This window comes from Chrysemys picta, chromosome 6 (assembly GCF_011386835.1).
Source record: "Chrysemys picta bellii isolate R12L10 chromosome 6, ASM1138683v2, whole genome shotgun sequence".
NCBI classification, from domain to species: Eukaryota; Metazoa; Chordata; order Testudines; family Emydidae; genus Chrysemys; species Chrysemys picta.
In genome coordinates, this window is record NC_088796.1 from 92,578,306 (window position 1) to 92,650,394 (window position 72,089).

The window sequence follows — 72,089 nt, forward strand, 5'->3', positions numbered from 1 at the left end:
TAGGGTGACTAGATCACTGACGGGAAATATCGGGACGCGCGGGGGGGAGGGGGGGGGCGGAGCAAAGTAAAATTTAAAAAAAAAAAAAAAAAGCTGCTTTTGCAGGTGCCGGTCGCGCCGTGGGTGCTGCCCCTTCCCCTCCTCCCCCCAGGGCACATGCAGCACATCCCGCCACCCCATGGGGAAGGAGCCGCTGGAGCGAGAGGTGCAGGGCTCCGGACCCCGGCAGCAGAGAGCGGCTCAGGGCCGCGCGAGTGGGCACATAAAGTTTATCGGCTGGGGGGGGACCCCGGCTGGCTCCTCGCCCTGCCCTGTAGGGGGGTAGTATCCCCACCCCGCACCAGCATGTCCCACCGGCCGCCGCAGGCCAGGTAAGGAACCGAGTCCCCCCCTCCCCCTCTCCCTCCCCCCGGCTCCTCAGCTGAGCGGCATTCCTCCTCCCTCACAGGCTTGCTGCTGGAATGCCGGCGCAAGCCTGGAGGGAGAGGGTGGTGGCCGGCTTCCAGTTCCTGCAGCTTGTGAGTACAGGCACCGGGCGGGCAAGGGGGGCTGGCAAGGGGGCTGCTCCCCCAGGAGGGTGATGGGGGGGGCTCAGCTGAGGAGCCAGGACGAGGGGGGAGAGGGCGACTCGGCTCCTTACCTGGCCTGTGGCGGCCGGTGCGACATGCTGGCGCGGAGCGGGGAGCCGGCCAGGGTCCCGTCCAAGCTGATAAACTTTACATGGCCACTCGTGCGGCCCCGAGCCGCTCTTCCCCGCCGCTGCTGGGGTCCGGAGCCCATCCTCTACCTCCTGGGGGAGCAGCCCCCTGGCCAGCCCTCCTTGCCCGCCCAGTGCCCCTACTCACCAGCTCCAGGAACTGGAAGCTGGCCACCACCCTCTCCCTCCAGGCTTGCCCTGCCATTACAGCAGCAAGCCTGGAAGGGAGGAGGAGTGCCACATGCATGGGGAAGAGGCGGGGCCAGGGTGGTGATTTGGGGAGGGAGCCAATGGGGGAGGGAGGGGGCGGAGTCAGGGGGGGCAAGAGCCCTTCCGGGAGGGCAAAATTGCTTGTTTGTCCAATGTCCCGACTGCACATTGGTCGGGATGCGGGACAAACATGCAAATATCGGAACAGTCCCGATAAAATTGGGACGTCTGGTCACCCTAAATACATAGTCAACATGATAACCAGATACAAAAATGATACATGCACAGAAATAGGATAAGCATATTCAGCAAATCATAACTTTTTCATAGACACCTCACGTGACACATTTTGCACAAGATGCATCATAATTCATTATATTATAATGATACCACTATGATGAATATGGGGTGCAGTGTCACACACCTGCTTTGCTACTGCTTGGGATACCCCGATCTTAGGCACACAGGGGGAAGCAGATACTGGATGACAGCGACTCCCCACAAAGCCCTGGCTCTGCCTCCTCCTAAACTGCTGGCCACCAGAGCAGATCAAGTGCAGATAGGGTAATAATTTGCTGGTGATCAGGACCAGCAGCAAAATACTACCCCCTGGAGCAAATAGGGGGAGCCTTGCTGAGACATGATTCTTTCCCTGTGGTGCTCCTAGGGCAGAGTAGCTCCATGGTGGTGCCCCTTATGTTGGCCGAGTGGCAAAGCCACCATCTAGCACATTGACATTATTGTTTATATAAATATTTTTTAAAACAAATCATACTACACCATCACATTCTCTTTCCCATCTCTTACACATTATCTATAGTGTGACAGACCCAGATCAGGGGGGTACAGGAGTCTGGTATAGGTCAAATATACTGGTCACTGGATGAGTAGTTTTCTGTTCCCTGAGTGACCGGAGAAGGGGCTGTACTAGAGTAATCAGGAACCTGCTAGAACCTGTTAAGGCAGGCAGGCTAATTAGGACACCTGGAGCCAATTAAGAAGAAGCTGCTAGAATCAATTAAGGCAGGCTAATCAAGGCACCTGGGTTTTAAAAGGAGCTCACTTCAGTTTGTGGTGTGAATGTGAGGAGTTGGGAGTAAGAGGTGCAAGGAGCTGAGAGGGTGTGCTGCTGGAAGACTGAGGTGCACAAGTGTTCTCAGACACCAGGAGGCAGGTCCTGTGGTGAGACTAAAGAAGGTGTTTGGAGGAGGCCATGGGGAAGTAGCCCAGGGAGTTGTAGCTGTTATGCAACTGTTACAGGAGGCCCTATAGACAGATACAGTCCACAGGGCCCTGGGCTAGAACCTGGATTAGAGGGTGGGCATAGGTTTCCCCCCAAACCTCCCAATTGACTTGGACTGTGGCTTCTTCCAGAGGGGAAGGTCTCTGGGCTGTTCCCCAACCCACATGGTGAATCTCTGTGGCAAGAAAATCTGCCAATAAGTGCAGGACCCACCAAGATAGAGGAGGAACTTTGTCACAATAGGTTTATCTCACACATACAGCTGTAAATATGAAAGGGGGTCAATTTATCAATTTGCCATAGTGTCAGTTTGTTAGATTTCAGCTTTAAAAACTAACTAGGTTGGCCAATACATAAGAGAATCCAATAGGATAACCCCTTTTTATTGTGTGTATGGAGCATTTGCTTACTAGTCTTAATACTAGATTCTCCTCAGGGCATCTTTTAACTTGAACAGTATTTCTCAAATCAGAACATTTGCTTGTTCTTAACCACCCAACAACTTATTAATTCACTCAGAACCACATTAATATATAAACACTAGTTCTTCACTCAAATGTAGACACTCACAATGTGTCTACAGTGTGACACTGTCAATGTCTGTCTCTCTCTCTTACACGCACACACCAGTCTTATCACAGATTAGAGTTGAGACTCGGCCGTTATATCAAGGTACGATGCAAATTACCAGGACTTGTTACATTTACTTATGATCATCACTTCTCCATTCTTTAATACCTATCATATTGATCATACTTCCAAGGATGTACTTGTCTTCCAGGCACTTTGAAGAGCGTGGTTAGTACAGTTTGAATTGATTGATCCAAAAGGGACAAATTTAGACTATTAAAAGCAATTGGTTAAAACAATTCTTTTCAATCTCTTAGACCAATTTTATTGGCGTTAAAAAGGTGATAAAATCTAAAATACGTAACTTGAGGTCTCCCTAAAGAGCATAGGCTCAGCAAGATAGCCTATTGTTATTTATATTAAAGAATAGAAGGGGAAATACAAGCTTTGAAATTAAATCTCACCACTTCTTCTTCTTATCTTAACCCTTGGATGAGGGAAAGTCCTTTCCACATAGCTGGTCCAGGCATCAGTTGCACTTAGGATTCTTCAGCTTCTTGTTGGGTTCAGTCAATCAACTCTATTGCACACATGGTGACTTCAGTGTATATACCCTAGTTTCAGGGCTTGTAGGAGGGGGCCACGCTATTATTTCCATTGGACATGTGCCAAGTGAGTGCTTAGGTTTTAGCTCTTTCAGTTTCACTGCTGCTTCCACTGGTATCCAATAAATGATATTGGTGTATAACAAATTTCTTCAATTCTTTTATTATCAGAGGCTTTTTAGTCTTGATTTGTTTCAAAGACTGTATTTCATTATTTGCCCCTACTATCAAGTGTGATCCCCCATTTTAAACCATTTCTCTTGATATCCCAAAGTTATACCCTGGTTTATATCTTTTAACATTTCTTCTTCCTTGTATCAGATAATTCCTGTTACTTCTAGAGTGCAACAATTATTTACAATGAAAACCAACAAAATCCTTAGAATCTTCTAAATGTGGAGGACATATTCTTTGTGTACATAAGCATTTCACCTTATTTAGGACTTACAATAGAACAAGAGAGTTTTTTTTCACATATAGAAGTATGTAGATCTTACTGCCAAGGCCAACAAATGTGTAGACTCTAAGTTAGGGTGAAAGATTATTCAGTGTATATTTGATTTACAGGAACATAATATACAGTTTATACTTTGAGGGTGAAAACACTTTGCATAAGAAAGCAGTCTGTGACCCTTGCTTGGGAACTTGGGGTTCTTTTTTAGCGAGGTTGGGAGGGAGAAAGAGGTTTAATCCATATGCAAATTATGAGAGATTCTTGCCTAGGTGATTAACAGTACACTCATTTAAATAAATAAATAAATAGAGATATCCTATCTCCTAGAACTGGAAGGGACCTTGAAAGGTCATTGAGTCCAGCCCCCTGCCTTCACTAGCAGGACCAAGTACTGATTTTGCCCCAGATCCCTAAGTGGCCCCCTCAAGGATTGAACTCACAATCCTGGGTTTAGCAGGCCAATGCTCAAAGCACTGAGCTATACCCCCTCCCCCCCCAAAATTAGCCATTTTAGTTTCCATAGTTTCTATTCTTGGGGAGAGGAACTCTCAACCTTGGGAGATCTGTAGTTCCTAAAAGTGTCTCATGTGAACCATTTTCTTATTGTCTTTACTTCTTAGGTGGCTCCTATTTCGGGATAAACAGAGGTGAATAGCTTTTTTTAATTTTACCTGGGTCAGTAGGAATCAGTAGCTATTAATCATTCAAGGCATATGTTTCATATAACCCTTACACAGTGGTGTCATAAGCATTTCAATATTCACTACCCCATATACATACAGTTACCAGGGGTGCCATTCTGTACTTAGGAAAGGTGCTAGTGCAGGACAGTGATTATTGCAAATCTTGTGTTTTGAAGAGAGTCCACTGTACAGTTCAGATCACTGGCATTCTGCAGTTGTTGCAGCATATGTTGCACCTTCTGCTGCTGGCTTGTATTGCAATACATTGTCTTTCAGCATATTTTTAGTAGTGATCTTCAGAACACTGTTTTCTATTTTGGAGGTGGAGAGCTAAAACTGAAAATACTGGATTTCCCCAAAGAAAGTGGCAGATTTCCTCATTTCCAGGTAATATCATTTTTATTGTCATAGGACCTGCATGGCTGCTGAACAAAGAGAACTGATTTTAGCATGCAGAAAACAAAGGATATGAATGAAATATTAGATGGGTGAATGAAAGAATTATTCACCTAATAAAATCTGATGGTTAAAAAAGGTCTTCATTAAATCCTGTCTTAAAGTTCATTTAAAAAATATATTTTGTAGCAAGTGGATGCCCTTTAATTAAACACACACAATTCTTTCTGAAGCATTTAACAACCGCTAAACATACAATCAATGTGTCTTAGAGAAACACTGTCTTTCTTTTTTACCGAGAAGGTGGCATTTACCCATGTCTTTCAACTGTAACCAGAGAATCAAATACATGAAACAAATTTGCTGGCTTCAGCAAAATGTATTGATTCCTGCAGGTTCTTGGAAAAAGTGCATTGTTTTATTTTCCATAGAGATGCTTCTTACTGCATATTACTGTAAGTCAGCCTGAGCGTCCTATGTATATGGTATGACTGCACTGCAGAAAATGTCTCGGGGTTTAAAAAGGAGGAGAGGATTTTTGTTTTTCCCAAATATGAAAAAAAACCTAGGTCTCAAAATGTTCACATTACACAACAAATGGAGTCAAAAAGGAAATTGAACAAAAATATCTTTTCTATTTTGTAAAAGAATTATTACAATAAGATGCCATATAAGTAATACTCTGTATGTTATATCTGTCTCTCTAGCAATGTCACATATAAAACATACAATCTATGATCCCCCACTTTTATATAACATCGCATGTTTGGTAAGAATTGGACCTCATACAAAGGAGTCCAAAGATAATGAAAAATAACACAACAATGAAAGGGTAGATACATTTCTAAAATACTTCAATCCTGGACTTTCTCCCTTCAGTTATCGTGGCTTATTTCATGGAGGAGATGGAGAGTGTTCATTACTGCTCCACAAGTATTATCCATGCATTCCCCGTCTACCCAATGGGAGGGAATCACCACACGGGAATCCTCACAGAGATTTCCTCACAGAAAGTCTCTCTTGCAGCTTTTAACACAGGAGGAGACTACATAGCCTGTTAAAAAATTGTCCTCCTGTTATGTTTTTTCAACTGAAACTCCTAATTAAGAGGAAAAATAGGTCTCAGGGGAGTTGAATTTTGGTAATTCTTTATACAGCAGAGGCCACATGCTGGATTATAATAAAGCTCAACCAAATATGTAAGAAGATATCAATATTAACACAATTACACCAACATTTATTGGAGGCCAAATCATATATATTCTCAATGGAGTCAAAATGATAGGTTCTGACCTCCTCTGTTCCTGGGGGGTACTTGACGCTGCTCTGCCCCAGGCCCCACCCCTACCCCGCCTCTTCCCACCCACATTCTATCCCCTCTCCCTACCTGCACTCCTCCTCCCCAAACTGCTGATCATGGTGGGTGGGAGGTGCTGGGAGGGAGGAGGTGGCACAGATCCGCAGGGTTGCCGGAGGTTGCTGAGCACCCACTATTTTCCCCCCCCATGGGTACTCCAGCCCCGGAGCACCCATGGAGTTGGTGCCTGAGTCAAATGCATAGATACTATAAATGTATAGTAGCTTTCTTGGATTCAAGAAGAAATTGCTTTTCTCCATACAACTCTCCATTGTATATTTATGAATGGGGTTTCTAATTATGTATCCCATATATTAATATTTTTCTCTTTGTAGATTAGAAAACCTATAGTGGATATGATAATAGCATATTGTATCTTTGGGAAATTATTTTCTGCTAACTGGATTGAGGATCAACAGAGTTTCAAAATCAAAGAGACTTCTCCTATCTTGAGAACAAATTTTAGGGTAATCTGATTATGCTGAAAGATTTTGGCTTAACTTTTGCAAGTGATTGTGAGTACCCAATTTGGGACACCTTAAATTGGGATTTTCAGATGGCAGGTACTTATCATTTTCTGAAAACCAGGCCTCCTGAAGTTGTCTCAGGTTGGGCACTAAAAATCACTCATCACTGTTGCTGAACATTTATTTAGGTCTTTAAATCCAGAGAGGGAAATGTAATTTTAATAATTTTCTGAGGTGCAGAAAATCATGAATTTCCTATAAAAGTTTCCATTGATTTAGTCCTACCCTTTCCCAGTGTTTTTACTTTAATAGTCAATTCTTTGACTAAAACAGGAAGCAAGGGAGAGGTGTAGCCTGGCTCCATCCCATAATACTCTTGGTAACCTAGTTAACCCTATTATGACCACTTTACTACAAGGAATGTATTCTGAAAACTTAGGCCTAGTCTAACACACTTTTTGTACCAGTATAACTATCCAAGTCAGCAGTGTGATTTTTTTTTTTTTAAATCAAAATAGTTATACCATACAATCTGTAGTGCGGCTGCAGTTATATTGGTATAAAGGTGCCTTATAACAGTATATTTTATCCCCATTCCCATACAGGAATAGCTATACTGATACAAAGCTTCTTTATACCAATATAACTGCATCCACACTAGGTGGGTTGTCCCATTTTAACTAATCTGGTATAATTAAAGCAGTGCACCTTTTGTGTTGTGACAAGCCCTTACTTAATTTGATGAATGTGAGAGAAAAAGGAAATGTAGTGATGAGTCCTTTGGTTGATAAGCCCTATTTATCCCACTGAAAGCCTGACTCCGATCAATGATTGTGTATATGATGAAGAGACTTATGGCTTTTTAGGAGCCCAAATCAAAGAATTTGAAAAAACATCTCCTAAGGCATTATGTTCCATCTAAACCCAGGGAGTGTGGGAGTTTCACCTCCTGCCACAGAAAATCTTGTAGGACTGGGTCCTGGGGGAAGGAAACTCTGAAATTTCTATTTGGTGGATGGGTTTGTTGTGTAAAAGTGCCTATTACATGTGTATATGTGCACTGGGATGCAGGGACATAGTTTGCCATGTCTGGTTTGCTCCTCCGGCTTAGCCAGCCCATTTGTCTCTGATTTCTTTATTACGTACATGAGCCAGGCTGTTCTCTATGGACCCCACTTCTGAAGCAGAATGAACTTACGAAATAAAATAAGAACTGGCTTGAACTTTTGCCTGAAATTGACCTGAGCCTCAATTGTTTGAGCATTGAAAAACTGAGTGTAGCTTTTAATTCCTTCCGTTTGCATGGGTTGACAATACATTGCACTTAATCAAAGTCTCAAAGTAAGGTGGGTTTTGCAGCTGCTGTTTAAAATCATTCTTGTAAGAAAATGAAGATAGGGTAGTTAATTAGCCACAGTATGTAGCTTGACATTTCAAGAGAATTGTCCTTCATACCTACCAGGGAGGGTGATTGAGAAACTGAGAAACCCGAGGAAAAAACAGACAAACAAAAAAACTTGGATTCATTAAAGGGTGAATAGGTCAGGTGGTGATTATGTAAATATTACTCACTGAAGTTAAACATATTTAAGACAGTATATAAGCATGAAATTGTGTATTGAAGGGAGTGGAGATGGCAGTGGGGAATGTCAGGTCTGTAAAATACATGATTAATTATGCATCCTCTTGCAGCCTAGTGATATGACCCAGGATATGAACCAAATGATTAAATCAAGTTACTTCTCACTAGATGGGAAATTGAAAATAAAACATATTGGCTCAGATCAATCACTCATATGGAAAGTAATGCAGAAGGGAAACCACCACAATCATCCCATTCGCAGAGTTCCTCACATAGCTTCCTGTCAGAGGCTGCAGTGCTGTCCTCTCAAAGAATTGGCCTCAGTGCCCATTCACTAAACTGGCAGTCTCCCTGAGATCTGTGGAATCCCAGGGAGCCATCCATATGGAGGCTCTGTGACTCTGCGGCAGCTCTTCCATCCAATAGGCCTCCAATCCTAGGCACAACTGCTCCTGTGGCTACCTTTTGGACACCCGGGGGCTCTTCAGAGAATATAGCAAAGGCTGTGGAGCTGGGAGTGGCTACCCCAGCTGTCACCTGACCGCTTTTTGGCTGGGCCAAACGTGAGCTGTGCTGTGACTCCTTGTGCCAGGGGGGACATGACAGGGCTCAGGACAGAGGGAGCTTGCTGGCAGCAGCTGCTGTCTCAACTTGTTGATCTACTTAAAAAGGCAATATACTTAGAATGGGGTCAGAGTACTTAAAGGGACAATGCTAGTCTCTCTCTCTCTCTCTCTCTCTCTCACACTCACACACACACACACACACACACACACACACACGGTGTGTCTCTCTGTTTCTCTCTGCCATGCTGTCTCCCCTCCCTCCATTCATGCTGCCTTGTAGAGTGTGAGGCTACATTAACAACGTGTTAACCCTTGAGCATTCAGCTGAGTGCTAGTTCATCATTTAGCAGTAAGGAATTCCCTGGGAAATCTTCCACCCTCTGACTTCACCACCTCAACCAAACTTCACAATCGTCATTGCTGTGTACAGTATTAAATTATTTGTTTAAAACTTATACTGTGTATATGTATTATAGATATAGAGAGAATATAGTCTTTTGTGTGGCAAAAAAAGTTTCCCTGGAACCTAACCCCCCCCCCATTTACTTAGGGGGAAATTGGATTCGCTTAACATTGTTTTGCTTAAAGTAGTATTTTTCAGGAACATAACTATAACATTAAGTGAGGAGTTCCTGTATAAGGGTATAAAGGTACCTTATTCTGCTATAGATTATTCCCTTTCCCATTTGGGAATAGCTATACTAATGTAAAGCACTTTTATACAGCATAGGGATAACACGAGGGAGCATTGTGTCACTTTAATTATACTAATATAGTTAAAGTGGTACAACTTTTGGGTGAAGACAGGCCTGTCAACAGCAATTCCGGGCCTCAGGGCAGAACAGTCAATGGGCCCCCTACCACAAGCGTGGACGCGGTCCGCCTGACATTTGGGCAGTGCTGCGCCTGCACTGGTTGGTGCCCAGCAAGCTGCTGCTGGCTATGCTGGCCCCAGCAAAGGGAGTCAACTCCCCCACAACACACACGCAAACCCTGCTCTTGTTACATCAACACCAAGTATGAACTTGCTTCTTGGAACCAGAGTGTCTCTTGATTTCAAGATTGTGCAATTAGCTTTTCTAAAAGGCCTGTTTCTCCCTTTCAAAGATGGTTTTATTGTCCAGAGTCATGAAATTCAAACTCACGTGTGCTCAGCTCTTCTAACAGACTTTCTAAAACGATCAGGTCTTTTCTCAAGCAATTTAAAAAAAAAATCTGCATTGTGTTGTAGTTGGAGGATTTGCAAGATAAAGACTATTTTGCCTGGAACTGAAGTTAGCTGCCTGCTCTTGAAACGTACAAAAGAAAAAAAGTTAACCAGCCAGAAGCTGTTTTTCTCCCAACATTGGAACTGGTTCCTTAATGTATTAAAACCTTGCAACAAACTAGTCTGCACACTTCTCAATGGGCCTAGGTCAGTACAGGGGGATAGGAAGAGAAACAGCAAGCACAGCTGACAGTAAGAGACATGCAGTTCTTTCATAAAGCTTGCCAATTTGTTTAGACTGGGCACCACACATATAAGTGCCTCCTGTTTTTAAGAAGAGTGGGGGAATGGACACACAGTGAGCTTTTTCCTTGGTGTATTTCCGCCAAACAGATAAACAGTGCTCAGGAAATGATCAGGAGCAGGTAAGAATGACAATGAAGAGACCAACATCACTGCAGTTGTTACAAAACTTAGGCTTGCATGGAACATGAGTTATTTGGCTCAGGCATGCATGTGAATCATTCGTGGTTGCCGCCCCCCCCCCTTTCCCTGGGTCCGTGCCCCGCGGCTCTGCTGACCATGCTGAGTGGCTGCTGGGGCTAAGGGGTACGGGCACCATGCTCCCTGGTGGCTGGCAGCAGCTTCCACCCCATATGCATGGCGGAGAAAGTGCCTGGGGTCTGTCTGGGGCTGGAAGCCAGCAGGCTGTGCGTGCCTAGGAGCCCTGCGGTCTGCCTAGGTGATTTAAAAGCACAAGCATGAAGGGACAAAATCAGAAAGGCTAAAGAGTCAATTAAGGGGAGATATGATCAGGGCTGGCTCCAGGGTTTTGGCCGCCCCAAGCAGCCAACCAAAAAAAGCCGCGATCTGCGGCGGCAATTCGGCGGGAGGCCCTTCACTCCGAGCAGGAGTGAGGGACCGTCCGCCGAATTGCCGCCGAACAGCTGGACCTGCTGCCCCTCTCCGGAGTGGCCGCCCCAAGCACCTACTTGGTAAGCTGGTGCCTGGAGCCGGCCCTGGATATGATAGAGCTCTATAAAATCATGAATGGTATGGGAAAAGTGAAGTGTTATTTACCCCTTCATATAGCACAAAAACTAGGGGTCACCCAGTTAAATGAATAGGCAACAGGGTGAAAACTCAAACAAAAGGAAGTACTTCTTCACACAACACACAGTCAGCCTGTGGAAACAGGTGCCATGAGATGTTGTAAAGGCCAAAAGTATAACTGGGTTCAAAAAGCATGAGAGAAGTCCACAGAGGACAGGTCCATCAATTAGCCAAGAAGGTTAGGAAAGCAACCCCATGGGCCAGGTGTCCCTAAGCCTCAAACTACCAGAAGCCATGAGTGGATGACAGGGGATGGATCACTTGAAATTGCTCTATTCTGTTCATTTCCTCTGAAGTATCTGGCACTGGCTAGTATCAGAAGACTGAATACTGGGCTAGATGGATCATTGGTCTGACAAAGTATGGCTTTTCTTATGTTCTTACAAATGTCTTACAACTAGGAAGGGACATAAAGGGCAATAAGATGATGTTCTTTAAATATAATAGGAGCAGGGCTGTCCTTACCCATATGCAAAGTACGCAGCTGCGTAGGGCACCAAATTTCCTGGTGCCCTACGCAGTTGCGTGCTGCTTCAGCCCCTGTTCCGCCTCTTCCCCATGGCCCCTGCCCCTACTCCACCTCTTTCTACCCCTGCTGTGCCCCAGCCCCGCCCCCACTCCACTCCTTCCCCAAAGCCCCCGCTCTGCCCCGCCCCGCTTCTTCCCACCCCTGCTCTGCCCCACCCTCACCCCCACCCCCACTCCACCTCTTCCCCTGAGGACTCACTGGGTGGCAGTAAGTGGAGTGACCCGGCCCTAGTCCGCTCCGCACCTCCAGCTCCCAGCCGCGCTGCCGGTGAGTGCAGGGGAGCAGTTCCCCCCTCTCTCCCATGCCCCAAGGATGGGAGCCAGGGGAGCAGATTGGAGCAGGCTGGGGCTGGGGCCGGGTCACTCCACTTCCCGCCACCCCATGAATGTGGGGTCAAGCCCGCCCTGCACTCACCAGGCGGCAGGAAGTGGAGCAACCCGGCCACAACCAGCTCCACTCCGCTCCACTGGTGAGTACTGGGGGGGGTTCCCCCCTCCCCCAAGCCTGCTCCTCTCCCCCCGCCCCCACGGAGGCCTGTTTTCTAGGGTTACCATACGTCCAGTTTTTCCCGGACATGTCCGGCTTTTCGGCAATCAAAGCCCCATCCGGGGGGAATTGCCAAAAAGCCAAACAGCTTCGGGCACTTCCCCTCCCGGGCTCCGGCGGCGCAGGGTCTGGAGGCATGGGGGCTGCCCGAAGCCGGTAGCGCTCGGGCAGCTCGGCTCTTAAACAGAGCCAAAGAGTCAGGGGAGGAGCAGAGCCACCGGCTGCGGCGGCTCTGCTCCTCCCCTGACTCTTCGGCTCTGTTTAAGAGCCAAGCGCTACGGGCTTTGGGCAGCCCCCATGCCTCCGGACCCTGCGCCGCCGGAGCCCCGGAGGGGAAGTGCCCGGCCGGGGGCGCAGGGTCCGGAGGCATGGGGGCTGCCTGAAGCCCGAGCGCTACCAGCTTCATGGTTTGCCGGGCAGCCTCCAGACCCTGTGCCCCCGGCTGGGCGCTTCCCCTCCCAGGCTCCAGCTGCGCTGGGGAAGCACCGGCTGGGGGCGCAGGGTCTGGGGGCTGTCCGGCAAACCGTGAAGCCGGTAGCGCTCTGGCAGACCTTTTCGCGTGGCTGGGAGTGGGAGGGAGGAGGGGGCGGAGTTAGGGCGGGGTTGGGGCTGGGAAGGGGCGGAGTTGGGGTGGGGCTGGGGTTGGGAAATGGGCGGGGCCAGGGCCCCGTGGAGGGTCCTCTTTTTTTATTTGTTAAATATGGTAACCCTACTGTTGTCACACACACCCCTCCCTGCAGGGGGGCTACATAAGGCACCAAAATGGCTAGGGACAGCCCTGAGTAGGTGCAAGAGAAAGACAAAAGAAAGTCCACTAACTAGTGGGGAAGGATATCTAATACCAGACAACACCAAGAAGGCCGAGGTGTTTAATGCCTATTTTTCTTCAGTCTTCACTATTAAAATTAATTGTGACTGAATGCTTAACAGCAAGAGGAAAGGAACACAAGTAGAATAAGGAAAGAACTGGTTAAATAATATGTAGAGTATCTGTGTCAATCCCAGGATATTAGAGAGACAAGGTGGGTGAGGTAATATCTTTTATCTTTAATCAATAAAAGATATAACCTCACCCACCTTATCTCTCAGGATAAATAACATGTAGATAAGTTAGATGAATTCTAGTTGGCAGGGCCTGATGAAATTCAGCCTAGGATACTTGAAGAACAAGCTGAAGTAATCTCGAAACCATTAGCAATTATCTCTGAGAACTCATGGAAGATGGGTGAGGTCCCAGAGGACTGGAGAAGGGTAAATATTGTATCATTTAAAGGCAGCCTATCTTTTAAAAGGCAGACAAAGAGGGCCTGGGGAATTATAGACCAATCAGCCTAACTTTGCTTCCTGGAAAGATACTGGAATAAATTATAAAACTATCAATTTGTAAGCACATAGAAGATAGCAGGGTGATAAGTAGGGCTGCAGATTTATCACAGCATTTTTAAATAAAACATCATGGAACAGTTGCAGTAAATTTAATAAAAGTCACAGGTTTCATGGTTTTTGATAAAAATGCTATGACAAATGAAATTCAACTATAACTCATTAAAATCATAGGCCAGTATCATCATCATCCTCTGCTGCTGACTTGTCCTTGCCCTGCCAAGGAGGCATGGACCACGGGGCCTGGCACCCAACCCTAATTCCAGCCTGATGACAAGGAGAGGCCATGGGTGTGGGGTGCAAGCCCAGCCCACACTCACATCATAGCAGAAGCTCCTGTGTCCCCAGGGATTGCCCCAGCTCTCCCACTCCAGGCATTACAACTTGGCACACCAAGTTGCGGTGCTGCTCAGGATGGCTGGGCCAAAAATGAGTGAATGTTACTGTGACCCTATGCACAGGCTTGAAATTAGATAAAGAGTTCCTCTGATGGTTAGAAATAAGTTCTGGAACAGTCGTCCAAGGAGAGTAGTGGGGGCAAAAAATCTAACTTGTTTTAAGACTGAGCTTGATATGTTTATGGAGGGGATATTATGATGAGGTTGCCTACAATGGCATATGGCCCATCTGCGACTGCTATTAGCAAATATCTTCAGTGACTAAAGATGGGACACTAGATGGGGAGGGCTCTGAGTTACTACGGAGAAGTATTTTCCAGGTGTCTGGCTGCTGGGTCTTGACCGCATGTTCAAGGTCTAACTGATCACCATATTTGGGTTGGGAAGGAATTTTCCCTCAGGTCAGATTGGCAGAGACCCTGAGAGTTTTTTTGCCTTCTTCTGCAGTATGTGGTGCAGGTCACTTGCTGGTTTGAACTAGAGTAAATGAATCTATGTAACTTGAGGTCTTTAAATCAAGATCATTGCCTGTTAGGTTCACTTCCTCTGGGGCACCTGGCATTGGCCACTGTCGGCAGACAGGATACTGGGCTAGATGGACCTTTGGTCTGACCGTTCTTATGTTCAGAGGTTATGGGCCTATTGCAGGAGTGGGTGGGTGAAGTTCTGTGGCCTGTGATGTGCAGGAGGTCAGATTAGATGATGGTCCCTTCTGGCCTTAAAGTCTGAGAGTCTATGTGATTAATCATGATTTTAGTAAAGCTTTTGTTACTGTCCCAAACTAGGGAAATGTGGTTAAGATGGAATTATTATAGGTAGGTACTCAACTGGTTAAAAAAACCATACCCAAAGAGTAATTATCAATGGTTCACTGTCAGACTGGAAGGACATATCTAGAGGAATTGCACTGGGATCCATTACTATTCAAGATTTTCATTTATTTCATGAGTATGCTTATAAAATTTGCTTATGACACTAAACTGGGAGGGGTTAGAGAATTGCTTTGAACTTTGTGACGGGTTGCCCCCTCTTAAGATGCTGTCTGATGTGCTGAGATACCACTGAGCCTGCCTGTTCTGCCAGCTTGGGCCCCCTTTAAACTGTCTTGCTGAGCCAGGATCTTAAACCTCCGCTAGCACACACACAGGCAGTGCCACATCCCACTGCAGAAAGACACAGACACTGAGATCAGCTCTGAGAAGACTCAGCTTAATTATTACATAGTCCATATTCCTAACTTTCGATACAGAAATGATACATGCATACAAATTGGATAATCACATTAAGTAAATCATAACCTTTCCAATGATATCTTACATGAGCCATCTTGCATAAAGTATATCTTAGTTATGTCATATCCAAATCATAAGGATACTTTCATAAAGAATATGGAGTGTAACATCATAAACGCAACAAGCTGAAATTCAATAAAGAAAAGTGAAAAGTACTTCACTTAGGATGGAAAAATCAAATGCACAGCTACAAAATGGGGAATAACTGGCTAGGTCATAGTATTGCAGAAAAGCATCTAGAGATTATAATGGATCACAGATTGTATATGAGCCAACAATGTTAATCAGTTGCAAAAAAGGCTATTATCCTTCGGTGGTGTATTAACAGAAGTGTCATATATAAGGCCATATCTACACTATCATTTATGTCGGCAAAGCTCATGTCACTCAGGGGTGTGAAAAAACCACACCCTTGAGCAACATAAATTTTGTTGGTATAAGTGGTAGTGTGCACAGTGCTATGTCGTCAGGAGAGCTTCTCCTGACGACATAGCTACCACCACTCATTGGGGATGGCTTAATTGTGTCGATGGAAGAGCTCTCTCCCATCAGCATTGAGTGGCCACATGAGCAATGTTATGGCAGTAAGCTCACTAGTGTAGACATGGCCTAAGACATGGGAGGTGATTGTCCCGCTCTAGTTGGCACTGGTGAGGCCTCAACTGGACTATGGTGTCCATTTTTGGGCACTATACTTTCAGAAAGATGTGGACAAATTGGAGAAAGTCCAGAGAAGAGCAATAACAATGATAAAGGGTTTACAAAACCTGACCTATGATAAAGGTTAAAAAACTGGATATGTTTTGTTGTATAATCCCTGTTATTGGAAGTTTTTAAGGACAGGTTAGACAAACACCTGCCAGGTATAGTTTTGGTATACTTTGTCATGCCACAGTACAGAGAAATGGACTAGATGATCTATTGAGGACCTCTCCAGTCCTAAATTTCTATTATTCTGTGATTCCACCAAACACACCAGCACTACTTTACAGATCAAAATGAAGATGCAATCACTGAAGGATAAGTGGTGAAAGATACTCGTATATTGTGAAGGCAAGTGGAGGACCCAGATCCCAAGGCATATCCATATTTAGAGCCCTGCGTGGATACAAAATTTGTATCTGATCTGCGATCCGCAAAAATGGTTCATGGATATCCGCATTTGAGAATACAGATATCCACAGATATAAAGTGGATATCCACAGAATTGCAGGGCTCTAGATATAAAATTTTCATCCACATCCATCCGCAACCTGCAAAAATTGTCTGTGGATATAAAGCAGATATCCACAGATTTGCAGGACTTTATCCATATGGTGTAAAGCTTCCACATCCAGCTATATTCAGAGGGGAGCCCAATGCAAAAAAGTAAACAAACCACTAAAGGAATTGGAAAATTTTTCTGAGGTGAGTAAGGGGAGACCAGCCAGAGAGAGTCCTGAGAAATGGAAACAAGGAGCTGGAGGAGCTAGTCAAACTACTTGTAAATCAAAGACCATGGAGTGGTATGAAAACATGAGCCCAATAGGCTGCAAAAGGAAGAAAGGTGTATTAAAATCATATTTGACTTGAATATGCACCCATGTCCTAATTGCTAAAAAGGGTATTGTGATTTAATGTACTGTGGGGTAATTTCATGAAGGAGTTTCTTTTGTCTTTTTTTTTTTTAAATCTGAGGGGGGGAAATTATATAATTTATATAATTATGCAGGGACAACTAGAAGGAGAAAATCTTAAAAAGGGACAAGTTGAAAAATCAAATATTTAAAAACAAATTCCAGACGGTGTAACTAAAAAGAACATAGATTATTACGATGGAAAGCTTTTTATTTTTAAACTAATTTACTTTTCATGATTAATGTAGTTTGATTACTTTTTACCCTTCACTCAGCTCAAAAATGGATTAATCATTTTCACTTTTATAGGCAACAGTTTTCAGCATCACTTTCCAATTCTGATGCATTAGTACAGTCCTGCCACATTTGGATTGTAAGCTTTTGCTTGCACTGTAAACTCCCGGGGTATGGACCGTCTTTTTATTGGGACTGTATAGGATCTAGCACAATGGGGCCTCTAAGCACTATGGTAATACAAATAATGATTACCGGTAATAATACAACGGGGAATGTTCCAATCCAAAACACAGTGTTTTTATTTATATTTTACTTAAATGTCAGGAAAATATTGTTTTAAAATTAGGATTTGGACTCCCCCAATGTTGAATATTTGGGGCAAAACTACCTCACGTTCTTCCTTTAACAGTCTTTACAATTACCTTTGTACATGTAAAACCCAAATGTGTTTAAGCTAAATGAGCAGCTAGATTTGCACTGACGAGCTTTGCAGTCACAGAAAAGAGACAAGCTGAAAACTGATCCCCAGAGTTGTAGGTATTGTGTTTGTATGCTTCAGGAAGGTAAAATCAGTAATTACTTGCCTGAGTGCCCAGTTGTATATATAAATCCCAGATTTGCATAATTTAGGCATCTGCTTTGGAGAATTACGTGTATCCCAAATATCTAAAAATCTAAGTGGGTGGGTATCAATTTGGGGGCTTGACATGGTACAGACCGGAGGATGGCACAAGGAGCCTCCATGGTCCGTGCACCCTATGCAAGGGCAGCATAACTGGGGGAGTGCAGAGATGGCTCCTTTCATTCACTCCTAAATGTATACAACAGCCCATTGGGAGCAGGGTGGACATGAGGACCCATTCCTCCTCTCTCTGTTTTGGGTACACTAAGCGTGGAGATGGGGAGGAATAGGTTGCATCATAAAGGTTGTACTTCTCCAAACTCCTTATGGCACAAACTGGCCCAATGTGAACAGCAGTTTGGGTTGGCTTCTGGGACTCTTTCTATGAGACTCAGACATATGGAAGGGGTATCTCCACACAAAGAGGGGCACTCAATGCTTGAAAGCTTTTTTGATACTTCTTATCACTCAATCCTGCCATTGTCGTGTGTGCAGAACAGGGACCAAATCCTGCAGAGTGCTGAACCCTAAGTTCCCATTGCTTTTAATGGGAGTTGCAGTTGGTGTGCAGTATTTTACAGGATTATGTCCCTAATGCGTTCAGTAGGGATTGTGGCTGAGGATTGATGGTAGAATCAGGATCAAATATATGTGCAATAGGAAACCACCAAGGATTTCCCTCTTTCATCAGATTCAGCACTGGTGCCAGCAGCTCCGATTCTAATCACTAAACCCAAAGGCAGAGTGATCTCGTCCTCCAGCTCCTCCTTCGATTGATAAGAGGTTTGTTTACTCAGTTTAATATCTTTAATTAGACTCCATTGTTACAGAACTGTTGCCGCGGATTGCATTACAAATTCTCCAAGATTGGTAAGTGAATACATTTTCTTCAAGTGTTTACTGCTCTCTGTGCTTTGTATTATATTCACATCTCCTGGGGCTCTGCACAAAAATAACTGTCACAAATGAAGCTGAAGAATATTGGCTTTTAATTGGGCTCGGCACTTTGTTTCCATGACCAGTTTTGACCAGCTGCCTTCTCCCCCCGCCCCCCGTCTGCACCATCACAGTTCAGTTATAGCTCACAGAAACAACTGCTTCCAGCAGTTTTGTATTAATAATAAATTGAAAGGTACATCCACATCTGATATGCCCTTCTATTCTTAAGGAATAGGATTATTATAAACTTTGAGCATCCCTTTGATTCCACCAGTTTTTGAGCATGGGCCCTTGAGATATACAACCAAGACTTATAGGAATGTAGTAGCATTTTTCTGAGACAAGTAGGAGTGCTTCTAGTTCTTCTATGAGCCCCAAAGGAGTCTAGAAAATATTTCTACTGTCTACCAAGCAAGCTCTACTTAAAAATAAAGTTTCCAGAATAACATTCTAGTCAGTGTATTAAAGAGGGAAATGTCTTTTTAGGTCAAGTAATAGACCAATGCAGTATTGTTACCAGCAATATATTTTTCAGCTTTTTTTCCCTAGTCCAAATTCAGGGGATGCAGCTTTTACATTTCTTTTGGGAAACTATTCCACAGTCTGTCAACCCCTATAGACAGACTGCTAACTATTTTTGTTGTTCTTTGAATTCCATCCCAGCTAGTGAACATCTTTCTGGCAGTGGGCTGCCCAGAACTAAACACAGTACTCTAGATTTGTGCTTCCTATAGCTGTATACAAAGAGGGACACTGGTGTGTTTGGGAAGATGCTTGGCTTATGCATTCCCAAATTGCACAGGCTTTTGTTGTTGTTGTCATCATATCCTATTGCAAACTTGCACCTAATTCACTGTAGCCACCCTTAGATCTCTTTCAGCATTACTGCTTTCCAGCTGCTTCCCATTAAACACAGTATCTGTAGTCCAGATTATTTTTATCCTGATGAGTATTATTAGCTTTCATATTTCCAAACTGGATCTCATTTTACTTCCTGCCTGTATTTCTAATCTCTCTTGGTCCTTTGCATTATTTTCTCTATTCTCACTGATGCTCACAACATCTGCCAATTTAGCGTCAGCTGTGAACTCCCCTCCCTTTTGCAGTCCATTAATGCAAATGTTAAATGAGACTACTGGGTCTCCTGTTATCCTTGTTACATTTGACTGTATACCTCCCCACAAGATGATACACTGACATTGATCATTATCCTGAGTTTACAGTCCTTCAGCCCATTTGCAATCCATTTGGCAGCACTCATTTCCAAGCCAATTTGAATTAATTAATGTGTGTCTGTGTGGAGATGCTTCATAATACTTAACACAAAATTATCAAAATCACAACAAGAGCTCCTAGGGTTGTTGAAAGTTCATTTTACATGGGGAAAAAAGCAGGATGGGGTAGTTAATTATTTATAATAGCTCTTGAGATCTCAAGAGACTAACCCTTCACACCTGGTGAGGGAGGCTGAAATGAGAAGCTGGGGAACCTGGTAAACAATTTAGGTCCACATCAAAGGAGTGAATAGCATTTCACATTTGCGGGAAATATCAGTCTGATGTCTGCACTCTGAAAGGTTTGAGGTTGCATTCTGAGAAAGTATCTGCCTGTAAACTCCACTACATGCTGAAGATACAATTGTAATCAAAGAGGTCAGGAATCTCTTCTGAAGTTCAAAGAGATTTAACATACAATACAATAGTCATGCAATTATGTGCAATGTGTTTGATTAGGGCAGGAGTTCTCAACCTTTTACTTTCTGAGGTCTCCCCCTCTTCCCCCGCCGACATGCTATAAAAACTCCACAGCCCACCTGTGCCACAACAACTGTTTTTCTGCATATAAAAGCCAGGGCTGGCATTACGGGGGTAGCAAGCAGGACAATTGCCACAGGAGGGCTCACAAAGCTAAGTTGCTTAGGCTTTGACTTCAGCCCTGGATGGTGGGGTTCACAGCCCCGGGCTTCAGCCCCATGTGGTGGGGCTTTGGCTTTCTGCCCTGGACCCCAGCAAATCTAATGCTGGCCCTGCTTGGCGGACCCTCTGTAACCTGCTTGTGGTTTCCCAGGGTTCCCCAGACCCCTAGCTGAGAACCACTGGACTTGGGAAAATGGTCTGATGTGTTACATGTTGGCAACTTAAGTAATGAACTATTATGGAAATTTAAGGACAATGGGTGGAATCTACAAAAGGACTTAGGTGTTGCAATGCTAAATGTCATAAGGATCTAGAAAATCACAGGAGCAACACTATGATCCACAAAGCTGGGTTAGGCAGGAGGAATGAAGGAGGGGGCAAACAGATTAGGGGAAGCAGAGATTAGGAACAGTATAGAGGAGCTAGTGGGACAAGGGATGGAGGCAGCATGGCTGTAGCAGAAACTTAAGGGAGATGATGGAGGGGGAGAGAGAGTGTAGTGTGAAGGGATTTGGGGAGGGAGAGTTGACAGAGTCAGAAGGTTTTGTGGGAGGTAGAAAAGAGTGAGAGGAAAGAGGGGTTGGGATAGGGAAAAGAGATTAAGGATGGTTATCAGGGAGAGGTAGGAGATTCTGGGCTACTGGTGGGCAGCGAGGAGAGTGAGGTAGTTTGGGGAGGGAAAAGATGCTGTGGGAGTTGGTGCAGGAAGAAGAGAGTGATGGGATTTGGAGGACACATGGGAAGGAAGGCAGTGAAAGGAGGACAGTGCGAGGGAAATTTAATGCATGTATTTATAATGACTAAGAAGAGAAGTTCTTGGAGACTACAAGCACCAGACAAATTCTGCCACTGGGGAATTGCCTAGGGGAAACACAGAAGGGAATCTGTCCAGAGATGCCTGGGGAGCCTGAAGGGGGTCAAAGCCAAACTAAGTCCCACCTACCCCTAAATTCAGATCAAAATGACTCCCCGCCCTGATCTCCCCAAAAATTTCTTGGTGACTGTGCCAATGGAGCTTTTCTCCTACCATGGTTGGCAGAAAGATACTGACTATCAAACCATCAGACTTTGGGGTCATAAGTCAAATCAAAAACCTTACTTCAATGCTAGGAAAAATTACATTTCAAATGACATACCAGGGCTTTGAACTTGCTCTAGTCTTGGAAGAGTTCAAGTCTGACTATTCACACATTCAGAGGCCCCGTCAATACTGTAAATACTCTGAATAATCTGACAATTTTTGGATTTCTATTATTAGGATTGTTTAAAGTCTGTTAGTATATTACATTCCATTGATATGATAATGAAACTTGATTTCTACAAACAATTGTTTACCTGTAGATGCTGCCTGCTGTGAAAATGCAAAGGGGGGGGGGGGGGAATAGGGGCTAAAGGAAAATACAATAGGTTTCCCTAAGAAAAACAACATAAGAAATTGTTCTGAAAGGAACTTTACTTCAGTTTGCCACAATCAAAGCTCTTCATCTGGGGTGAAACTCACCCTTTTGCAGAGTACCAGCATAAACCAACATACCACTTAAATTACACTTATGCCCTACTTTGAAGATTTAAATTGTGCTATACCTCTGCACAGAACTTTACTCTAAGGGCTTAACTGCACTTGAGTGATGTATAGGAATTGAAGCTGGTCTTCTGCACAGGGGTGAATTTCACCTACTGATTTCTACGGATCACAGAAAGGAGTTTCCAAGAGCCTGGAGATTCCAATGCTAACCTTGTGTAAAGATCACCCATTTGGCTACACCTCTGCATTGCTGATGGGATTATTTCTGCAACAGGGTAAATAGAGGTTTTAACTCTTGCACCTTTTGATTTTGTTTTAATTTCTAGGGACTTAGGTACCAAGACAACAAATGTCATTTCTAAACCTTGAAATAAAGAGAAAGTGTACACTTATCAGACTGCCTTTGGGAAGGCAAAAATGGATAACTGGAAGATTTAGCTTCTTTTGACACTTGCTCTCTAATAGCTGTAAAGTAGATTATACAAATTGGTGCCAAAATCTTTAGATAATAAGAAGGTATTAGTTTTCTGTCTAGTGCCTTTTGCTGACTCTGTTCTGTGTGACTCTGTGTGGCATTCCAGAGAGATTTCCCAGCCTCTCTTGACATGAAAAACTGGATCTGATAAGATTAATGTAGACTGACTACAAAAACTATCATGACTTAACCCTCCCGAGACTTCAAATCCTTTTTAATAACAAATTATTGTTAATTTGGTTTAAAAAGGCCATCCAGCATTAATAGTTAATAATAGGGGAGCAAGAAATTAGGGCACTGATTCTGCAATTTGTTGCATGAGGATGGACTGTTGCATTTGTGCAGAGCCCTGTTGCTCTTGGTGGGGCTTAGTGGGGTGCAAGCAGTCTGTAAGCATGCAAAAAACTGCAGGATTGAGGCCTAGGTTTGGTTCATGGAGACTGAATTAATTGCTTTGGGCTGAGAAATGTAGGAAGTTCCTTTTGCTGTGGTGGTAGTGTTTTTTGTAAATATGAACTAAAAAGACTTAATGAAGAACCTGACTTTCAACCCAGGAGAGCAGACTGGCAGAGAGGCATTGTCTCACGTCTTTCCTTCTATTTTCAGTGTTCTGATCTCATCAATGGTATTTTAAGAGACAGATGCAGTCCTTAAATTGTTTGGAAGGTTACACTGTTGTCATAACTATAAAGGGAAGGGTAACAGCTGTCCTGTGTACAGTACTATAAAATCCCTCCTGGCCAGTGACTCCAAAATCCTTTTCCCCGTACAGGGTTAAGAAGCTCAGGTAACCTGGCTGGCATCTGACCCAAAGGACCAATAAGGGGACAAGATACTTTCAAATCTTGGGGGGGGGGGAAGGTTTTTGTTTGTGCTCTTCGTTTGGGAGTTCGTTCGCTCTTGGGACTGAGAGGGACCAGACATCAATCCAGGTTCTCCACATCTTTCTAAACAAGTCTCTCCTATTTCAAACTTGTAAGTAAATAGCCAGGCAAGGCGTGTTAGTTTTCCTTTGTTTTCTCAACTTGTAAATGTACCTTTTACTAGAGTGTTTATCTTTGTTTGCTATACTTTGAACCTGAGGCTAGAGGGAGGTCCTCTGAGCTCTTTAAGTTTGATTACCCTGTAAAGTTATTTTCCATACTGATTTTACAGAGATTATTTTTTACTTTTTTCTTTAATTAAAAACCTTCTTTTTAAGAACCTGATTGATTTTTCCTTGTTTTAGATCCAAGGGGGTTGGATCTGTATTCACCAGGAGTTGGTGGGAGAAAGAAGGGGAATGGTTAATTTCTCCTTGTTTTAAGATCCAAGGGGTTTGGATCTATATTCACCAGGGAATTGGTGAAAGGTTTCTCAAGGCTTCCCAGGGAAGGGAATCCATTTGGGAATGGTGGCAGCGGACCAGATCTAAGCTGGTAGTTAAGCTTAGAAGTCTACCCTAAAGTTCAAAGTGGGGAAGCAGCCTTGACAACTGTAGTTATCAAAACCCACCCTGTATCACATGCATGAGCGTCTGTGTAAAGACTTATTATCGCCAATATTCCACTGACTTATTTCAAAAGACAAGGAGAAAAATGGTTAATGTTACTTCATCAAAATGAACAAGTATTGAAAAATACAGCACAGGGAACTCCCACTGAGCATGTAGCATGTCAGAAGCTGTAGATGATTGCTACAAAATAAAATGAAGCTAGTTCCCCATGGTTACAGGTGTCCTAAAATATTGGCAGAGAGATGTCAATGACAGCAGATCTCTTTCAAAACCAACTTACCCTTTTCCTTTCCTCTCCATCTGCTCATTAATCTGCAGCAAACCCAGGGAAGAGCTCAGTGAGATTCAGCAGCCACTGCTGTGGTATTTCAGCAAAGAAATACAGGCCAAAATATATTCAGTGCAAAAATCTATGTTAATGTAGGGTTACCATATTTCCACAATCAAAAAAGAGGACACTGGGGGGGGGGGAGCACTGTCCTAGCCCCGCCCCTGCCTTGCCCCATCCACTCCCTTCCACTTCCCACCCCCTGACTGCCCCCCTCAGAACCCCAACCCCCCCTGCTTCTTGTCCCCTGACTGCCCCGACCCTTATCCACTCGCATGGGTGGCAGGGTTGTAGAAATTTTGGTGGTGCCCAGAACCGCCCCCCATCTGCCTAAGGCTCTGGGAGGGGGGTTGGGTGTGGGGAGGAGGTCTGGGGTGCAGATCCTGGGCTGGGGATTAGGGTGCAGGAGGGGTGCAGGGTGCAGGCTGTGGGATAGAGTTTGGGTGCTGGGTGCAGGCTCCGGGCTGGGGCAGGGGGTGGGTGTGCAGGAGGGGGTTAGGGGTGCAGGCTCTGGGATGGAGTTTGGGGGTGGGGGCGGTGCAAAGGGAGGGGGTGCAGGCTTTGGGAGGGAGTTTGAGGATAGGAGGGGATGCAGGGGTGAGGGCTGTGGTCTGAGGATGAGGGGTTCTTGATGCAGGAGGGGGCTCAGGGATGGAGCAGAGGATTAGGGTATGGGGGGATGAGGGCTGGGGCTGAGGGGTTTGGGGCATTGGAGAGGCTCAGGGCTAGGGTGGAAGGGCAGGGTAAGGACAGCCTGTCTTCCCATTAGTGGATGGGAGACGCTAGGACCCGGGGGAAGCGGACAGCAGCTGCTGCTGGCTCTGGCAGTACAAGCAGGCAAGGGAGAGGCAGGCAGGGAGAGGGGGTCCCACGAGGGGGACGACGCGTGGAGAGGGGGTGGCAGGTGGAGGCCAGGGACCGATCCAACACTCCCCCACTCCCTGACTGCCCCCCCGGACTCCCCTTACCATTCTGGCTCCATGTTTAGGCAAAACACGCTGCCTGGTGGGTCGGTTTGTGTGTTACACAGGGCTGCAGACAGAGGGAGGGAGGAGCAGGGGGGGCTCTGGCTGCTGGAGGCCAATGGGAGCAGCTCAATTGGCCCAGCTGCCCAATCAGCAGCTGCACTCTGCATGGAAGGGAGGGAGGGAGGCGAGGGAGAAAAAAAACCCGGACATTTTAACCTTGTTACCAATTCCTCCTGGATGGCTATTTAGAGACACAAAAGCCGGACATGTCTGGGGAAATACGGACGGTAACCCTAATTAATGCAATGCTATGATTGAGTACTGAAGCACACAAGGACCTGATTCTCACTTACCCCAATGTCCTTTTACACTAACCAGAGTGATACAAAAGAATCTTAGTGTAAATGAGAATCAGATCCACAAAAGTCAGGGAACTGAAAGTTATGATTCCCATTGCAATTCTACCACGTTGTGTTTATAAGAAACTAAGAACGGCTAGACTGGATCAGACCAATGGTTCATCTGGCCCAGTATCCTGTCTTCTGACAGTGGCCAGTGCCAGATGCTTCAGAGGGAATGATCAGAACAGCGCAATTATCAAGTGATTCATCCCCTGTCATCCAATCCCAGCTTTTGGCAGTCAGACTTAGGGACACCCAGAGCATAGGTTTATGTCCCTGACCATCTTGGGTAATAGCCATTGATGGACCTGTCCTCCATGAACTTTTGTCATTCTTTTTTGAACCCAGTTATACTTTTGGCCTTCACAACATCCTCTGGTAAGGAGTTCCACAGGTTGACTGTGTGTTGTATGAAGAAATACTTCTTGTGTTTTGTTTTAAACTTGCAGTCTATTAATTTTATTGGGTGCCCCCTGGTTCTTGTGTTATGTGAAGGGGTAAATAACACTTCTTTATTCACTCTCTCTACACCATTCATGATTTTATAGATCTCTACCATATCTTACCTCAGTTGTCTCTTTTCTAAGCTGAGCAGCACCAAGTCTTTTTAAATATCTCCTCATATGGAAGTGATTCCATGCCCCTAATCATTTTTGTTGCCCTTCTCTGTATCTTTTCCAATTCTAATAATTTTTTTTGAGATAGGGTTACCAGAACTGCATGCAGTATTCAATATGTTGGCATACCAGGGATTTATATAGGGGCATTATGATATTTTCTGTCTTATTATCTATCCTTTTCCTAATAGTTCCTAACTTGTTAGCTTTTTTGACTGCCACTGCACATTGAGCAGATGTTTCATAAAACTCTCCATAATGACTCCAAATTCACTTTCTTGAGTGGCAACAGCTAATTTAGACCCCATCATTTTGTATGTATAGTTGAGATTATGTTGTCCAATGTGCATTACTTTACATTTATCAACCCTGAATTTCATCTGCCATTTTTTTGACGAGACACCAGTTTTGTGAGATCTCTTTGTAAATCTTCTCAGTCAGCTTTCAACTTAACTATCTTGAAAATTGAGTGTTGTCCACAAACTTTGCCACCTCACTGTTTACCCCTTTTTCCAGATCATTTATGAATATGTTGAACAGCACTGGTCCCAATACAGATCCTTGGGGAACCCCTCTATTTACCTGTTTCCATTGTGAAAACTGACCATTTATTCCTACCCTTTGTTTCCTATCTTTTAACCAGTTACTGAGCCATGAGAGGAACTTTTCTCTTATCCCATGACAGCTTATTTTGTTTAAGAGCCTGTGGTGCGGAACCTTGTCAAAGGCTTTCTGAAAGTCCAAGTACTCTATATCCACTATATCACCCTTGTCCACATGCTTGTTGACAACCTCAATGAATTCCAATAGATTGGTGAGGCATGATTTCTCTTTACAAAAGCTGTGTTGACCCTTCCCCAACATATTATGTTCATCTATGGATCTGATAATTCTTTCTTCACTATATCAGGGGGTAGCCAGGTTAGTCTGTATCCACAAAAACAACGAGGAGTCCGGTGGCACCTTAAAGACTAACAGATTTATTTTGGCATAAGCTTTTGTGGGTAAAAAACATGAGTTGAGCCCAAAGCTTATGCCCAAATAAATCTGTTAGTCTTTAAGGTGCCACCAGACTCCTTGTTATTCTTCACTATAGTTTGTCTGTGCTGTAGTTAGATTTACCAACCTGTAGTTGCAAGGATCACCTCTGACTCTTTTTAAAAAATTGGCTACCCTCCAGACATCTGATACCGAGGCTGTTTTAAGCAACAGGTTAGGAGTTCTGCAATTTCATATTTGAGTTCCCTCAGAACTCTTGGTTCCTGGTGGCTTATTACTGTTTAATTTACCAATTTGTTCCAAAACCTCCTCTACTGACACTCAATCTGGGACAGTTCCTCAGATATGTCACCTAAAAAGAATGTCTCAGGTGTGGGAATCTCCCTTACATCCTCCGCAGTAAAGACTGAGGCAAAGAACTCATTAAGCTTCTCCACAACCGCCTTATCTTCCTTGAGTGCTTCTTTAGCACCTTGATTGTCCAGTGGCCCCACTGATTAATTGTTTGGCAGGCTTCCTGCTTCTGACGTATTTAAAACATTTTTTTGCTGTTAGTTTTTGTGTCTTTTGCTAGCTGCTCTTCAAATTATTTTTTGGCCTGCCTAATTATATCTTTACTCTTGACTTGCCAAAGTTTGTGGTCCTTTTTATTTTCCTCGGTAGCATTGACTAATATATGCTGGCTTTATATATATATATATATATATATATATATAAAAATGCGTATTATCCTCACCATATAATTAATATGCATTAAGCACCAATAACAGTAAGCACAAGTTCTGTAACAGTGATATAGCCTAAAATAGCATAAGTGAACAGGATTATGGTATAAGCTAAGTACCCCATGACACCTTGCATTTGCTGAAGTAAACATTTGGCATAAGCAGATAGGGAACTTGTCAAAATCAAGATATATTCATTCTATATCTTAGAACAAGCTATGGAACTACCTTCACAGACCAGTACCTGAAATGCTAGTAACCAAAACAAAGATAAAGGAGGAACAGAACCAACAAGTTAGGGAACTGGGACAAACTGGTTGAATATCAGTGACATGTAAGGAGATGTGTAACTTGTAAAATCATCATATAAAAATACCAGCTGAAATGTGTAACTTTGGGAGCACACCTACTGCATAAGGTGAATGTGACATTGCTGCCTGAGATGGCTTCCCAGATCATATGGAACTTTTTCCCTGTCCCCTATTATTATTGGCTCACTGCAATAAACCTGACTGAGATTAGTTATTTGGCCTCTTGAATATATTTCATAATAAATCTAAAGTGTCGCCAAGCAATTGACTATACAATTTATCAACAGTAGGATTTGACTTCCAATTTTTAAAGGATGTCTTTTTGCCTCTAACCGCCTCTTTTACTCTGCTGGTTAGCCATGATGGGATTTTTTTGGTCCTCTTGCAATTTTTTTAAATTTATTTGTAGTATACACCTCAGGAATGGAGTTTGTCTGTGACTATGAAATGGTCCATAACTCCGAACAAGATGTTACGGACTTCAGCCATGGGGGGAGTTCAGGCTGCAGCCATGGGGGGGGGGGGGTCAGGGCGAGTTGGGGCTTCTGACCCTAGAGACCATCACAACTCCCAGCAGGAGGTTCAGGGCTTCTGCCCCCTGGGAGCACCAGGGGGCTCAGGGCTTTAGACCTCGGGGGAGCGCTGGGGCTTCAGCCTTGTGTCTCCACTCCTGGTTTTAGCCTCGCGGAGGGTGCCAGGGCTTAGGGCTTAAGCCCCATGGCTCCACTCCCAGTTTGAGTCGGGGCAGGGGGTGGGGGGTACTGAGACTGAAACCGGCACTCCCCTCGTAGCTAAAGCCCCGAAGTCCAGCACCTTCCATGGGGCTGAATCTGCCAACGGAGCTGCGGGGCTGAAGTCCTGGCACCTTCCGTGTGGCTGAAGTCGGGAATGCCAAGCCCCAGTGCTCCCCCCAGTCTAAAGCCCTGAGCGCCAGTGCTCCCTAGGGTCAGAAGCTCTGAGCCCCCACTCTGCCTGGAGCCCTGACCCCCGCCCCCTGTGGCTGCAGCCTCAACCCCCCAGCGACTGAAACCTTGAGCCTCAGGCTAAAGCCCCAAGGCAGTACAATATTTGCCTTTTTTTTTTTTTAATTTTTTTTTGTCTGTGCTGCTGCCTGATTGAGGACATCCAGTTTCACAGAGTGGTGTCCAGTTGTCTGGTAAGTCCGTAACTCTGGTGTTTGTATATTTGAGGTTCTACTGTACATTTAGTTTGAGCCCTTGTTATGGTGTTTTTAAATAGCTTCCGTGCAACTTGCAGGCATTTCACTCTTGTGACTGTGCCTTTTAATTTCTCTTTAACTAGCTTCTTCATGTTAAATGCTACTGTGGTGGGTTTCTTTGGTATTTTCTTCCCTACAAGGAAGTTTAAATTTAATTACATTATGGTCACTATTACCAAGCAGTTTAGCTATATTCACTTCTTGGACCAGATCCTGTGCTCTACTTAGGACTAAATCAAGAATTACCTCTCCCTTTGTGGGTTCCAGGACTAGCTGCTCCAAGAAGCAGTCATAATGGTGTCTAGAAATTTTATCTCTGCATCCCATCCTGAGATGACATGTACCCAATCAATAAGGGGGATAGTTGAAATGCCCCATTGTTATTGGGTTTTCTGTTTTTGTAGCCTCCATAATGTCCCTGAGCATTTCACAATCACCATATCATCCTGGTTAGGAGGTCGGTAGTATATTCCTATTACTATACTCTTATTATTCAAGCATGGGATTTCTATCCATAGAGTTTTAATGGTACAGTTGGATTTATTTAAGATTTTTACTATATTTGACTCTATGCTTTCTTTCACATGTAGTTCCACTCCCCCACCAGCATGACCTACTCTGTCATTCCTATATATTTTGCACCCTGGTATTACTGTGTTCCATTGATTATCATCATTCCACCAAGTTTCTGTGATACCTATTATATCAACATCCTCATTTAATATCAGGCACTCAAGTTCTTACTATTTAGACTTCTAGCACTTTCATACAAGCACAAAATTTGTCAATATTTAGTTGTCTGCCTTCATGTGATGTAATTGTGTGGGGGACTCTTTCATTTTACTGTTTCTCTGCAGTTTCTAACTATGCTTTATCAACTTCCACCCTCTCCTATTTACTAAGATATCCCCATTAATCGATACTCCCCTAAGGAATGTCTTTGTCCAATCTATGTGCTTCTCTGTGTCTGTTGGCTTTCCCCCAAACCCTTGGTATAAAAACTTCTCTATAACCTTTTAATTTTTACATGCCAGGAATCTGGTTCTGTTTTGGTTTAGGTGGAGTTGGCCCGGGATGGCGAACCGCGGCCAGTGGGGGCGTGATTGGCCGAACCTGCTGCGTCAGCAGGTAAATAAACTGGCCCGGCCTGCCAGAGTGCTTACCCTGGCGAGCTGCATGCCAAACGTTGCCGACCCCTGCTGTAAGCCAATGTGGCCACTGATGACATGCTCAGCAAAGGCTTTCTTGCAGCCACTGCTTTATTCCTTGCATTGCAATAGTAGACCCTAAGCATATCAACATTCATCCTCCTAATGAGAAATTAAATTGACGTCATTTCTGAAAGCTAGAGTCAATGACGCATTCTGTAGAGAAAAGGGGGGTCTTTAACTTCCACCTGGGAAACTACAGACTGACATTATGAAGAAACAAAAAACAGCACTAGAATACTTAGCATTCAAAGAAATCTTTTTTCCCTATGTAAATTACTGATACAGGAAGGCTCTGAATTTTTTCCTGCCTTGACTGTATCTTGGTTTAACCCCCGTTCAAATACTTTGGCACCCCTATAGTTATTGTTGTTTATTGCTTATTTCTCTTTGTGCCCAATTATGCTACTAGGAGCTGCTTTCAATCAGAGAAGGGGGCACTGTCCTTACACGATCAAACTCTGATTCTAAAGGTTTGTACTGTATGGCTCAGTCAGCACTGAGTAGAACACCAAGGTTTGGAAGAGGCTCTGACCCCTCACAGAATTTCCTGGCCCACAGGTGATAATGCTACCAAATAAATAATAATACTTAAAAAAAGTGAACCTTTTTCTGTGCTCCCCCACTCCTAGCTGGAGACAGACAGGCATGTCAGTCCAAGATTACATATAGAAACCTACTATTTCCCAGTACTTCTTTCAAGCTGAGTGCTGCTCCTTTATCTCTCTCTTTAACTGACTTTTTCTGAGCCTGACCAGGAGCAGATTGGAATGCTTAATGATGATGAACCCAGAAGTCTTCCCCCTCTGCCCCCACCACACACAAGAGGGGAGTAATCAAAAGAACTCTAGCAAGTCAAAAGTCTCATTTGCTGGCTGAAGTTGTCAATGGCTTTTATTTAAGGGGACTGGAAGACTGCAGGAATTAAAGTTGGCATACAGACCCTTTGACCTCCAGTGATTAAACTCCAGCCTCTATCAATAGTTGTTGTCAGATGGCTGTTCAGTGGCTTGTGTGAAAAATGTTGTCGTTTTAGTCCAGTTCTTAGTGGACAAGGGTCTACATTACAAAAGCTGCCATCACTATTAGCATCTGTGTTAAGAGGCCAAGGAGTAAATGGGAATGGAAAGTGAACTACCCTGTCACTCTAGAGGTGATTCATTCAGGTCAGGATTGACATTTATTGGCAGAACAGTGTAGGGAATCTTGTACTGCTTGTGTTTTACTTCATCCATGGCTGAATAAAGGAATTTAGGTTCCAAGTCTGTAAATTGAGCACTCTTCAGACACACCAAATTCATCTAAAACAATAATAAAATCTCTCATTTCCAACCCATGTCTTAGCTTACATGTAATTCATAGAACCCAGGCAGGATCACGTGTATGGGAAAGCACAACATCAGAAAACAGACAGCAGCCTGAGCTGCTAATTGCTGTTTCTGTATAACTAAAAATAGACAAGGATGGCAGTGAGCAACATTTGCACAAAATGACAGCCATGGTGCAACAATAATCACACAATAAGAAACACTTAAAAGACAAACCAAGTTCTTACTTGAAGTAGGACTTTCTGGTTTGCCCTATACCCCTGGTGATATCCTCACCTACTCCCAAGTTTTAGTACAATTTTTTTTTATCGTATTTCAGTAGTGCCGGGCAAGATCAATGCCTGGTTTCGCTAGGTGCTCTATGTACACAAAGTAAGATTGTAAACTCTTTGGGACAGGGACTATTTAAATAGACAAGATAGAGAAAGGTTGTGAGAAAAGTATTATCCCTATTTTACAGATGGGAATTGAGGCAGAGAGTGACAAAGGCCAAGATTTTTAAAAAATTGGTGCTTCAAGTTTGGCTATAAATCCTTTTTTAGGTACTAAATAAATAGCCTAATTTTCAAAAGTGCTGAGCTCCCAAATGCTCCCATTAAAGTCAATAGTGCTTTTGAAAAGCTGGCCCTTTATTTAGATGCCTCAATTAAGAATTAACTTAATAGCCTGATTTTAGATACTCAGTTTTGAATATCAAAGCCCAAACTGACACAGAAAATCCATGCCGGAACTAAGAATTGAGCTAAGACCTCTTGTGCTGCAGACCAGCACCTTAATCAGAGGACCATCCTGTCATCCATTTGAGCTATATAGCCTTGATTGTGAACAATATGATGTTTGCAAGAGTGATACACTCAAATTGTCAATCATAAATCCTGAGGAAGCACTGTTGGGAATGAATTCAGAGATAACCCTGGTGTCTTCAGGTATCAGGCTGGGTAATCCCCCAAACAAATTGCATTTAAAAACCTGGAGTTTAAATAATAATAAAATTTCTCCATCCCTCACCAAAAAGAAGTCGCTGTTCTTGAATCTGGTGGGAAAGCTGCACAGAAGACAGAACTTGTGTGCATCAGCAGAAGATCTGACAGTAAAACATTATGCTTTTTTGTTTTTTATTGCCTGCTCTCACGATGGTTGCAGTCAAGATGGTTTATTTTCACTCTAGTATGAGAGAATTTTATGTTCTGGGACTCAGGCAATGCCCCCAAATAAGGATGGGGGGGCTTCCAGGAAATGGAAGTGAAAGTGGTTTTCTCCTCTACCCTGTTGAAAATGTAATCATTTCATTTTTTGCAGCAGCAATAATCTTTTCTTCCTGCTGTTAGGCTGGCAGCAGTATGAGATGTAATAAGCTTTGCCAAGGTAATAATAATATATAGGCTGTTATGTCCATAGACATCACTCAGAGGGGTTCTTGGGAATCTATTCTGCAGCTAAACTGGGATGGGTGGGAAATCAATCTATCCATTACATAAACTTACATCTCATCTCTAAACTACACAGATAGTGGCTACTAGTTCCTCTTTTTTTACACACAATTGTATGTTATTTCAGCACTGGCAATTTAGAGAGATAAATGCCAGCCAGGAGCAGGTCATTGGGGGTGGAAGTAGGTGTGTGCATGTGCAGAGCTGACTGGTAGATACTATGAATCCTATGGCCATGGGCCTCCCCTGATATGGGGGACTAAAATGTTAGGGCTAAATTTAGCTTTCATCAGATGAAGAATCAGTTTGTAGTTTCCCTCACCCTTGATGAGACAATCTTGTACATGTAAACCTGATTTCTAGGGTTGAAAGTTAATCCTGCATTGAAATTTGCCGATTGAGTTTCTCATCTTCCCCTCCCCCTACACAGCTCTTGGGGACCCACATAAACCTGTCAATTGATTTTGAGAGGCCCCCAGATCGATTTGCACCTATGGGGGGAATGCAGCTGGACCAGTAGACTAGACATGGGATTGAGAACAATGGACTCCCATTCTTATTCTGACCCTGACACTCCTTCTTTGACCTTGGTCAAGGCACTTAACCATACATAGCAGTACAGTTACCACTGAAATCAGTACTGACTGTGCCTCAGAAGTTAACTCTGGTGTGCTCTGTGGTTCATAGGGCACTGTGGAGATAAGGCTACACCATGAAGTTCTAAATATAATCCCTGTAATTTAGCCTAACTAGTACAATTGCCAATATTCTGATTTGTATGTGTATTTCTTTTTTGGCATCTTGCTAAACCACTTTTGCACAATAAAATCTTGCAGAAGTGAGTTCCACAAGTTATTTATACAGGCATTAGAAAAGTATTTAATTTTAAAGTACTTGCCTTTTAATATAATCCAGTGCACATAAGAGCTGCCATGCTGGGTCAGATAATGGTCCACCTTGCCCAGTATTCAGTGTCTGACAGTGGCCTATATCAGAGCTTCAGTGGGAGTGTACACAACAGGGCAATTATGGAGAAATCCACCCCTATCTTCCACTCACAGCTTCTGGTAGCCAGAGTTAGGATCGCAACCCTGACCATTGTGGCTAATAGCCATTGATGCACCCTACTTCTTGAATCATGGAATGCTATTCTTCATTGTCAAGCTGACACCCTCAGCATCACCATTGTCACTGCACTCCTGGAATATTTTCATTTGAAGATATCCTGAAGTAATACGGTACTGAACCCCATCATAATAATTCAGGCACCAGAGAAGAAATCCTTTTCCAAGGATACTGAGGAGGAACAGGAAAATGTCCTTTAGAGGTGGCTATAGCTGGGCCAGATCCCTGGCTGGCTCTACTGAAGTCAATAGATTTAAGCTGACTACATCAAATGAGGATGTGGCCTGAGAAATGTGTCTACTTTTTACTACCAAAGAACCACCAACATGTATAAGATTAATGCCTGTGAATATGAACTTTGTGTTTGATTTTTGTATGCTGCACTGGGCTGTAGGTCACAAGAAATGTTCAACAGCTTTATTTGCATAGGCTGCTTAATCTTTTATAGAGCCTGCAAGAACCCATGTCTTCTCCCAATGAAATGAAGTGTTCTGACTCAGGTTCCAGCTGGTAAGTGTGAATGAAACTCCTCACTAGAATTAGAAGAATTATTCATGGCATTTATCTTCACAAGCAATAAGCAAGTGGTCCTGTAACATACACAAAGCAATTACAGTACCTCTCTCTTCTGGGACAGGGGCTGAAAATAAACCATGTCACTTGTAATGCACTTGGAATTTTCTCTAATGGTTTGGGGGGAAATGCTTATTAAAACCAACGTTTCAATATTAGAGGCCGCATACAGATTATTGCCTGTTTAAGAGTCAGGCATCTCCTCCTAGAGGGCTAAGACAAGTCAGTACAATGTGGCTTTCAATCTAGGTTGCATTCAGATGACCTAACTTCCACTCTTGGCTGATCTCGATCATAGAAATCTTCTCCTTTAACCATCAGGTTTTGTCCCCAACTAATCGTAGTGTAATTCCACCACCAGTAATTACAAATATGTTAAAAGCAAATCTAGGCAACCCGCTCCAGATTAGTGAAAACCTTGATTAAAAGATCATGAAACCTTCCTGATTTTGAATGGTGCTCTTCTATTTTTTATCAGTTCTGATTTATCATTAAACTGGATTATTTTGGTGTTAAATCTCTCAACACCTACATCTCAGATGTTTGCTCTGTAGAGGATTATATCAGCAGCCCTATGCCTTGGATAGGTTTCACTTTTAGGTGACATGCTTAGCAATCTAGCACTTATCTTAGGTTCATCACTTCAGATCCAGGTCAAAAAAGCATTCAAGCATGTGGTTCCATTGCCAGAGAGTTTTGCCATTGACTTCAATAGGACCAGGACTGGGCCTTAAGCATTCACTCCTGCAAACACTATGCACGTGAGTACAGTTACTCACATAAGCTGTTGAATGGGACAGTTCATCTGAATAAGGTTATGAGCATAAAAGTTTCACAGTGTCAGGGCTTCATATACCTTTACTCTGCTCTCTACATCACAGAGGCCCTGGCCCGCCTCCATTCAATTGCCAGCCTGAATAGCAGCAATCTCTATAAAAGCTTGTTTTTGAACTAACAAATTCAGGATGTGTCAAGACTCAGGCTTTTGCTGAATGACCAGTTCTTATAAATGCCGTTCTAACTTCTTTGACCTCTCACTGAGACATAGGCCAGGTTAGTTCCAGAGTACTCAGTGGTACTACATTACCAATCAGTACCACTGTAAGGACGGGAAGAGGGTGTTCCCTTTTATCACCTCACCTTGTTCCCCAAATGATAACTGGGTTCTTAAATTGATTAATTTACTTCTCTAGATCTGCAAATATGCTTCCATATATGTATATGCTATAGAAGAGGTTGAGCAAACACTCAGTCCAACTAGATTTCCAATATAGTATTTGATTAATTACACTCTATGAACTACAGAAAGACCTCCCCAACAGGAGCTCCTGGATACTATCCCTCAGCCAAGTTCATTGCCATCAGAATATAATATTTGGATGGGGTGAATCAGGGCCGGCTCCAGGGTTTTTGCTGCCCCAAGCGGCTGAAAAAAAAAAAAAAAAAAAAAGCCACGATCACAATCAGCGGCAGCTCCACAGTGCCACTTTCTTCTTTGGTGGCAATTCGGTGGCAGGTCCTTCCCTCCGAGAGGGACAGGGACCCTCTGCTGAATTGCCGCCAAAGAGCCCGACGTGCCGTCCCTTCTCCTTGGCCGCCCCAAGCACCTGCTTGCTCAATTGGTGCCTGGAGCCAGCCCTGGGGTAAATGTGACAAAGGGACTAATAAAGCATTAAAATGAAAGTAATGAACAAAATGGGAAATCCAAACTGAGAATCAAATATGCTTGCTTGTAGTCTCTTAGGCCACGTCTACCCGTAGCTATGCCTCTGTAACCCTGTAACATAGACATAGACTACAGCGACAAAAGAGGTTTTTCCATTGCTATAGGAACTCCACTTCCCTAAATGATTGTAGCTAGGTTGACGGAAGCATTCTTCCAGCAGCCTACCCGTGTCTACACCAGAGGTTAGGTCAGCATAGCTAAAGCATTCTGGGGTGTGGAATTCTCACATCCTTGAGCACCGTAACTATGTTGACGTAAGTTTCAAATGCAGACCAGGCCTTATACCTTATTTAATTACACTCCACCTTGCTCCAATGAGCCATACAATAATGCTCCAGTTAAATGAACAGGAGTGCTCTACAAACACATAAACTCATCCAAACAATGTGTTTACATCTTTCTAATCTTTGGGTTGGAGGAAGAAGGATGTTCTTGTGGCTAAGGCACTGGGCTCGGACGATTTAGGTTCAGTTCCAGACTCTGTTAGGCTTAGGGTGACCAGATGTCCCAATTTTATAGGGACAGTCCCGATTTTTGGGTCTTTTTCTTATATAGGCTCCTATTATCCCCCACCCCCCATTCTAATTTTTTACATTTGCTGTCTGGTCACTCTAGTTAGACTTCTTGTGAGAGCTTGGGTAAATCTCTTAATCAGTCTGTGCCCAGTTTCCTACCTGTAAAATGGGGATAAGACTTTCACTCTCCCATCACTTTAAAGGTGTCTCTTTTAAAGGATATTCCTCTAATAAATTAGTATTTTAATGGCAGGAGAGATGAGGGGGATTTTTCTGCCTCCAATGGATTGTAGTTCGCTCTCTGGATACTACCAAAGCATCCCTGCCAGAACTTACTCTTACCCCTGGCTCACAAAGATCCTGAACTTCTAAAGAGCAACTTTTTTGTACTTAAAGTTCACAGATGGCTTATTTAAAAAAAAAAAACAATTTGCCCAAACATTTCCAGTGGGAGCCTTTTTTCCTGAGTAAGGACTACAAAACGTGTAAAGGGGATTAGGATCCTTCAAGGGGGTAGGCATTAAAAATTCTGCATTTACCAACAGCAAGACAAATGCCAAGACATTTTTCATAAATATTCAGTCAAAGCTAGAACTGCACTCCCTGCATGCTCCCTTTCAGGAGCGATGCCAGGGGTTTTGGTGCCCTAGGTGGGGGTCCTTCCACGCTCCCGGTCATCGTCGGGAATTCTGTGGTGGGGGGGTCCTTTGGCGGTGGGTCCCGGAGTGAGTGAAGGACCCGCCGCAGAACTGCCGCCAAAGACCCGGAGTTCAGAAGGACCCCCGCCGCCGAATTGCCGCCCCCCCAAATCCTGGTGCCCTAGGCGACCGCCGAGGTTGCCTAAATGGAAGCGCCGGTCCTGCTCCCTTTTTATGTTTTCCAAAGACTATCCTAGTGCATGAGTTCACAGTCAGAAATTCATGGCAACAGCAAATTTTAACTGACTAAAATTGGTTTTTGAACTTGTAAATGTATTTGTTCCAGAAACACCATCCCACAAGTTAACAGGAATAACACCATACAATCCATATGACCAATCAAACTTTTAATTTTGGATTTCCGATAGAGTAATTGCAACAAACTGCTGCAGAACAATTTACACATCAATAAATATCTGAAGTAACTATTCAACAGATAATTTCAAATTCACCTAAGATATAAATATCTACAGATAACTTGTAAGTAGAGCAAGAGGCTAATTTTTTCATCTATATGATTTCTTTGCTCAGCTCTGGGTACTACACAGTAGTATCTGAGATCCCAATGAGAGTTTTCCATGGTTTGGCCTTTAATATGTAGGAATCAGTCGTTCACACTAAAATGCAGCCATTCCTGGAATGAAGTACAGCACCTGTTTAACAGCACCCAGAAACACTACCCAACATATTAGGGAGGAAAGTAAAGAACACTGGGCTTGATTCTGATCTCACTTACTCTGGTGTAAATCAACAGTAACTCAACTGACATTATGCCAGTGTAAAAATGGAAGTGAGATGAGAATAAGTCATAGGGTGTCCAGTACAAACTACATATGGAATTTCGGTGCTCAGGTTCCAGCCTGCCTCTGTTAGTGGGGCTAACACCCAACTCCCTTGCAAAAAGTGTCAGATCTTTAATCACCAAAGTAGTTCAGACCTCAGTTTTATAGCTCACTTTGATGATGAAGGGCCCATCACTTTGGCATCTCCTAACAGGAAGCTGAAGCACAGGCTAAGTACTAATTTAGAGAAAAGAGTGCCACCTACTGAGTCAACAATACCACAAATAGATACAACATGTACACATAATTATATACTGAAACAGGATAATATAGTGATATGAACTGTGGACTCAGAAAAGCATCTGCAGTACCTGTGGCAGTAAAAGCTATGCTTGCAAATCTGAGGGATGGATTTAACCCACACATCATGGCATTTACTAAAGTGTGTCATTGGTTACATAAGAGATGAAATTTCCCTCTTCTCTCAGTTGTGTGCCTCTTTCAGTTTCATACCTATAAGGTGCAATAATTGCATGTGTACATTTGCACCAGCGAATATGGATTAATAGATGTGAATCATGCATACTCATTGGTTAAGTGCATGTGCAAATGAGTACTTGGGCACCTACCTATTGCTTTGTACACACAGTTACCTCATTTCCACATATAATTGTGGTAAATTTGCATGCAGTTGCAGGATACTTATGTATGTGGACTTCAGCTTCCCTTTTTTGGAACTGTGGTGTCTTAGCAAGAGACTATTTCAAACAGGTGCTACGTTACATTCTGCTTCCATCGGGTAAAAATGTAATAGGCACTTACGCTGTAACCCTTATTCTCGTGAGTAGTCTACCTGTGTCAGTAAAGGCTACTGATTACTCACATGAGTAAGGGTTGTTTCATGGAGTTGAAAGCTTAATACAACACATTACAAAACTAGGCAGTCTTCCATCCTTCTTTACTTCTTGTGGGCGAGGGCGATGGGGAGGCAGGAAATGTAATGGGTTTTTAAAAACCTGTTTAAACTATTCACTCCCACTTCTTTACACCTAGAATACCCAGGTGACTTGGGTGTCATTTTAAAGCTCAGAATCTAACTTTTAAAATGGCACTTACCTATTACAAGTGGCTGAAAGGAAATTGGGCGCTGCGGCAAACCCAGTATAGTAGGTCTGAGGGTGCAATCTGCTTTCTCAACATGTCTGAGCTGTACCCTATGCACAGGGTACAATTCAAGTATAGCGAGAAACTCCAGCACAGCTTTCTTGTGCCTCTCCAGACACTATCCCTCCAGTGTTTGCCCCAGGATCATGCTGTTCTATACTACCTTCTAGTTAGAGCTGTGTGTAAATTGCACAATATGCCCCATCATTAGCAAATGGATCACTCTTTGAAACGTGCTTTTACAAAGGTTAATTTTCATTTTATATAAACATATACAAATAACTAGTAGGGTTCAATGATGAAACATTTCTTATTAATATTTCTAGTCATTCAGAAAGTTCCTAGCTAGTTCATCTACCTAGTCTATCTTCTGCATTTTCCATACACCCTATCCTCATGGTACATAGGCCAAAATGAATGAGTGCAGAAGTCCAGAACAGAGAGGCATCTTTCACTTTCCATTATTCTACAACACACGTGTGCACTGGTGTGTTTTCAGCGTTTCTTTAAGATCATCATTTCTGATAACGGCTTTACTGAAATGGTGTGTTGGGCACACTGAACACTATAAGATGAATAAATGATCAATAATTGCATGTTTTGTTTCAGGGGTGCAGAGTCTATTTTCTGTTAATACACTCTGAGGAATACTTTTAGATTATATCAGAAAAATATGTAAGTGCCAGGCAAGGCAAGTGATTCAGGATACTCTGCTATGCTTAGCTGCATCACCCCGAACTACACAATTTAAAATAAGTTGTTGTTCAGTGAACAAACACAGAAAGGAGGGTCTGAGAAACAAATGAAGGAAGAGATGGAGAAATCAAGAATGAGTTTACAAGAAGGTGGGGAAAGGGATGAGTTGGGAAGAAAGAAGACTGGGATAAAGAAGCCTAAGAAATCTTAATTTCTCCTGTGCTTAGAAGTGATCACAACAGTCCTGCTCATGTTTAAGTCATGTTTGCTCATCGGGGTGTTTATATTGAGGCTTACAATATGCCTAATCCCTTTATCCTATGAGAGTAAAGGGCTAGCTCTTCAGATCTAGCAAAGATTGATCCCTTCTGACAGACGTATCACAATCCCTCCAGCAGAAGTAAACTCCTCTCCCCTACCCAGACAGGCTTCATCTTGCAGTGACATCCTCTGGTAGCCTGGCCACAGAGCAGGTGAATCTCTCCCAGCCTGTATGAATAAAGATGGATCTGAGGTTGTGACTTGGCAGGCACTGAGTGGAGCAAAAGAAAGCTGGCTGTGTTGCTGTTAACCCTTGGTCTGGCACCAAGATGTTTCATCTTCTCAATCAGGGAGAATTTGAAGGTCACAGCACAGAACAGCCCAGTGACATTGCATTTTGGCAAAATGAAACAACAAGAAAATAACATAACATATTTGAAGAGAAATTTTGAGAGAGAGAAATCACTGAAAAATTTGAACTTTCGATCCATCCCTCCCTAAACTGAAGTTAGGAAGAATGTGCCATACAACTTGGACCAGAAGGCAATAAAAAAAACATGTACATTGGTTGGAAGTTCTACAACCCACCCTCTAGGGTCCTACCCTCCTCATTTTACAGGTCTTCACTTCATAGCAGTGTGTGTGCTGTGAAATCTTCTCTGGATGTAGTTGTCCAATGCACTACAATATCCAAAATTTACATTAAACATCTGCCATGCTTTGGTGATGGGATTAAACTTGTAAATGGCAAAGTTTTGGAAATATAGTTTTAACAGAAAATGTGAACTGAAGAAAAGTTTGGTGGAAGCTCAAAACCTTGTCTCTTTCACCAGCAGAAGTAAAAGACATTACCTCACCTACCTTGTTTTTCTGTCTCACAAGATCACAGCCTAAATACATTAAAAACGCAAACTGCAAGATAAACATTATAAACAAGCTGCTTCTGGATAATGGTTAGAATTTTAATGCAATACATGTGATTTCTAAGAAATCAAACTATATTTACTAATCCTCTTGTGAACTGTTGAGCATGTCCTTTCTGAAAAATGTTTTCAAAATGTTTAGTCTTAAAACTTTATGATCTTTATGTGTGTACACACACACACACAATAAAGAACAATGGGGAGGTTTGTTATGAAGATGGTACAAACTTGTTGGACTAGTTCCTGCCAAGGCTGGCACTGAAAAGGGAGGCCATCAAAATAACAGAGAATTGAAACATTGAAAACAAACTGTTTAGAACATATCTTTGTGTCAACTTAATCAGGTCCAGTTGGCATCATGGCAGTTGTGAAGAAACAAAAATACTAAAATGTAGCAACAGCAGCATCAAGGTTTGTCTACACTACAGAGCACTATACCAGCATAGTTATCTCACCATAGTTTTGCCGACATAACCCCATAGTGTAGACACAGACTACATCAACGGAAGGGGTTTTTCCCACCAGTGCAGGAACACCACCTCCCCGGTCAATGGAAGCTGTGTTAATGAAAAAATTCTTCTGCTGACATAGCTGCATCTACACTGGATTTAGGTCAGCATAGCTATGCTGATCAGGGGTGTGATTTTTTCATACCCCAGACCAACATAGCTACGTCAACCTAATTTTTAAGTCTAAACCAAGTTTCAGGCAGTGCAGTGCTCTAAATGCATTGAGCTTTTATCTTATCTATTTATTTTAGTGCCTAATCCTAAACATACAATTTGGCATAGTGCTCACTGTCATGAGGACTGCCAGTGAGTTCAGCGACAGTAGTCCTGCTAGTAAGAATTATGCCTAGTAACATTTACTGGATTGGAGCCACTGATATTTATAAAGTGCCTATAAATATGGTGTCTAAACACTAGTCCCACTGAAGTCAATGAGATTTGGAATTGACTTGAGCGAGTCCAGGATTTGGCTCATTGCACGTATCTAAATGCTGGATATATACAGTTGTGCTGACTTGTGTAAGTAGTAACTTTCCAGAGATATACATTATTTTTACTATCCCCAGTCAACACACACTTTCTGCATTTATAGCCTTGTTAGAATGATTCAGCTGGGATGAGTAGACCTTGAACAGAGAGAAATGACAAAAATGAAATGATGCTGAAAAATTAAAAATTGCTCATGGCATACAGATTTGATGATTGGGGCACTCAGAACTATGGCCTGGACTACACTATGAGTTTAGGTCGAATTTAGCAGCATTAAATCGAATTAACCCTGCACCCGTCCACACAATGAAGCCATTTTTGTCGACAAAAAGGGCTCTTAAAATCGATTTCTGTACTCCTCCTCGACGAGGGGAGTAGCGCTGAAATCGACATTGCCGGTTTGAATTAGGTTTAGCGTGGACGCAATTCGACGGTATTGGCCTTCGGGAGCTATCCCACAGTGCACCATTGTGACCGCTCTGGACAGCAATCTGAACTCGGATGCACTGGCCAGTTAGACAGGAAAAGCCCCGCAAACTTTTGAATTTCATTTCCTGTTTCCCCAGCGTGGAGAGCTGATCAGCACAGGTGACCATGCAGAGCTCATCAGCACAGGTGAACATGCAGTCCCAGAATCGAAAAAGAGCTCCAGCATGGACCGTACTGGACCTGATTGCTGTATGTGGAGATGAATCCGTGCTATCAGAACTCCGTTCCAAAAGACGAATGCCAAAACATTTAAAAAAAATCTCCAAGGCCATGATGGACAGACTATAGGCTGAGCAAGTGCAGAATGGTGGTTCACTCTACTTCCCTGTAAGCCAACCACCGTCCCCTCCCACCTTTGATCTCTGCTTGCAGAGGCAATAAAGTCAGTGTTGTTTAAAATTCATGCATTCTTCATTACTTCATCACACAAATGGGGGGATAACTGCCAAGGTAGCCTGGGAGGGGTGGGGAAGGAGGGAAGCAATGGGTGGGGTTGTTGTAGGGGCACCCCCTAGAATGGCATGCAGCTCATCATTTTTGCGGGATGTCTGAGGCTCTGACCCGGAGCAGCCACTTGCATCTGTGGTTCTTTAGTAGGCTTGCCTGATATTCTAGGCAGCACTGAATCTCTACTAGACAAAACTTAAAGAAGAGAATGACCTGGGGAGTCATTCCCATTTTTGTCTAGGTGCCCCCGACCAACCTCACGGAGGCCGGCCAGGAGTACCCATGACAGCAGCAGATGGTACAGTATGACTGGTAACCGTCTTTGCCAACTTGCAAAGCAGCAAACGGTACAGAATGACTGGTAACCATCTTTGCTAACTCGCAAAGGCAAGGCATTGCAGCTGCTGCTGTGTAGCACTGTAGTACCGTGTCTGTCAGCAGCATCAAGTAGGCATATGGTGACAGTGAAAAGAGGCTGAATGGGCTCCATGCTTGCCGTGCTATGGCATCTGCTCGGGCAATCCAGGGAAAAGGGCGCAAAATGATTGTCTGCCGTTGCTTTCACGGAGGGAGGGTTGACAGATTACATTTACCCATAGCCACCCGTGACAAATTTTTGGCCCCATCAGGCATTGGGAGCTCAACCCATAATTCCAATGGGCAGCGGGGATTGCGGGAACTGTGGGATAGCTACCACAGTGCACCGCTCCGAAAGTCAATGCTTGCCACGGTTCTAGGGACGCACATCGCCAAATTAATGTGCTTAGTGTGGACGCATGCACTCGACTTTATACAATCTGTTCCCAAAAATCGACTTCTGTAAAATCAGAGTAATTTTGTAGTGTAGACATACCCTATGATGTCAACATCTTATCTCAGATAGCCTTTAAATGTATTTCTGTGTCTGCAGATCCCTTATTGGGAGTACAAGTCAGTTGGAAACTACACTCCAGTACTACTTTATCTCAAGAGGCCTAGAATCAACATTTGAAGGAACTTTCTCCACAGATATCCATCTGTATCAATGCTCCAGTCATATTTTCCTACTGCATGAAGCACTAAGTACTGCAGTCAGGATGTACAAAGCTGATGTTTAATATTGACTGTTGTTGATCTTGTTGGGTGGCAAGGGGTACACTTTATCGCATCATTTTAGGCCCTGATTCAGGAAAATATCCCTATTTAGGACAGCATTTAAACATCTGCTTAAGTTTAAGCATGTGCTTAAGTTCTTCTGAAGTTAATAGTACTTAAGCACGTATTTAAAGTTCAGCATGTGCTTAAGTGCTTTTCTGAGTCACAGTCTTCATGTCCTTTAACCTGATCATTCTGTTACCAAGTTATTGACAACTCTGAAAAAATGACTAGGCTAAAACGAATTTTAACCACGCCATTTATGCTTTTTAAAATCAGCAACTTTAGCTCAGTGTTTTGTGTTGGTAGGTGCCAAAAAAACCCAACCTATTTGATATTAAACTTGGACTTCAAAATAATCTTTCAGCATTAGAAAGGTATTTTGGAAATTGTATAGAACATTGGATTGATTTCATCTTAATTTGTGAAGATTGGAGACAATATGTTCCCATGCATGACAAAATAGAATTGTTCTTCAAGATCTGGAATCCCATAGTGTAGGTAGGCCACTTGTTTAGGGCCTCATCCTCCTTCCACTGATTTCAGTGGAAGTTTTGCCATTGACTTAGCTGGGAGAGGAATAGGTCCTTTAGAAGCATCTGTAAGACAGATCCTCTTTCTTACGTTCCATTGGGACACTGTACATTATGAAGTAGTTGTTGGTCATTACAAGTGGCAGAAGCTGGCCCATGATCACACTAAGTAGTACCTTACTCCAGGAATAGTGCCATTTCCCTCAATAGGACAGCTCAGAGTGAGGTACTACTCAACATGAGTGAAGTTGGAAGAATCATCTGGCTTGTCATATCATGGTGCTAGATCGTGCCTCGGACATCAGGCCCACAGAGGGAAGCAAACCCCCATTTTATACCCCTGTGGAATGTAATATTAATTTAAATCGGCCCCAAAAGCCAAAGGTGTTAACGTGACCCTAGCACTGTCTAACATTAACAATATTAGACAAGGTTCAGGGTTTGGTATTCAGAGAGCTCAGCCTGGCAAAGACACCATGAAACATTCTTTTAACCTTTTATTAAAAGGATACAGTACAAGAATGAAAACAGTTACATACCTTATATTTCAAATGCTTTATGTAAGGCTTTTATTTTAACAGCATTCCTTGTTCCCTTATCTAGAGAGAGTCTTTAGAAGGATCCCCTCCCCACTTTGACAGTCTCTTAGATGGCGAGAACTGCCATTTTTGGAGAACAGAGAAGAAGTTGGTTGAAAGGGACTGGAGTTATTTTTATTAAAGTCCACTCCCATTTCCTAGAAAAACACACAACACACACACACACACACACACTTAAAATGCAGCTTCTGTCCTTGCTGTTGACTTTTATTGTCACCTCACTGCTGGAGAAACACAAGCATGGCACTTGGTCTTATTAGCCACTCTGAGACATGGCAAACTTGTACCGGCATTGGGCTGTGTAGGGCATTGCTTCTAGTTGCCCTTCTGGTCACAGGTTTACAACAATGTGCAAAAGTTACACTGTTGCCTTCTGTCTAATAAGAATCCAGCTTAGATGGGCAAAAGGCAAGGGATAGGAAAGGGAAAAAATAAAGCAGGGGAGGAATTGGAAAAGGACACACAATGAGGGAGGGGGGGGGGGGGAGGTGTGACAAAAATTTCACAGCCCAGATGCATTCAGGAATTAGCCAGAGCCAGTGGAGATGGAGGCATCATCTGGGTCCCGCTCTCTGGCCTGGTCTGGTCTGGACATCTCTCAGGATCAGGACAGTGAAGGCACAATGCTGGATTCTGGGGTCCCAGGAGAGGGTGGGGGTGGCAGCTATGAGAAGCTTGCTTCTTCCCCTTCTTTAAGTCAGCCAGTATCATGGTAGCCAGCTTTCTGCCACCCAAAGTCTCTTTTTGAGAACCCCAGAAAGGGAGTAATGAACGGAATAACTGGTCCTCTCATTATTTTGTCCACATTAGGCATAATTTCCCACATGCCAATTTTGGTTAACTGATTTCCAGTTCCACACTTCTCTTCTTTATCCAACATGATCTTAACACAGTCCTTGAATTATATCAGTAAGCCTTTTCGTTTGGACTAATTTAGTCCATCTCCCTTTTGCACCTCTCCTCTCCCCCCTCCATCAGCATTTATCATTATATGTGATAGGAGCATTTCATAAACTTTTATTCACTTTCTCCCAGTTGAGCTCACAATTTGGGTAAATTTGTAGGCCCAATGATTACAACAGGGGGATACCCTGACTTTGGACCATCCAGGCACACAGCAGTTAGTTGGAGTTTGTGTACATGCTTACTCCCACTTTTGGCATAGATCAATGGCTCCCAGATCCATTGGCCAGAACAGCTAAACTGTCTTGGAAGGTATGATAATTTGCTGCTGGCATAAGCCTCAGAAAAATGCTAACTCCTCCCCACCTCTTAATGTGCTCCTGAAGCAAGGGGGAAGCAGAGAAGGAATTGCGCTTCAGATGTGCGCCTCTAAGGATACATCTACATTTAATCTCGGAGGTGTGATTCCCAGCTTGCATAGACGTACCCACGTTAGCTCGGCTCATGCTAGCACCTAAAAATAGCAGTGTCCACGGCAATATGGCTGGCATCTCAGGCTAGCCACTCGAGGATGTACCCAGGGATTTCACTCTGACAGTTAGCTCAAGCGGCCAACCTGTGCCACTGTGGACACACTTAGTTTTTAGACCTTAGCCCAAGCAGAGCTACAGCAGGTACATCTGTGAATGGGAACCACATCTCCCAGCTCAAATGTAGATGTATCATAGTCACAGTTCCTTCCTGAGTTATTCCTAGGTTGGTGGGACTCATTCACCATCCTGTGCTCAGGACTGGCCCAGAGGCACTAGGTAGTCCTTGTCACCTCCTTCCGTGTGTTTAATTTTGCATATTTGCATTAGGCAAATAATTTTAAACATAAAAATAGGAGTTATTCAGAAGAATCTATATTAAAGTTAAATAATATTTCCACTTGAACTTGAAGCCTCATCATTATTGGAAGACAGAGCAGCCATTTCTGGAAGCACTCACTGCTTTCAATAATGATGGTTTCACCTTTTGACTTATTCCTTTGCAAACTCAATTTAAAAAAAAAATAAAAAGATTCTGAATGGTTGGTACTAGAAAATGCCAGGCACAGTATCTCTTGTATTGCAATCATTGTTTGTTCAATATCACTCATGTACAATATGCTGTCTTAAAAAAAGGAAACAAACCACTTGGGAACTATATACCAACCTAAAACAACAGTGTAGTGAATGAAACAGGGAAAACAAGTTCATTTACAAGGACCAGAAGTGTGTCATAGGCTAGGCAACACAGAGAAACAAACCACCCCTCTCTGCTCAAATCCCATTATTCCTATTCTTTCACATTACCTCATTAGTTTAGCAGATACCCCAATACCTTATTGGTTTATCTATTAATAGGACAAAGTGCTGGGATTTGACTTACTCTGTTACACTCTCAACCAGCTCAATCAATTTGCTAGTGAGATTTGGCATGAAAAAGAAAAGCAGAGAAACAAGTGTAATTTTACAACATCACATGTGCCATTGGTAATTTACACACCAATAAGTGGCCTGTGCTTATAGCAGTTGATAATCTATTTCTGACAATTATTTGAAACAGATAATTTTCTGCATTCGAGACAAGTGGATAGAAATGAAGTAATAAAGAGGGAAAGGTAGAGCAATGGACTGGCAGAAGGGGATAGCCAGTCTTGGGAATCCACACATTGTACAGTATTGCCTTGATGTCACTCTGGCCTTTTGCCTCTAGATTTTTTTTTAAAGTGTGGTTTAGCACAAAGCTGCCACAGATCATCCTTGTTCATTATAGCCAGAAGTGAAGTGAGGTCACGTGTGCTGAAGAGCAGATACCCCCCAGTGCTTTAAGCCATCAAGAGCTGGGCTGTCAGAGCTCCAAACAAGAAATGCTTCTGTCATGTTTATACAGCTCAGCCCGAAGGCTTCTGTAAAGGAAAAAGCCATCACTTCATTCCCCTCCCACAACTCTGCCCATTGGCATGTGAACAATACTTTTAAGGCTAAATTAATGCAAACACTGTGTGCAGTGACTTGCTATGAAATGAGGAAAACAACAAGACCTTACTGTACTACAGCTGTACTTTTATATGTAACAGACTTAAAATGTACTGAAAGCACGTGAGAGAATATTGCGGTCTCCCATAAACAGGGAAATTATATCCTTTATAAAAGCACTACTGCCAGTGTCGAGAATACTATAGATTGCAGTAAGCTTAGATGTGTTTTTTACTGTTACTATAGACTGCTGTAGCATCAATGTCTAATAGGCAGGGCTCTGCACTAGGACTCAGGAGTTGTGGATTCTGTTCCTGCCTCTGGCACTGAGCTGCTATGTGACCTAGGTAAGGGCTGGTCTACACTGGGGGAGGGGAGGGGAATCGATCTCAGATACGAAACTTCAGCTACGAGAATAGCGTAGCTGAAGTCGATGCATCTTAGATCGATTTACCTCGGGTCCTCACGGCGCAGGATCGGTGGTCGCGGCTCCCCCGTCAACTCCGCTACTGCCTCTCGCTCTGGTGGAGTTCTGGAGTCGATGGGGAGTGTGTTTGGGGATCAATTTATCGCATCCAGACGAGACGCGATAAATCGATCCCCGATAGATCGATTACTACCCACTGATCCAGCGGGTAGTAAAGATGTTCCCTAAGTCACTTCACCTCTTTGTACCTGTTCTTCCCCTCCCACTCTTACAATCTGAATAGACCAGGCAGACTACACTCATGAGCTGAGATTGCATCACTGTACTCTGTGTGTACTCTGATCTCAATTGGGGCCTCTAGGAACTCTTGAAATACAAATAACTACTAGCTGCGAAGAATAGTTATTCTCATGAGGTTCATAGGAATGGCTGGAGTCAAGCCCAAGGAAGCTTACAGACCCTCCATAAAAAGTGATAACCTTATTTGTCCCCTGGCTTTAGAAAGGCTTTCAGTACACAGAGCTGAAAGTCACTGCACTTAAGACTTTTCTTTGGGTGCAAAATCTGTCGGTCATTCCACAAGTGAGGAGGATTCCCTGGCAGCCTAATCCATACTACTGTTCTGCATAAAGGGGCAAGATTTGAAGGGGAGATACACACCTCCAGCGTAGCATGCAATATGCCCCTTTCCCACTGTGCCCATGTACATCCATTCATTGATGGCATGGAGAATCTGTCTTTTATCGCACGGCATGCCACTGAAATCAGTTCAAGACATAGGCATAATGAACCAGAGCTAAGGGGAAACGTAGGATTGCTTTGCCCTTGTGAAAGTTAAGGTATCCACTCTTTTTGGGTCTCTCTCATACAGAGCACCCCAAACGGAGCCACCTGTAATTAGTGAAATTTGGGTTTACGTCTTTTCTGTATTAATCTGACATTTCTACATCCCATTTGTCAACCTCCACTCTTCATTAGGAGAGCCTTGTGGCCAGTTTCACACCAGTAAAGCTCTATAGTTATAGTCAGATTGTGAGGTCTCCCTGATATTTCAAAGGCAGTGAGTTTGAATTCTGTATTTATCCAAGGGAAATGGTAGTAGGCAACTCTTTTGCATTTGCACGATAAAGGACAAGGTGGCCTAATGCTGATCTTTCCTATCTCTGATTACCACAGGAAAAACACAATTATTTTTGTTTACTGCCAATAACCGTAGCATGACAGTGCTTTATTTTAATGTCTTAAATGTTAACTTGCTTCCTTTAACTAAGAGACAAGCAGGATGGGAGGGAGGGGAATGGGACTCTCTTTATATTTCATATTATTCTGGCTAGTAGTCAGAGGCAGTCTATTAGAGAACAGCTGCTAACCTGCATTGCATCCTAGTAGTTCTGTGTCAAATACATAGAAAAGCCCATGGAAATTAAAGGTCCTTTTGTCAAGTAGAATAATGCTTTGGATAATTAGGGAGGGGACAGCCATTCTTCAAAGTTCCCTAATGAAAAACAATATTCACACTACAATCCAGAACAGTGGAGGTGATTTCCATTCTATCTAAGCTCGCAACATGCTGGATAGTTACACAATACAGTGGACTTAATGCTCCCTCCATGTGACAATCCCCATGCGGGTACTTCCAGACATTTTAGGGATGTAAACAGAAACTACTCCTCAGTGAATTTTTACTGTTTGTGCTTTTTTGGGATTGTGTTGCTTTATCCACAGTGTCAGCAGCATCTCAGTGAGCAGCATAATGCTGAACCCTTCTTCTTTCTCTATTATTATTACAACCAAAGACTACCTGCTCTATTAACTGTGCAGCAGGGGAGAACTGTTTCTGTGTGTCTCACAATGTGCCAAGACACTACCATGATACAAATATTAGCAGCCAACTGCCAAGCAAGAGGCTTTATTCCCTCTCTCTCTCGCCTGTTGTTGGCTTTGCATTTGACTGAAAGAGTTATAGGCTTACAACAGAGTAATATGCCAGTCTTCCTCTGTCCAGCTGGCAGGATAGAGTAAGAGCATCACAGACCCAGTGCCAGGCCCTATTGCAAGCCAAATAACTGATGCTCCTTTTGTATGGTAAAAATGACAACTGGGATGAAGCAACATAAGCAACTAAGACCAGAATACTGATCTACACTGATGGCATTCGACTACCGCATTGTGCTCATCATGCCTACCTAGTACAATACTTTGGTGAAATCTAGGGGGAATGATAATACTGTAAATGTTAACTTGTAATAATATACTGGCTCCTTGACTTATGTGAAATGGAACAATGATCACAGTCTTGTTCCTAGTGGACAGGTGGTACAGGTTGGCCCTAATTGCCATCCTTAGCTGGCAGTGTCAGTAGAGAGACTAATGAATGAATAGTCACAGAGACTGAAATACCCTCTTAGCCCCAGAGGTGATCCCTCCAGACAAGGATCAAGACATTTTGTCAGGGCATCTTACACTGCCAGTGCCCAGGCTGTCCCCTCTTCAGTCCTCAGCATGCTCTGTCTTTCTCAAGCACTAACTTTAATTTTAAAACTGAATAAAATAAAGGGACATTTTCAGATTTTTTTTTAAACACGCTCCATTGCATATAAAGGTGTATTTTTCAGTTTCTAAGTACAAGTTAAGGCCGGATCCTGCAAAACAGAACCATGTGTGGACCCCTGTGACAACGTGAGGGCCCACTGCCTTCATTGGGTATCCACGCAGATGAATGCTTGTACTGACATGGATCTGATGGCAGGACTGGAGCCCAAGGGCTCATTTGTCCCTTAGAGCTACAGCCTTGCACTGAGGGAAGTACAGAGCTGCACTGGCCGGCGCTCTAGGAGAGTGCCTCTTGGAACTTCTCTGCATGCAGGGGGTGCGTGGCTACTGCTACGTCTCTTAAGGGGTTATGGGATGGTCCTTCCATGTGGCCTGCCAGCTCTGGGGGCTCCGTAGCACCATGTAGAATCGGGCCCTTGTTAAATTATATATTCAGGTGCAATTCAGCTCAGTACATCCTGTTTATATCCAACTAGTGTGAATGGAAACTGACGCACAATTGCACATTTTGTCATTTCAGAAGACGTCCCTTTTAAATGTTATTGCTTGTAAATTGGCCTACATGTGTTTTGTGATGTTTTTATAAATAATGGATTAAGAAATTCTCATGAGGGAAAACCACACAATTTACCTAAAAGAATGCTGTCAAAATATAGGATGCCTTTAAGCTCTCTCCCTACCTTCCCCTCCTCTCTTATAGGGCTTATATTCCTCATTTTCCCATTGTTGCTTGTCTGCAAACAGACCCTTCAAGGAGCTAAAGATTTAAAATTAAGTAGGTAAACAAACATATTTGTGACTCACTTTAGATCTTAACATGCACCCAAACCATATGCATGGATGGTTTGCAAACTACTATGTGAAAATCTATTCTTGTGGTACTTCTGGGTTGACAAGAAACATGAAAAAATGAAAATCATAGAGAGCCTCTTGTGATGAAATGGTTAGAACACAGGACTTGGATTCTGTTCCCAGCTCTGTCACAGATTTCCTGTGTGACTTTAGGAAAGGCATTGAGCCTTTTGGTACCTCTGTTTCCACATATGAAAAATGAAAATAATGCTTCCCTCCTTTACTGGAATGTAGCGTAGGATAAGCTATGTTAAATGTTGCAGTGTGGTCCAGCGAAAAGGCACTGATCTAGCACTTGGGAGACTTCACTTCTATTCCTGCCTCTGCTGTGTGATATAGGCACAGAGATTTGGCTAAAGTCTCTCTGCCTGTGTCACCGCCAACATTTTTTCTATAAGCTTTTCATGCCTGGGGTTGTCTATTACTATGTGTCTGTACAGTGTCTTTCACAATAGGAGCCCAACTTGTTTGATGTAACTAGGTGGTATAAATATTGTTTATTATTTGCATATCTGTGGTGTGGCCTGAGATCAAATGTAAGGTGGTGTACTAATCCAGAGTATTGTATTATAGTTATTTTTAACTGAAAACATACAGAGGTTTACACATTTAATTGTAAAGCAGTGTTGGACTTATAACATATAAGGAACTGTGAGCTAGAAAAGACATCACAGCCGTTCATTCAGAAATGTCGACATTAGGGCTAATTACAACCTGGGCTCAGATCTAGCAAGTTTTAAAAAGCTTTATAGATATTTTGTAAAATATCTCTGAAAGCACTCAGACAAATAGATTCAATGTTATACAATAAAACATTCAAGAAAAACTGCCTGGTACCCCTGACAGCCTGGCCAGTGGGTGGCCGAAGGACTGGCTAGAATGACGCGTTGTGATCGGCGCTCTCTCTGTGCGGGCTGATGAACTGATCGATCAAGGTGACAGGGAATATATCTTAATGATCTAATAAATGTGGAGGGCCTAGCCAATGATTGGAAAACCATTGTAAAAGTGTAAAAAACAGCAAAAGAATCTGTAATAATGTCTTCCACAGAGGATGTACCAGGGGTTATTCAGCAAGGTCTGGGGTAGGAAGGAGGTGGCTGGTCAGAATCTAGAAATACTTTAGGGTCTTTTTGCAATACTAATTGATATTTGTTATCTCACTAGAATGTGGATCATTGTAGGAAAAGACATAGCAGCTTGTCTCCAATTCAAGTAAATTCATATTTAAGCATTTGGGACCTGATCCAAAGTCCACTGAAGTGCATGGAAAGTCTCCCATTGATTTCAATGAACCCTGGATCAGAGCCTAAAAGTTTGTGCCATCTCATCATGGTTTTCCTAGACAGCTTGTGAAACATAGGTAAACATTTCTCATAAGAAGACATGCATCTTAAAATTCCCATCCTATCCCCGTGGATATAAAGGAGGCTACATCTGCTGGCAAAGCTCTTCAGAGAGTTTGCCCCACAAATTAATTTGATAATCCTGTTGCATGGGTGAATACCGTAGAAAAGTGTTCTTAAAAATTAATTTTAATTTTTGAATGGATGTCAGTCGTTCAACCATGTTCACATCCCTTTTGCCTACACTTTCCATAATGATTCTAATGAAGGAGTTTGCTGGCAGGAAGTGTTTGCTGAAACAGCAAATTCTAAAAAAACATTGCAGAGTATTCTTATAAAGTGAATGTTGTATTCACACTAGAAACTCAATACATTCATCCCATCAGCATTAGACAACATGGTGGGGGAATGGCTCTGGGCACTGTACACTAGCATTCCCACTGTTGATAGCCCTGGGGAGATACATCGGTGCAAGCGCAATGGTGAGCAGTTTATCTAAAATTGCCAAGATAGAAAGAGAGCAATGGCCAGATTTTCAAAGGTATCTAGGAGGTGCTTAAAGAGGCAGCAACTAGTGGATTTTTCAGAAGAACCCATCTGTATCTTTAGGGGCCTAAATTATTTTAAAATTTGGCCCCTCGCCACTAAATCCCAAAGTCCCTCTGCAGAGCAAGGCCTTTCAAAAGGAAACATTAACAAGGCTACTTGATACACAAGCACATATATACTTTAGGAACACACTTTGAACAGACCTCTTCCTCTAGATTGCTTTAAGTACCTGGAAGTGATGAAGCATAAGCCAGTAGCTTCATGGATTCCAATAATTTTGCCCACTGCATGAGAATTAATGAAGCTAGTGTAATCCAGAAATGTATGGTGCTTCAAAGGCCCAGACTGGAAGTAAACTGAGCATAAAGGAAGGATAGTATTGTGGGAAGCACTGGATAGGGACTCCAGAGGTCTGTTCCTAGCTCTGCCACAGATTTCCTGGGTAACTTTGAGCATGTTGGCTGAATTCCTATGTGCCTCAGTTCCTTATATGTAAAATGGTGATGATAATACTTCCCTACCTTACATGGGAGATGCAAGGATAAATTTGTTACTGGTGCTCAGGTACTTCAGTGAAGGAGACTCTGTAAGTACATAGTTAAGAGTGGTCATTTGAAACTGATTTTCTAAAAAATCAGTTACCCCAGCATAAAGAATGCAATCCAAAGCATCAGTCAAATCATTGTTAAGCATAACAATGGTTCCATGCTTGCTGTGTTCAGAGACTCATTTTCAGAAACTTAAAGAGTTTGTATTTCAGTTCCCTTCCCACTGGCTGGTTAATAAATAACCATCATCCCTAGGGAATTTTTGGATTACCAGTGGTGGTGCCATAACACATCCTTTTGTTGTCAGAACCCAAGCAATCCGTGACCATCAGTCTTCCTCACAGTCCTCCCAAAAGAAAAAAAAAAAAAAGAGGAGAAAACAATTCATTCAAACCAATATAGACTTTAAACCTTTTACTTCTGAAAGCCCAGCTACAATTTGGGCCAGATTGTGACTGACCGGTATGGTTAGTATGGGGTGGGGTAGGGCACAAGGGCCAGTCTTAGTCCCTGTGCACATGCAAGCAAAATTCATGTACACGATCATGGAATATGTATGCAAATATTAGGTACACACAACTCAAAGTTTGACCCAATAATGGTTTTATATTTCTTAAGAACAGACCTTTGCCTTCTGTAAGATTGCAGAATGTTTACTAACTTTACATCACTTCACTTACTGCTCCATTTTAGGTTTCCCTTGGATGGAACTGGGTGCAATTTTTGCAGCACCCTTCAATGCTATCCTACAGTTTAAGACAGGAAGTGAAATAGAATATTGCATGCAACTGAAATTGCAGATAAATATTCATAGTAAGACAAAAGTTTTATGGTTCTTTTGTTGGGGGGAATAAAAATCACATTTCCCTTAAAGCTGAACAAAAGGGCCCAGTTGTGAAATCACTGGGAGTTGTGCACATAGTGAAATGTCTAATAATACGATAAGCTGTTATAGAGAAGAAAAACTGATAGAAAATTGTGCAAATTGGGGACATTGCAGAAAAATTAAGCCACTATATGCGATTTGTTCAGCCATCCATAAATCACTGCATGTCATTCCCCACATAGTTCCTCTGTTCTAGGTCTGACATTGATCCCGTACTAAGGGACCACCCTTAGGTTTTTAAAAGCAAACAGAGGGTCCAGAATCAAACACCCCATTCATATTTAATTCGTTTATCTAGTAAAGTTGAATGAATTCATATTATATCGATGCATAATGTTTACACACTGATTATGCCTTGTTACTTCATATGTAATGTACAACATAGTAATTATGAGCATTTTCAGCCTTGCTAACAAAACTTAGCTAATGACAGAAGTGAAAATCTGAGTAGCATTTATTATTTATCATAAATACTTGCAAGATAAGTTATAATGACTTGTTTCTATCTGTTCCACCTATCCTGCAGTAGTAAAAATGTTACTGAGAGAAACCAAAAGGATAAATGAACAGCCTGAAGTCTGCACTTTCAGTACAAAATCCATTGTCTAAGTAATGCACGGACATCAGGAGATGCTCTGTTTTCAGCATTAGCAAGCGGCATGTAGTCCTGTATCTTTACAAAATAATTACGCTGGATTTATTCATCCCTGAACACAGTGCTTTTTTCATGATGGGATACTATGGTAGTTCAGTGAAAGGATAATTTCATCTCACCCTGAAGCTGTGAAGCCCATAAAAACTCCCGTGTCAGTCAATGTCACCACGTTCACAGGAACTGCCTATTGCAAGGTGTGTTTCCTACACAATAAGGCCAATGTCTGTGTATTGCTAAATGTTATATAACAGACAGAAAAATCTCTAGCATGATTTCCTTGATGACTGTTTTCTGTATCTTTAGTAGACATTCAATGATCCCCAGACTCATCATTCCTACTGTTCACCTCTCCCACTCCTGTGCTTGTGCCTTCTTCCATGCCATCCCCTGTTCCTAAAAGAACCTGCCAAACCCAGTGTGCCAGGCTCCCTCCCTCATTGCACTGAAATCTTTCTCAAAAGGCCACTTCTGAAGATGCTAGCCTTTGTCGCCACTATCCCAGTTAAAAAGAAAAGTGTGTTCTGCAATGTGAAATCCTGGCCTTACTGAAGTCAATGGGAGCTTTGTCATTCACCTCAGCAGGACCAGGATTTCATCCTATGTCTTTAGTTGTGTCTTGTACAGTGCCAAGCTCAACATCAGCGTATACATAGTGCATAGCTTTGCTTTCTCTACATTCCACCAAAGCTACTTTCCTGACCTGTCCTTTCATTCAGTTTCCCACTGAGTCGCTCATTTCTGACTTGATGCCTCTTACATATCATGATGTATATGGCCAGGTAGGCACCCAAGTGACCCTTTGGTGTATGAAAATTACTCAATTCAGATACTCATTGGACACTGTGACCCAATAGCAGTAACTTACATTGATAAAGTATAGTGCCTTTCATCCAACAGCATCCCAAAGTACATCACCACCTTAACATATACAGGAGTCATTTCATCATTGTGAAAAATAAGGTGTCCCTGGGATGGAAAGTGGCAACTCTTACTGGGTTCTGTTAAACCCTACACAATAGTTCAGAACAGGAGGTAAATATTGCATCCAAATTAAAAGGCAGATAAATCTTGCAAGGTGGGCAGTGCCTTCCGCCAGCCAATGGCAGTTGAAGGCGCTGTGCTTTGCTTCATGCAGTACTGGGCCTCATAGATTTTATGGAGAACTAGGTGCCTAATTACCTTTGAGGATCTGGCTGTAAAGCCCAATGAGTCTTAAACCCAGGCCTGCAGAATTGACAGGCAGGTAACACCTCCACACTGCCACCCAGCAGCAGTTGTAACCAACTCATGCTCCCCTACCCACAACCTGCTACAGGCACAGACCACAGGAAGTCCCATCTCAAGGGGTTCAACAAACTGCAGCCTTATGGTGCCTGGCTAACTCCCTGCCCCAAGGGGCATTTCAGGAACTGTCCATGCAATAACACGGATCACTAGCTAGCTGCCACGACCACCCTGCATTCTCTTTTCCTGAACTCCTGGTATTGACCTCAGCTCTGACTTGAACCTTGACTCCCACTTGAACCCAAGGAATACCCACATGGACCTTGATACCTAGTATTGACTTAGCCTGATCCCCTACCTGCCCAGCTCTGCCCTTCAGCCTGATCATTGACTTCAATACTGACTCCAAACCTTGGTGTTTGTTCCTGCCACTAGTCCCACCTACATTTACCCAGGATCCTGACACCGGGCCCTAACACACATTGAAGTCAATGGCAAAACTCACAGGCTTCATTCTTTGCAGAACTAGGCCTACATGAGGGAGACAAAACTGTTGCACTGAAATGCAAAACAAATCCTCAGGAGAGTTATTTTACCTTAACATTAGGAACAGGAAATAAGTGTGCACGGGGAAAAATTAAGGATCATGAGATAGGGACTCAACTATTTCTGCTGTATTCTAAATAGTCTATAAATTCTAAAGTTTCATTTTAAAATAAAATTTGGCAAAAATTTCCAGAAGTGGACACTGTTTCGGGGATGCCTCTCTCTGGCCCTAAATCTCTATCCTTCATTGTAATGGTGCAGTCATCGTAACATAAATCTAAAGCGGTCTCCAGCCAGATACTAGTAATAAAGATGAGAATTCACCTCTCTGTACCCGATTCATCTCAGGGAAGTCTGAATTTTGGTGAGCAAAAACCATCTGAGATTTAACACTGCATCTGCCATGACTCTCACCCCAGAAGCAGTTCAGTTATTCAGAGCTGACAACTTTTATCCCAAATTGGAAAATATTTAAAAACAAGAAACACTTGCCTCTATTTCTGAGGTGAGGCAGGCTGGATTTACTAGGCAATCTCCTACCTGGAATGGTTCTGCTGATTGATATTGCTGTGACAGAAAAGAAAACTCTCTTTACCTCCATCATAGCCATGGCATGTTAAACTAACCCTGCCTGGGATTAATTTGATCCCTGGCTCTGGCTGTCTTTTATATGAATGTCCCCATTCGACCACGGAAAACTTTCATTTTAAAAAGAATCAGATTAGCAGTTTTGGTTGGTTTCATTGGAACAACTTTCACTAAGAATCGAAATGACTTGGGTCTGCTGCAAAACATGCCAGGAGGCAGTAGTACTATGCCGGGCACTTGTTAGCCATTGCAGAATCCATTTCTCTTCCTCTGAGTAGTCAGTGAACTAGAACAACCAGATTTTGTGTGTGTGATAGTGCCTCTGCAGTCAGGGCCGGCTCCAGCATTTCTGCCGCCCCAAGCAAAAAAAGCCGCAATCGGCGGAGGCAGTTCAGCGGCAGGTCCTTCGCTCCTAGAGGGAGTGAGGGACCTGCCGCCCCCGAATTGCCGCAGGTGCCGCCCCTCTCCCTTGGCCGCCCCAAGCACCGGCTTGTTAAGCTCGTGCCTGGAGCCGGCCCTGTCTGCAGTTCAGTGCAGTGACTGGCTTTAGGACAAGAGGAGTCAAGGTATGGGTCCTTTCGCCTTTCCTGGCTCCCTTCACAAGCATCTCTCTCTCTCTCTCATTTTAAGTCCACGTGGCAATCCTCTTTAGTACACAAGGACTAAAGAGATTTTTTTCCTCCAGTTTCATGTCTAGATTTCGGCAGCGATTAACACTGTTTACTGTAGGTATAATACGTAGCAACATTGTACTTTTCAAAATCTACCAGATTGAACCAAATGGCACATTATCAAACAACCCTCTTGAGACATGGATATCCTGTACTCCACCGCCACAAAAAAGTGTTACATCCCACTTAGATCCAAACACCTACCTGCCTCTCTTAGTATAGACTAGGGTTCATGTTCAAGATTGACTCAGGGCTAGGATTTGGATTCAGGTTCAACATCATCAGCCTCTTTTTATGAGCTATCCATTTTGAGAGATTTTTGGTTGCATCAAAACCTGATCCAGGAAAGAAGCCCTTTTTGGATCCATTCAGAAAGTAAAGCTGCTGGTGCTGGTTGAATCCGGGGATTTGGATCTGAATTCCCCACATACCTACCCACAAATCAAAGGGGTTTGGATTAGAGATTTCAGTATTGGCCCATCACTAATTACATATTATACAGAATCTTCAGTCCAAAACTTTATTCCCCGTCAGGCAAAATTACTCAATGCACTCACTGACAAGAGAAACCACACACTAAACATGCTGTTTTCCAACTGAGGAGGAGTTTACTCTGATACAGAAATCAATCGGACTACTTGCAGAGTAAGATGCTATCAAAGTGGGTAGGGTTACCAGAATTTCAATATAATTAGTTCCAGTAAAATACATGGGACCCTTTGTGGAGTCATAAGGAAACAATAAGTAGCCAGATTGTTAGCTGATGACACATATTAAGAAGACTGAGCTCCAGCCAGCCAGAGGAAGTTAGAGAGAGAAGCTTTTGAGCTACACAGAGCTCTTCTCCAGACCTGAAGAGCTCTGCATAGCTCAAAAGTGTGTGTCTCTTTCACCAACAGAAGTTGGTCCAATAAAGGATATTACCTCCCCCACCTTGTCTTTCTAATAGGAAGTTGGAGATGGAGCATCAGGAAAAGTCATAGCTCTTTTTATTTATGTGCTGCATTTTTTTATTTAATTAATTAATTTGATTTGATTTAATTTCATTTGTACATTCATGTAGAAGCTTTTTTGCCAGATCCAGCTCTCTACAGGTATCCAAAACATCCCCTTTGTCTTTGGCTGCAGCTTCTTGTGTCTTTGGATGAAACTCTGATCATCCCTACAGCAACCTGCAGGGAACTTGGAGGGAGGAGCACAGGCTGCAGAAGGTAAGAGTTTGGAAGAGGCACCAGGAAGTTGGTCGTTATGTATATGGCTGGAATGCTAGCCCTAGCTGCAGCATCTTTGTAAATATTCTCTTAATAAAAGAGCTAGTTTAGTTTTACAAGTATTCAGTTCTCTTGCTACCCAGCACACGGCACATGAAACCTTCATATACTGCGATCAAGAAATTTTGAGATGTGTCATAATTCTAAAAGGAAATTTGCCTAATCATTAAAATGTGGGTCCTCGGGGATCTCACAGCTGCCTATTTAATATTAAAGAATTTTTTTAAAAATCAGGTATTTAAAAAAATATTGCTTTTCATTTCCTTATTTAAGTTACACAGACTTTTCTGAAACAATCAAAGGCAATTGTAAAAAATCACTGCAGTTTTCCTTTAAATAACTGCAAATACACCTCAAATAAAATTACAGCAAGGCTTCATTTAAGATTTGAGTATTAAATATGAAATTGTTGCCATCCACAAAGATCGTATAGCTAAATAAATATGGACACCTCTGATGGCCAAACTAAAATTACACAGAGCATGTTATGTGCATATGTAAGTGTGAAAGTAATTTGATATATTTTAAAACTTTGAAGCATTTTGTAGCCCTCTCACTCTCCTCCCATTTTTGTCTTTTTAACTATTTCATGCCATTTTCATACGCTTGGTTTATGCTCAGGACATTGGATTTTTATACATATCATATTAATGTATTATATTTTTTCTGTTATATGATCAGTTTAAAAGCCAATACAATATGGATCAAAAATGAGATTCCTACAGATATATCTGTTTTGTAGAACTGGATACAATTTCCACACGTTATAACTTAAATCAATGTATTTTGCTAGGACATGGAACAGCGCCCCCCACCCTGGGCTTTCTTGTAGGTAATATATTGAGAAAGACTGCATTGCTTGGAATCAATTAGTTATCCTGCTGGATATCATGAGAGAGAGAAAAAGAGTCTATTTTAGTAGATAAACAAGCTTTCAAAGTACATCAAAGTAAAATTGAGGTAGAAGTAGGGTGACCAGATAGCAAGTATGAAAAAATCAGGACCGAGTGTGGGGGGTAATAGGCACCTATATGAGAAAAATCCCCAGATATCAGGACTGTCCCTATAAAATCAGGACATCTGGTCACCCTAGGTAGAAGATACAGTAAATAGCAATCTCACCAGTCAGACCTGGTGGTAAACAAGAGACCTCTAGTACTAGACTTAATTTTGTGGCAAAACGTGTGTATCCCTGAGGCCAAGTCTCTCTGCATCAGAATTCCACAGCCCGGCTGCTTTGATCCATGAGTTAAAGCCATGAAAGAAATGGACAAGCCAATTTAGATCACTGAACAATCCTTGAATATTCATCCTGCCAAATCCTGGCGCAATTATGGGGGCAGAAGGACAGGAGAAAGGAGACGCAGCACTGTCTATTAGTTAAAGTTGGGAGCTAATGGTCAAGATACCTGGAGTCCATACCCAGCTCATCTGGACTATGTCTCAGTTTATCCGTCAGTAAAATGGCTATTTTATCTACCTCACAGGGGTGTGTTAAGGCTTCATTTATTAATGTTTACGAAGTGCCTGAATCCTGAACACGCTGGATGAAGATATGAATACCGTACCTTTTGTCAATGTGTTACTGCATAAAAAATAATTGCAATATGTAATGAGAAACCAAGTCTCTTGGTTCTTACCAGAGGAAATATTGAGATTTTACCTCAGACTTGTTCTTGGTGAGAATCTTTGTTGTCATTTCACTGCAGCTCAACGTCTGGCCCAAGCAGACAGCTTGAAAAACTGGTCTGTGCTCTGGGGAGATCTTTGGGGGAAGGAGGAAAGGAATCATTTCCCAAAGCCACTACTACAGCCTGTAATAGCCCCTGTGGCTGGTATGTTCCCTCTACAGGCAGAGATGACCAGTAAGGCCCTGTAGTCACTGTGACTAAGTCACACACCAACCAAGTTTACATGCTTCCTTTCCTCTGTGCTGCATGCAGGAAGTTCCTAAAGAATTATCTTAGATTGACATTCATCACTCGGCAGATGAGTCTAACAAATATTTACTAAGGTAAAACACCTATAAGTAGTGGTCAGTTACTTACAAGTGGGAAGCACATCAAGATGAACTCACCAGTCACCTTCAGCAGTGGACAATCCACAGTTTCAGCTTCCCTTTGTTAGGCGGACATACATATATCTTTTTTGTTATCTTTTCTTATAAATATGTATTAGTCTCTCATTTCCCTATCAATTCTCCGCTCCTGTCAGTACAAGGTTTGTGCTAACTCTAACTGTTCTTTTTTAGCTCTGTAGTTTAGGGTTGTCAACCCTCCAGGATTGTCCTGGAGCCTCCAGGTATTAAAGATTCACCTTTAATTAAAGATTATGTCATGTGATGAAACCTCCAGGAATACGTCCAACCAAAATTAGCAACCCTACTGTAGTTGCTAGCATCTTCTGTTTTCCTCACAAACATAATCGCTCTGCATCTTTCTTACACAACTCTGCGCAACACTACTTATGCTTAAGCTGTAAAAGTGTTAAAATCACAGCAGGCTTCTGTCAGGCCTAACTATAGGGTTACCATATCTCAAAAATAAAAAAAGAGGACCCTCCACGGGCCCTGGCCCCGCCCATTTCCCCACCCCCTAGCCCCGCCCCAACCCCGCCCCTTCCCCACCCTTACTCAGCCCCCTCCTCCCTTCCACTCCCAGCCAGGGGGAAAGGGCTGCCCCAGTGCTACCGGCTTCAGGGTTTGCCGGGCAGCCCCCAGACCCTGCGCCCCCGGCCGGCGCTTCCCCAGCGCAGCTGGAGCCCGGGAGGGGAAGCGCCCAGCCGGGGACGCAGGGTCTGGAGGCTGCCCAGCAAACCGTGAAGCCGGTAGCGCTCGGGCTTTGGGCAGCCCCTATGCCTCCGGACCCTGCGCCCCCAGCCGGGCACTTCCCCTCCCAGGCTCCGGCGGCGCAGGGTCCGGAGGCACGGGGGCTGCCCAAAGCCGGTAGCGCTCGGGCAGCCCGGCTCTTAAACAGAGCCGAAGAGGAGCAGAGCCGCTGCGGCTGGAGGCTCTGCTCCTCTTGGGCTCTGTGTAACTGACACCATGTCAGTTACACAGAGCCACCGCGCCGGGAGGCTCTGCTCCTCTTCGGCTTTAAGAGCCGGGCTGCCCGAGCGCTACCGGCTTCCGACAGCCCCCGTGCCTCCAGACCCTGCGCCGCCGGAGCCCGGGCGGGGAAGTGCCCGGCTGGGGGCGCAGGGTCTGGAGGCAGTGGGGCTGCCCGAAGCTGGTAGCTCTCGGGCAGCCCGGCTCTTAAACAGAGCCGAAGAGGAGCAGAGCCTCCCGGCGCGGCGACTCTGCTCCTCCCCGACTCTTCGGCTCTGTTTAAGAGCCAGGCTGCCCGAGCGCTACTGGCTTCGGCCAGCCCCCTTGCCTCCGGACCCCAGCCGCCGGCGGGGCACTTCCCCTCCCGGGCTCCGGCGGCGCAGGGTCTGGAGGCACGGGGCTGCCCGAAGCCGGTAGCGCTCGGGCAGCCCAGCTCTTAAACAGAGCCGAAGAGTCGGGGAGGAGCAGAGCTGCCATTTTCCCGGACATGTTCAGCTTTTTGGCAATTCCCCCCGGACGGGGGTTTGAGTGCCGAAAAGCCGGACATGTCCAGGAAAAAAGAGGACGTATGGTAACCCTACCTAACTATGCCTTTGCTCCCAACATATTTGCTCTCAAGTACATAATAGATTGTTACAAGGAGGAGGGAGAAAAAAAATGTTCTTCTTAACCTCTGAGGATAGGACAAGAAGCAATGGGCTTAAATTGCAGCAAGGGAAGTTTAAGTTGGACATTAGGAAAAACTTCCTAACTGTCAGGGTGGTTAAGCTCTGGAATAAATTGCCTAGGGAGGTTGTGGACAAACACCTGTTAGGGATGGTCTAGACAATACTCAGTTCTGCCATGAATGCAGGGGACTGGACTAGATGACCTCTCGAGGTCCCTTCCAGTCCTATGATTCTAGGATATTGGATCCCGAGCACTCTGAAGAGTGCAAGTCCCATGGGCAGGCATCTCACAAACTGTCCCACACCATTTCTGCTGTATGCAGTATCCAGCACACCTTGGAAGGGGGAGGAGCAGAATTTGCTCCACATGAGTAATTTACTCTTTACAGTTCAAACCTAGCTCTCAGTAGTCAGCGTTGGTAATGTTAATAATCCAGAATGAAAAGGATGTTTCCAAAAGCCCAATATACACTTGTAGTTTGCACCTATCGGTTAGTGTTTCCTCAGAGGAATGCATACAAGGCAGATCGGGCAGAAATACCAGCCACATCTGCGGCATTTCCACTCATCCCATCTGCTTTTTATTTCATCAGCTGGGAAAGCACAGCTCTAGTCATCTCACAAGACCATTTTATAGGGATTAGTGTGGATAATTTAGAACTGATAAGAGGAAAAACTGCTTGGGCAAATGTTTTTAAAATGTATTTCTACTGGGTTTGATTACAGTTTAAAGACTTGTTTATCGTTGTTGCCAAGACACTGTAATAGATACAAGCTGCATTTAACCATCCTCATGCCTATTTTGCCTAAACCATATTTTTAGACGACAATATTAATAAACATTAACCAAAATCTGGATCTCTGTAATGTGACATGGGTCTAATTTCTTGCACTTCCACTTCAGGCCAATGTCAGTATCACTAGCAGATTGAGGAGGGAACCTAGGAGGGAGGGTCTATTAGGAGATAGGCAGAGTTCAGTGACATGTCTGTTATTTTTCTGTTTTACATGGTGATGGCTCAAGCATATAAGGTAAAGAAGTTCAACAACCCAAAGACTCTCTGCCCCCACCATGCAACTGGAAAGAAAAACAATGAGGAGAGAAGGCCTAGAATCGAGACTGATGTCCCGCATCAATGGACATTGTCCATGGAGGCCACCTTCATCACCTGAGAGCAGGAGGAAATACTACTGAGTTTCTCAGAGCAGGAGGGACACTGATCAGCATGATGAAAATACTAGGAAGGAGTGAAGAAGTATGTGGAAATTATGGCTTCACATTTGCTAAAGGTGATTTATTGTATGTTTTGTGAAATCATAACCAAAAATGTTAACTTCTAATTTACTAGTTTTATTAAATCTAAATGGTCATATCTCATTTCCTCCTTTGGCTATTATGACTGTGCAACAGTGAGATAACAATTGTTACAAAAAGTTATGGCAGAGCAGGGAGGGATACTCCTACATTGGATTAAGCTAATGGTACTCTCTAAATTGTCACTATATAGATTTAATTGCTCCCTTGCTTAAATTTTTACCTGCATCCACAAGACGAAGACTTTGATCATTGGCCAATAGGTAAACTGTGTTTTTTAGATGGTATAATTCTATTTTTCTGCAAGATAAAAATTGAGGGATTCTAGTTATTGCATCTGCATCCATTTGTCTAAGCTTATGGGCCATGTATAACTTGGAACCGTAACTAAAATAGAGAGAGAAAGATTGTCCCCTCCTCCTCTACATGTGGAAGGGGAAAAACCCAGTGGATGCCTTGTGATATGGGACAGTGCTGCCTATTCAGCACTACTCCGGGTTCTTCTGACCTTACTGAAGGTTCTGCAGGGATCTGGATCCAGGTGTGAGGAGGGAATGGGCAATTGGGGGAGGGAGTGCAGCTGAAGAAATGGCTATTCTCCATGGCATTGTATCACACAAGCCTGTGGGAATTCTATATCAAAATTAATGCTAGAGTTCAGTTAGGTGTTGTCTCCCTATATGCTGTGGAATAAATCCATGTGTGGGTTTCAGGGACAACTTACCGGAGGGGAAGTCTTAAGAGCATGGCTTCATTGGAGCTATGCAGCTAAGGGGCTGGTGGAGGGCTATAAGGGTCTGGAAGGCCACAAAGATGCTCAGGGCCTCTGTAGGATGCCTCTTGCAGATCATCCTCAAGATACATGTGGATCTCAGGCAATCAACAGATAGGAGATGCAGCCTCTGCCCATTCCAGATGGTGTCAAACATTATGGAGTTTCTTGTCCCGTACAGCTTATTCTCATCGAGGGGATGATTTGGCCATAGTTATTTTTCAAAGTTATGTAATACTTTGAAAAGTTTGTTTGTATACAGTATACACACATACGCCAAAATCTGAACCCATTTGCTTACAGCTAAATAAATGAGCTGGTTAAAAACCCATAGATAACCAGTAAGATTTGTAGTCCTCTTCTGCCACCATAGGTACTGGAGTTCAAGCACGGCCTGAGGGGAAATGTACCTAGGCATCCATTAGGTCTATGTAATGATTCTGTATTTTTATAAGCACTCCGATACAGATTCTATAAATAGCATGTAATTTTAAGCATAGTAGTGACTACGTAGTGGAATTTTACAGAGCTTTAGTTGAAGGAAACTAGGTGGGAATGGAGAGCTTTTTAAAAAAAAAAAAGGATAGGTAAGTCATGAAGAGGGCAAAAGGGAAAAGGAATGTTTCTTGTTAACTCTTTGCCATTCAAGCTATATATAGAAATAAAACAAAATGGTACTGCATCCTGCAAAGACTCCGAGCTGAGGGGTCATGTGACTGGGTTCGTCTGTATTGACATTAGTTAGCAGCTGCAATGAGAGCCTGTGGATTGTCAGTTGTAGGAAATACTTCGCAACTAGGGTACACACAGAACACAACAAGTTTTAACGAGTACATAATCCAAAAACCAAATGCTGAAATGGGTCTGTTCTGCCTCTCAATTTGTTGCACTTTCAGCTGCCTTTCCAGAATTAAAGCACATCATTTCTACGGAAATGGGGGAACTTTTGGAAGTCAAAGCATAGAATCACAGTTTAAATCTATGCCTCACTTCTACCTTCTGAAACATTAAAATTAACTACAGCTTATTGCATGTGCTAACAGTCACTGCTATTTCATGGTGCTGGCTGCATAACAGGATAAAACCTGTATTAGTTTAATCTCTAATGCTGAAGTCCTCCATATAATACAATTAATAGAATCCAATAGGATTTGGTTTTAATAGCTGCCAGAGAGAAATTGTGGAATCAGGATGGGGGGGAAAAGGTAATCCATGAAAGAATCTTCCTTAAGACGTGATTCACAAAATGAAAGTGTTTAGAAACTACTGGCGATAATACTACACTATACATAGCACCTTTCATAATAGGACCTTAAAGCCCTTTGCATTATAAATACACCTCTACCCCGATACAACGCTGTCCTCGGGAGCCAAAAAAATCTTACCGCGTTATAGGTGAAACCGCGTTATATCGAACTTGCTTTGATCCGCAGGAGTGCACAGTCCCGCCCCCCCCCCCCCCGGAGCGCTGCTTTACCGTGTTATATCCGAATTCGTGTTATATCGGGTCGCATTATATCGGGGTAGAGATGTAGTATATTAAGCCTTACAAATCCCCTTTGAGGTACATATTTTATTCTACAAATGAGTAAACTGAGGCAGAAAAATATTAAGTGTCTGGCTGAAGGTCACTGCAGTGAGTCAGTTTCAGAGTCTGGGCTAGAACCCAGAAGACTTGTTTTTCATTTTCTAACTGTCACCACTAAACAACACTTCCTACATAATGATATTAATCACTGTAGTGGTCTGCAAGTGTGCACTATATTTTTACTGTAAAACCAAACTGGTTATTGTCTCATCTATTTATCTGACAATTAGGTAAAATCTTACTTATCCTAAAACTTGCTTCAATAGCATTCCATTGGGATATTACTGATGCTAGTTTATATTTTGCCTCCCTTGCATGTCACTCCACTGTGTTTTAAGTATTTGATGAGTGAAACTCAGCGATGGGGAACCTCCGAAAGTTCAGATCCCCACTTTGGATAGTGATTTAATATTAGGATATTAGATTGTGCCTTTCCTCCCACAGGGTCTCCAAGCCTCTCACAAACTTAACACAGGCTGTACTTCATCCATCACTGGGGTGAAATGCAGCAACTCAAAGACTTTACAGGAACATTATGTAAAGATTTCAGACAGGAAGAGGAGGATAGCTTTTCCACTCTAAATTGTGGGGGATGCTGGGAGTGAAGGCAGAGTTAGGTCTGATAGAAACTTGCAGTGATTTTTAAGGGTTTTATAGCTTAGCATAAGTGGTGTTGCACATGTGAGAAATTGCAGAGTAATCATGTTTAGTGTTGCACATATGTAAGAAAATGAAAAGGAATCATGCTTGTGGGGAAAACAAAAGATAAAGTAACCAGAAAGCTAAAAACAAAAACAAAACAAACAAACAAAAACAACAACCAGCACCCAGTTTGAATTAGTTACAGGGATGGAGAATTGATATGAAAATGAGAAACTAAGATATATGCATGAGAAAAGAGAACAAAAGCTATAAATGAGTAACCTAATAAAAGGAAGCTGAAACCATGTATTGTCCAATACTGGAGGCAACTGTGAGAGACCCTCCCAATGAGCTTCCCACTTGTAAGTAACTGATCATTACTTGCCGAGTGTTTTGCCTTAATAAAGATTTGTTAGACCCATCTTCTGAGTGGTGAATTTCAGCCCATCAGGGGAGGGTGGGGCTAAATATGGAAAAATGTAATAATTCCTATAAAATGTGTTATGGGATCTTTAGTGACCAGTTTTACATCACATCTGATGGTGCCTCAAAAACAGCTTTTTGTCAATGAGTGGGATATCTGTGCCTATATTGGGGGCAACTGGAACAAAAAGTAGTTTGATTTTATACAAATGTATTTCCTGATCATCCTGACTGAGATTTTCAAAGCCCCCTTTGATGCTCAGTTCTCACTAGCAATTAATGGGAATTGGACTCTCCAGGCAGCTTTGAAAATCCAGCTCTGCACTCTTTAACTAAAGCACTTAACTTAACAGCTCCACTTTCTGCTAAGAGATTCTTTGAATTGTAAATCAACTAATATGCAGAGTAGGGCTGGAAGAATCCTTTGGATGAGCTGAGAACCTGACACTTCCTGAATCACCAGCATTCTGGTTACTGAACCTAAACTGAGCATTGCAGGTTTGGTTTGGTAGAGGTGTACATAGCTACATGAGTGTGGCAGCATACAGCCAGCTGCATACATCCCCCTCCCTCCCAGTAGTTCCTACCATCCCTGGAGCGTAGCTGGCAGGAGACAATTGATTGGGGCGGGGGGGGGGGGGGATTCTCTCCTCTTAGCATGCTCCGGGAGCCTATCCCTGGAACTCAGATGGCAGGAAGAAGCTGGCCCTGGAGAAGCAACTGGCCCGCTCCTTGGACCACAGGGAAAATTTCAGGTTTAGGCTCAGATTTATTGAATTTTATAGCAAACAGCCCAGTTTGTCCAGATTCCTCTACAAGTAATGCAGTGTCTTACTACTATTTTGCTTGCATAAACACATTGTGGCCAATATTGGCAGCCCATCATGTAAAATATGTACACTGTGCTATGTTTTGTGGTGTGATAACAGCTGGAACGAAAGCTAAAGCAACAAAACTTGATCAATTACAATGTTTCTACAAGGCTTTTCCAAACCCTAAATTTGGGAGCGGGAAATTTTGCCTGCTTCATAAACTTGAGTTAGCACTTGGTACAGTTAACTGTCAGCATGGAGTTTTTGAGAAAAGCGGATATGAATAGGTTCAGCGGCTGTGAAGGAATACAATGGGAAACAAAGATCATTTTTGCAGTTTCATTCTCTTTGCTTGTGTCTATGGTAGCTTAAAAAATGGCTTCAGTACAAACCGTGCAAAGTCCAAATAATATGCACTCATTTAACACAGCCCTGATTTTTAGGATTTAATACCCTAAGCTCTGATCCTCAAAGGTATTAGGCTCCTATCTTCCACTGAAATCAACACAGAGTCATGGCCTAACTTTAAGGTGCCTAGAAAAAAATCACAGGAACAGCACTGCAATCCACAGAGCTGAGTTAGCATCTAGGCTCCTACACAATGGGAAGATACAGGTACCTCAGAAGGTACACCTACACTGTGTGCTTTTTTCAGGGGTGAAGAGCATTCATACCTGTGTAGCCTCCTTTGTACAGGTATAAAAAATAGCAGCATAGAACTCAGTTTAGGAGAGTAAAGCCATGCCTGAAGGGTGTGGGTATGCAATTGAGTACATACTCTCCATGTATCTCTGCGTGCCCAAGCCATGCCTCTCCAGCTACACTGTTATTTTTAGCAGGGTGGGGTCCTCCTGCCTCCTCCGTGATACAGCCTTTTCCTGCTGCACAAAAAGATTCTGGCAGCAGAGAGGCGGCGGAGGAAAGTGTCTACAGCTCCCTGCTGCTGGAGCCCAGGGAAAGCAGAGCCTTTGCCCCCTGCCGGAGCCTTTTCCCACTGCTAGAGCCTTTCACTGACACATGTAGCTACACACCAGGGCATGGTCACAGCTTGCTTTTCACTGCAGTGTGTAGCTACACGTACGCTACATGCCACCGACACTGGTGTGTAGCGTTGACTTAGCCACAGTATGATCCGCAAAGTCAGCACACCATATGGGGAGCTAAGATAGCCAATGGGACATCCCGATGAGAGAGGTGTGTGCTAAGCCCTAGGCATATCTATTTGTCCCTTCTAGCAGGGGCTTGGCACGCCAGCCAGCAAGCGAGCTCAAAACTCTAGTAGGATTCAACCCAAGTTTTCTCACATAAAGAGAAGCTGAGCTCCACTCTCCTTTCTGGGCAGCTCTGAACTCCACTGTTTAATTCCACTCTCCATGCCTGCTATTTGCTGTAGGTTTAGCAAGGAGGGGCAAATTGATTCTATAAGCTTTCCTTAACCCTCTCATTGCCAGTGTGGGGCTTCTCACAAGGTTTTTCTGAAC

The 72,089-nt window shown here is 43.2% G+C and overlaps 2 long non-coding RNA genes across 2 annotated transcripts; one reads left to right on the forward strand and one right to left on the reverse strand.

Moving 5' to 3' along the window:
- Positions 1–3,853: 3,853 nt before the first annotated feature.
- LOC101947302 (uncharacterized) lies at positions 3,854–25,499 on the reverse strand. Its single transcript, XR_006174496.2, has 3 exons — positions 25,420–25,499; positions 24,404–24,481; positions 3,854–4,887 (listed from the first exon to the last, which is right to left on the reverse strand). It is a non-coding gene; the product is annotated as an uncharacterized LOC101947302 (long non-coding RNA).
- Positions 23,320–44,006, forward strand: LOC101947123 (uncharacterized). The gene is made up of 4 exons (XR_010588626.1): positions 23,320–23,603; positions 30,750–30,819; positions 35,231–35,292; positions 43,685–44,006. It is a non-coding gene; the product is annotated as an uncharacterized LOC101947123 (long non-coding RNA).
- Positions 44,007–72,089: the final 28,083 nt, after the last annotated feature.